We start from the raw sequence: 72,089 nt of genomic DNA on the forward strand, positions 1-72,089 counted from the left end.
GCGAAAACAGCCCAGGTTTGCCTTGCTCGGAAATGCGAGTATTCTTTCGCAAATGCGAAAATCCCTGTTCAGCCTTGGGTCGCAAATGCGACCCACTCTTCGCAATTCCTAAGTCGCAAATGCGACATTCTGTTTGCAAATGCGAAGGTCCTATTTTCCTGAAGGGTTCGCAAATGCGAGCCCTGTTTTGCATTTCTCAACATAGCAGACGTTGGGGTTCGCATTTCCCATAACTGCGACCGGCAACTTTTATACTTAGCCGATTTTAAACCCATTTTTCATATCCTCTCAAAACATAAAGACCCTAGGACAATTTTTCAAAGGCTTCTTCTTCTCCAAATCAATTGTAAGTCATTTTAACTAGTTTTCTTCAATCATTAACATCTTTTAACATGATTTCAACTTAAAATCAATGATTTTCATGGGGGAAATTAGGTGTTTTGGGTAGAACATAGGTTTTTCAAAAATTAGAGATTTGGACCTCGATTTTGAGGTTCGATTTCAAAACAAATTATATATTTGGATTTGTGGAGGAATGGGTAATCGGTTTTTGGTTCGAACCTCGGGTTTTGGCCATGTGGGCTCGGGGCGATTTTTGACTTTTGGGGAAAAACTTTGGGAAATTGATTTTCATGCATTCAAATTGATTCTCTTAGCGTTTATTGATGTAATTAAGTAACTTGTGACTAGATACGAGCGAATTGGTGGTGGAATCGAGGGGTAAAGCTATAATTGAAACTTTAGTTGTGTTCGAGGCATCGAGATAAGTGTTCGGTCTAAACTTAGCTTGAGGGATTCAGAGTTGTGTCCTATTTGCTATTTGCTTCTTGTTAAGTACGACGTATAGGCATGGTGACGAGTATCTATACGTTGGTGTTGAGCATGACCGTGAGTCTTAAATTGCAATTTATTGTGTTCTTAAATGATACTGCGGATGCTTTAATTGATGATTTTCGATATTGAGTAAGGATTAAGATTGTTTCCGTGGAAATTACTTGTGATTGAGTATTGGTGTTAGCTGATATGGTTAGATGTTGGGTTAAGATTGGTTATAGTTGATTCTCCCTTGCCGGGACGTATTTACTTCTACTGTCGAATCCATTGCCGCGATAGTGTAGTTCATTGTCGATCCCTTGCCGAGACTCTTGGTATGGTTGTTGTTAAAGGTATATAAATATATGTGGATCGGGTTGCACGCCGCAACAATGTTATATGTGGATCGGGTTGCACGCCGCAACAAATGTTATATGTGGATCGGGTTGCACACCGCAATAATGTTATATGTGGATCGGGTTGCATGACATAAAAAATGTTATATGTGGATCGGGTTGCACGCCGCAACAATGTTATATGTGGATCGGGTTGCACGCCGCACCAAATGTTATATTGGATCAGGTTGCACGCCGCAACAGTGGTATAAATGGATCGGGTTGCACGCCGCAACATTGTTGAATGATAGGGATCGGGTTGCGCACCGCAATAGTGATATTATTGTTTTGTTGTTGTAGATCTTGGATTGTTCTCTCATATTTCTCTTAAGTTTCTGCTAGAGTTGGTATTTTCCCCGTAGCATGTATCCCCTCCCATGTTAATTGTTTATTTCTGTTTATTTTCCGTTGTATTTTATATAACTACACAGGCTTATCTGGAGTCTGGTCCTAGCCTCGTTACTACCTCGTCGGGGTTAGGCCAGGCACTTACCAGCACATGGGGTCGGTTGTGCTGATGCTACACTCTGCATTATGTGCAGATTCCGTAACAGCTTTTGGACCGTAGCAATTGGAGAGCTTGCCTTCAGTCCAGCCAAAGATCTCGAGGTAGTCCTGCAGGCGTCCTTAGGCCCGGCGTTCTCTTCTACTTTATTTTGTACTCTATTTTCATTAGATTTCGAGACAGATTGTATTTCTTTCAGACATTTGTTGTAGCAATCTTAGTACGCCCGTGATATTGTGACACCAGATTCCGGGTAGAGATGTGTATTGTCATTATCGTACTGGTTTTGGTTATAATATTGGATTTAGTTTTCCGCTTGATTTCATTTATCATTAATATCTAAACGCTGATTACCTGTTAAATTCAGATTGTTAAAAGGGTTAAAAATGAAAGAGTTAGCAATTTCTGTATTTAGTGGCTTGCCTAGCTTCTACGAGTAGGCGCCATCATGACTCCCGAAGGTGGGAAATTCGGGTCGTGACAATTGCGAACTAGACGAAGTAGGAGTTGGAACATTTGGTCTAGCATGATCTAAGACAAGTTGATAAGAATTATAAAGTGTTTGAGTATTTATTTTAATTGAGGCTTTTGCATCTTCAAGTGTAGCAAATTCCTTATCTGAAAGTTGATAAAGCCTTATAAATTTTTGTGTACCAAAAGTGAGGACCTCCTAATTTCATGGTAGGATTAACATGGCAGCAACACCAAAACTAGGGGGATAGGGAAAAAATATTTTTTAAACTTATCTTTCATAGAATTAATAGCAAGTTGATAAATTACCCCACCCTCTGAAAATTGAGTAAACAAATCTGCAAGTGCTGCAATATAAACTAAACAGTTAGAAATAGTAGGATAATATTGCCGAGATAATTCATTTGTAGCAATATGAAATTGTTCTAAAAGGTTTACAAGCATTTTAACATTAGTCCAATCCTGATTTGTAAGGTGCTCATCATCATCATCATCATCACCACCAACACGAGCATTAAACGTTGCATTTATTGGCTTTCTATATTCATATGCAACAACTAAACTTTCATACATGTAATTCCATCTAGTCGGACAAGGTTTAGAAACCTTTCTTTCTCTATGGCCAAATTCATCACATTTTTTAAAATATTCTCTAAGTCAACTTCTACGGTTTGAATAAAAAAGCCAATTAAGGGCCAAATGGCTATTTTTGAAAAAGCCAAACGGCTAAAATTGTAGGCCAACGGCTAGTTTTTAAACTTCTAACTGTTGGCCTTTTTTTAAAAAAAAAATTTGAAAAAACGTCGTTGGGCCCGTTTGGCCCGGTTGAGCCGGCCTAGGCTCGCCTGCCGGTCCCGGGCTAAACAGTCCCGAGCTCGCGGTCTATTTGGGAGGACCGGCCCATAGTGGGCTTTTAGGACTGTTAGGGACCGACCCGTTTGCTAGCAGTCCCGGGCTAGGCTCGACCCACAATACACCCTTAATCATGGATCTCAAAAGGCCCGATGAACCTAGGGCTTAGCTTGCCCTTTTTCCCAAATCTCATCACCCCCTTCATAGGCGACACCCGAAGCAACACTCGCTCCCCGACCATGAATGCCACGTCACGAACCTTACGGTCGGCATAACTATTTTGCCTGGATTGAGCTATACAAAGCCTATCCTGAATAAGCTTAACCTTATTCAAGGCATCCTGAACTAAATCTGTACCCAACAACCGAGCCTCTCCCAACTCAAACCATCTAACCGACGACCGACACTGCCTACCATTAATGCCTCATAGGGAGCCATCTAGATGCTCGATTGATAACTGTTGTTGTTGGCAAACTCCGCTAATGGCAAGAACTGATCCCACGAACCTCCAAAGTCAATAACACATGCTCGGAGCATATCCTCCAAAATCTGAATAGTACGCTCGGACTGTCCATCCGTCTGAGGATGAAATGCTGTGCTCAACTCGACCCGCATACCCAACTCACACTGCACTGCCCTCCAGAAATGCGAGGTATATTGTGTACCTCGATCAGAAATGATAGACGCGGGCACACCATGGAGACGAACAATCTCACTGATATAAATCTCTACCAACTGCTCTGAAGAATAGTAAACTGCCACAGTAATGAAATGTGCTGACTTAGTCAGCCTATCCACAATAATCCATATTGCATCGAACTTTCTCTGAGTCCATGGGAGTCCAACAATGAAGTCCATAGTGATACGCTCCCACTTCTACCCAAGAATCTCAATCTTCTGAAGCAAACCACCAGGTCTCTGGTGCTCGTACTTGACCTGCTGACAATTCAAACATCGAGTTACATATGTAACAATATCCTTCTTCATTTTCCTCCACCAATAATGTTGCCACAAGTCCTGATACATCTTAGCGGCGCCCGGATGAATAGAATACCGGGAGCTATGAGCCTCCTCTAGAATCAACTCATGAAGTCCATCCACGTTAGGCACACAAACATGAACTTGCATCCTCAAAACTCCATCATCTCCAAATGTAACCTGCTTGGCACCTCCGTGCCGCACTGTGTCTCTGATATGCTCAAATAATGAGGAACGAATAACTGTGCAAGCTAAAACACGGTTGGGCTCAGAAACATCCAACCTCACAAACTGATTGGCTAAAGCCTGAACATCCAAAGCAAGCGGTCTCTCACCGACTGGAATATAAGCAAGACTGCCCATACTAGCTGACTTCCTACTCAAAGCATCGGCCACTACATTGGCCTTCCCAGGATGATACAAGATGGTAATATCATAATGTTTCAATAGCTCCAACCACCCCCCTGCCTCAAATATAGCTCCTTCTGCTTGAACAAATATTGTAAACTCTTGTGATCCGTGAACACCTCACACGACATGCCATATAAATAATGCCTCCAAATCTTCAGTGCGTGAACAATGGCTGCTAGATCCAAATCATGAACTGGATAATTTTTCTCGTGGACCTTCAACTGTCGCGAAGCATATGCAAAAACCTTGTCATTCTACATCAACACCGCACCAAGTCCAATACGATATGCATCACAATATACTGTATATGGACCTGAACCTGTGGGCAATACCAACACCGGCGTCATAGTCAAAGTTGTCTTGAGCTTCTAAAATCTCGCCTCACACTCGTCCGACCACCTAAATTGGGCACCCTTCTGAGTCAATATGGTTATCGGGGCTACTATGGATGAAAATCCCTCCACAAACCAACAGTAACTGGTACGGAATCCATGGAAGGAACCTCTGCACTGGAATTGTGAACATAAGCCAAACACCCCTTCTCGACCACACGCTGAGCTTTCATATAAGAAATGACCGTACAGGTATAATGACTAGGAGTCCCTCTCCACTCCAATCGAGGCAACCCCGACAAGGCTAAGGTCACGGTCTTGGCATGATAGTCCAATATGGTATGATATGGTGACAACCAATCCATCCCTAAAATCTATGATATATAGAAGTAGGAGATCTACACGGGTCTCAAGAACCCCAATAATAACCACACACAAGCGATAGACATGACCTACAACAATAGAATCACCCACTGGTGTGGACACATATATAGGAGCACTCAAAGAATTATGAGGCACAACCAAATACGTAGCAAAATAAGATGACACATAAGAGTATATAGACCCTAGATCAAATAGAACTGAAGCATCTCTACTGCAAATTGAGATCCGTACCTGTGATAACGTCATCGGTTGCCTCAGCCTCAGGCCTGGCTAGGAAAGCATAACATCGGGGCTGGGCCCCACCACTCTAAACTACATCCCCGGGACAACCTCCTATTGGCTGGCCTCCACCTCTAGTGGCCAGACCTCTACCTTTAATACCTCAACCTCCACCTCTAGCTACCTGAACCCTACCCCTAGCTAGCTGAGAGGGCGATAAAACACCTGATGCCGGAACCACGGCACAAGAACCCTAATGCTGAGAACTGCTCGATGCTCAATGGCAAAATCTAGCAATGTGCCTCGAACCGCCACAATTATAACAAGTCCTCAGCTACTGGGACTGCTGACCCTAAAACTAACCCTTACGACCTGAGTAACCACCCTGAAAACTCTAGAGCGGAGGTGCACTGATAGGAGTTGGTGGTGCACTATAAGGTAGCTGATCAAAATACTGCATATGAGAACCACAGCCACCTGAAGCACCGTGAGAAGCCTGAAGTGCTAAATGGAATGGCCTGGTAGGACGGCCCCTACCAAAAGAATCCCTGCCTCTAGACAAGGCACCACTGAACCTACCAGAATGATAAGGCCTCTTATCAGACCCCTGACTAATCCCTTGAGCTAGAACTGCCTCAACTCGCCAGTCCACATTGGCTGCATCTTGAAAAGAAATATCTCTACCCGTCTCCTTAGCCATCTGCAATCTGATATGTTGAGTGAGTCCCTCAATGAACCTCCTCACTTTTTCTCTCTCGGTGGGGAGTATAAGAAGAGCATGACGAGCGAAATCAACAAACCTAGTCTCGTACTGAGTGATAGTCAAAGAACCCTACTAAATATGCTCGAACCACATGTGGCAGTCCTCTATCTGAGTGACACGAAGGAACTTCTTGAGAACTAGCTAAGAGAACTGGTCCCAAGTCAAGGCAGGCGACCCAGCCGGTCTAGTCAACACAAAATCATTCCACCATCTCTTGGCGGACCCTATCATCTAGAATACAGCAAAGTCAACCCCATTGGTCTATACTATCCCCATGTTCTGCAACACCTCATGGCAGCGGTCAAGATAATCCTGGGGGTCCTCAGACGTTTCCCCACTGTAATGAACCAGGAAAAGCTTGGTGAACTTATCCAATCTCAATAAAGCCTCAGAAGACATAGATGATCCACCCGCGGCCTGAGCCGCAACAAATGGTTGAGCTACTCCTACCGCCTGAGCTGCTGGAGTCTGGAACTGGGGAGCCATCTGCTCCAGAGTGTGAGTAGCAGTAGGAGTCTCTGCTCCTCCCCCAGCCTGAGAGACGGCTGGTGCTACAGGAAGTATGCCTGCCTAAGTGACACTCTCCATAAGGCCCACTAGACGGACCAAAGCATCCTGAAGTATCGGGGTAGCGATGAACACCTCTAAAACCTGAGCTGGCCCCGCTGAAACGGTCTGGGTCGGAACCTCATCCTCAAACTCTACCTGAGGCTTCGCTGCTGGTGGTACTGCTCAAGCGCTAGGCTGAGCCCTGCCCCTACCTCGACTTCTAGCACGGCCTCATCCTCTACCCCTTATAGGAGCTGCCACTAGGGGCACGGGTTGCTGATCAGCGGATGAAGTGGTACGTGTTCTCGCCATCTGCGAAAGAATAGAGTAGAATTTCAATTAGCATTGAGAAGTCAAATCGCACGACAGAGAAGAATAGATGTGAAGTTATTCCTAAACTCTGTAGCCTCTGGGGATAAGCACAAACGTCTCTGTACTGATCCCTCAAACTCTACCTAGCTTGTTCGTGAATTGTGAGACCTAGTCAACCTAGTGCTCTAATACCAACTTGTCACGTCGTGGATTTCCCACCGTCGGGATCATGATAGGGCCTACTCTTGAAAGATAGGCAAGCCAACCGATACAACTTTACCACATTTATTATTAACCAAAACTGAAATAAGTAATAGCTAAAACTAAATAGATATAAGGTGCGAAAGTGTTATAACCGTTCAACAATTTTAATACATGAATACCCTAATGATCTGGTGTCACAATCCACGAATGTCTAAGAAATTTTACAAACATTGGTTTAAAGGAAGTACATTTATTCTCAAAATAGAAAAAGACACGAAAAACTAAAATAGAGGAAAGGGGGATTCCAGGTTCTGCAAACACCGACAGATCTACCTTGGGTCTCTCATGGACTGAAAGTAGCAACCTCAACTCTATTCACGAGGTCTAACACCGAAATCTGCAAAGAAAGTGCAGAGTGCAGTATCAGTACAACCGACCCCATGTACTGGTAAGTGTCGAGCCTAACATCGTCTAAGTAGTGACGAGGCTAGGACACGACAACCATATAAACCTGTGCAGTTAAATCATAATATGAGAAACAATAATAGCAGAAATTTAATAGATAAAGATGGTGAAAAGGGAAAATATGCTGAGGGGAATATCAGATTCTGACAGTAATAAAGTAAAGAAGCAAGGTAAATATCAAACTTTGAACCAACAGAAATGATAACATATTAACACGTGCACGACATCACCCTCGTGATTTTACTCTCGTCCTCACCATAAAATCAACAGAAATGGCACGACATCACCCTTTGTGCATTAACTCTCTCATAATCATGGTACGATATTACCCTTCGTGCATTAACACTCACAAAATATGGCACAGCATCACCCTTCATGCATTAACACTCTCTCATAATATCGTGCACGCCATCACCCTTCGTGCTTTACACTCTTTTTCACCCAAACAATAGAAACAATAACATCCCAGCAAGGGAATCAACTATAACCAATCTCGTTTCAATAATTAAATTCACAATATAAATCTCAACTTGATTCAATACTTAAAAATTACCTAATAACAAAAAAATATAACCAAACTTGTTCAACATTAAGAGTAACCATCTTAAGCATGAACAATGCGTGATAAGAGACACAATGGTTACAAGTATAAGACTCATTTGCATGCTATGACATAACAAAAACGTATAGATACTCGTCACCACACCTATACGTCTTACCCAACAACTAAACTTGTAGCAATTAAGACACTAACACATATTCCCTCAAGCTAATGTTAGACCAAATACTTGCCTCGATTTCACGACCAAACTCAAGCCTCAAATACCGCTTTACCTCTCGGTTCTACCTCTAATCCGCTTGTATCTAATCATAATTAACTTAATAACATCAATAAATTCTAAAGAACTCAATTCCCATGCTTAATTACAAATTTCCCAACATTTTCCCCAAAAGACAAAAATTGACCCCGGGCCCGCTTGGTCATGACTCAAAGTTCGGACTAAAAATTGATTATCCATTCACCCATGAGCCCAAATATGCAATTGGTTTTGAAATCCGACCTGAATTTGAGGTCTAAATCCCCAAATTTTAAAATTCCTAAATTCTACCCAAAAACACCCAATTTCCCATGAAAAGCCTTAGATTCTAGGATGAAATCTTATAAAAAGATGAAATAGATTGGAAATAATAAGTTAAGAATCATTTACCTATGATTTGGAGAAGAATTTGCTCTAGGAAAATCGCCTCTTGGAGTTTAGGTTTTGAAAATTTGAAGAATGAATGAAAAATCCCGTCCAAGACCCTTTTACTCAGCTGCAGATGTTGCAATTGCGACCCTAGCTTCGCAAATGTGAAGCTCGCAAATGCGAGGACCCTCACACCTCTGCTGCCTTCACAATTCTGAAGAAAGGTTCGCAATTGCGAACTCAAATTCTCCGCAAATGCGACCAAAAGGTTGCATTTGTGATCACTGCCTTCCCACCTTACTTCGCAAATGCGAAGGTTTCCTCACAATTGTGAGGTCTGCCTAGCCCAGCTTTTCTTCGCATTTGCAATGAGGAGTTCGCAAATGTGAAACCTGCAGAGTTCGCAATTGCGATGCCTAATCTCGCAAATGCGAGATCAGAGGCCTGCAACAAGTTCAGTTATACCAGCAAAATTTTCTAAGTTCCAAAACACCTCGTAGCCTATCTGAAACTCACTCGATCCCTCGGGGCTCCAAACCAAACATGCACACAAGTCTAAAAATATCATCCGGACTTGCTCGTGTGATCATATCGCCAAAATAACATCTTAAACAACAAATTTAACACCAAACTCATTAAATTCACAAGATAGTTCAAAATTTCTATTTTCTCACCCAAGGGTCCGAATTATATCAAATCTTTTCTGATTTTCACCAAATTTCATAGATACGACTTAAATACTATATCAAACATGTAACCGGCTCCGGAACAAAAATACGGGCCCGATACCAACGAGATTACACACTATTCCATTTCTAAAATTCCTTATATTTTCAAGCAAAGAATTTTTTTCAAAAATTCATTTCTCGGGCTAGGGACCTCGGAACTCGATTCTGGGCATACACCCAAGTCCCTTATTTTACTACGGACCCTACGAGATCGTCAAATCATGGGTCCCGGTCCGTTTACCAAAAATATTGACCGAAGTCAACTTTAAGTAATTTTAAAGGCAAAATTCAACATTCTTCTTAAATTTCACATGAAGGCTTTCTGGATACATGTCCGGTCTGCGCATGCAAATCAAGGAGAAAGAAAATGAGGTTTTCAAGGCCTCAGAACCTGGATTCGGATTCTAAAACAAAAGATGACCCTTTGGGTCATCACACGATTGGAGTAGAGAGGGACTCCTGATTATTCTACCAGCAAGATTATCTCTTATATGAAGGCTCGGCGTATGACCGAGAAGGGGTGTTTGGCTTATTTGGCATACGTTCATGATTCTAGTGCTGAGGTTCCTTTTTGGATTATGTTCCAGTTGTTCGGGAGTTTCCAAAGGTATTTCCTACAAACCTGCCGGGGATGCCACCCGACAGGGATATTGACGTTTGCATTAATTTGGCTCCGGGCACTTAACCCATTTATATTCCACCATATCGTATGGCCCCGCCTAAGTTAAAAGAATTGAAAGAACAATTACAAGACTTGCTTGATAAGGTCTTTATCAGACCTAGTGTCTCACCCTAGGGTGTGCCGATGTTGTTTGTTAAGAAGAAGGATGGATCAATTTGGATGTGTATAGATTATCAGCAGTTGAACAAAGTCACCATCAAGAACAAGTATCCATTACCGAGGATTGATGATTTATTTGATCAGCTTCAAGGTTCCAGGGTATTTTCGAAGATTGATTTGAGGTCTGGATACCATCAGTTGCGGATTAGGGCATCTGATGTCCCTAAGATAGCTTTTTGCACTCGATATGGGCATTATGAGTTTCTAGTAATGTCATTTGGGTTGACAAATGCCCCAGAAGCATAGATTTGATGAACCGGGTGTTCAAGCCCTATCTGGATTCCTTTGTAATTGTTTTCATTGATGATATCTTGATCTACTTCCACAATCGAGAGGAGCACGAGCAGCATCTTTGGATTGTTCTTCAGACTCTAAGAGACAGCCAATTATATACTAAGTTTTCGAAATATGACTTTTGGTTGAGTTAAGTGGCGTTCTTGGGTCATGTTGTATCGGCAGAGGGTATTCAGGTGGATCCTAAGAAGATTGAGGCAATCAAGGACTGGCCTAGACCCACATCAGCTACAGAGATCCGGAATTTCTTGGGTTTGGCGGTTTATTACTGTCGGTTTGTGGAGGGGTTTTCATCTATAGCAGCCCCGATGACCAGGTTGACCCACAAGGGTGCCCCGTTCAGGTCGTTGGACGAGTGTGAGGCTAGTTTTTAAAGCTCAAGACAACTTTAACTACGGTGCCGATGTTGGTATTGCCTATAGGTTCAGGGCCATATACAGTATATTGTGACGCATCTCATATTGGAGTTGGTGCGGTATTGATGCAGAATGGCAAGGTTATTGCATATGCTTCTTAACAGTTGAAGATTCACGAGAAGAATTATCCATTTCATGACTTGGAGTTAGCATCCATTGTTCACGTGCTAAAGATTTGGAGGCATTATCTATATGGCGTGCCATGTGAGGTGTTCAAGGATCATAAGAGTTTGCAGTATTTGTTCAAGTAGAAAGAGCTCAATTTGAGGTAGAGAAGGTGGTTGGAGCTATTGAAAGACTATGATATCACCATCTTGTATCATTTCGGGAAGGCCAATGTGGTGGCCGATGCTTTGAGCAGGAAGTCAGCTAGTATGGGCAGTCTTGCATATATATAAGTCGGTGAGAGACCACTTGCTTTGGATGTTTAGGCTTTGGCCAATCAGTTCATGAGGTTGGATGTTTTTTAGCCCAATCGTGTTTTAGTTTGTATAGTTGCTCGGTCTTCATTATTTGAGTGTATCATAGATTAACAGTATGATGACCCTCATTTGCTTGTCCATAGGGACACAGTGCGACACAGTAGTGCCAAGCAGGTTACGGTTGGAGATGATGGGGTTTTGAGGATGCAGGGTCGTTTTTGTGTGCCTAATGTGGATAGACTTTGTGAGTTGATTCTAGAGGAGGCCCATAGTTCCCGGTATTCTATTCATTCGGGCGCCGCTAAGATGTATCAGGACTTGCGGCAGTATTATTGGTGGATGAGGATGAAGAAGGATATTGTTGCATATGTAGCTCGATGTTTGAATTGTCAATAGGTAAAGTACGAGCATCAAAGACCTGGTGGTTTGCTCCAGCGGAATGAGATTCCTGAGTGGAAGTGGGAGCGTGTCACCGTGGATTTCGTTGTTGGACTCCCATGAACTCAGAGGAAGTTCGATGCAGTATGGGTTATTGTTGATAAGCTGACTAAGTTAGCGCATTTCATTCTTGTGGCAGTTTCCTATTCTTCAGAGCGATTAGCTGAGATCTATATCCGGGAGATCGTTCGTCTTCATAGCATGCCCATGTCTATCATTTCTGACCGAAGTACGCATATTACCTTGCATTTCTGGAGGGCAGTGCAATGTGAGTTGGGTACGCGGGTCGAGTTGAGCACAATATTTCATCCTCGGATGGACGGACACTCCGAGCGTACTATTTAGATTTTGGAGGATATGCTCCGCGCCTGTGTTATTGACTTTAGAGGTTCTTGGGATCAATTTTTGCCATTAACGGAGTTGGCCTACAACAACAGCTATTAGTCAAGCATCCAGATGGCTCCTTATGAGGCATTATATATAGACAGTATCGATCGCCAGTTGGGTGGTTTGAGCCAGGGGAGGCTTGGTTTTTAGGTACAGATTTAGTATATGATGCTTGGATAAGGTTAAGATCATTCAGGATATACTTTTTACAGCTCAGTCCCAGAAAAAGAGTTATGCTCAACCTTAAGGTTCGTGATGTGGTATTCATAGTCGAAGAGCGAATGTTGCTTCGGGTGTCGCCCAAGAAGGGCATGATGAGATTTGGGAAGAAGGGCAAGTTAAGCCCTAGGTTCATTGGGCCTTTTAAGTTTCTTCAGAGAGTGGGTGAGGTGGCTTACGAGCTTGCGTTGCGCCGGGTTTATAAGCAGTGCATCCAGTGTTTTATGTGTCCGTGCTTCGGAAGTATCACGGCAATCCATCCCACATGTTAGACTTCAACACCGTCCAGTTGGACAATGATTTGACCTACGAGAAGGAGATGGTAGTTATCCTAGACCGACAGGTTCGACGGTTGAGATAGAAGAGTTTTTCGTTGGTTCATATGCAGTGGAAAGGTCAGTCTGCTGAGGCAGCTACTTGGGAGACCGAGCCCGATATGCGGAGCCGATATCCCCATCTTTTCACCGACTCAAGTACTATTCTATTTCTGTTCGAGGACGAACGGTTATTTTAGAGGTAATGTGATGACCCAAAAGGTCATCTCGTAATTTACGACCCAATTTAGGGTTTCGAAGTCTTCAAAACCACATCTTCTTCCTCCTCAATTTGCGTGCGCAGTTCAGGCGCATTTTCAGAAAGCCTTTATGTGAAATTTGAGAAAAATATTGAGTTTTACTTTAAAGATGGATCTAAGTTAACTTCGGTCAACATTTTTAGTAAATAGACCCGGACCCATGATTTGACGGTCTCGGAAGGCCCGTAGTAAAATATGGGACCTGGGCGTATGTCCAGAATCGAATTCTGAGGTCCCTAGCCTGAGAAATGAATTTTTGAAGAAAATTATTAACTGAAAAATATAATGGTTTTTAGAAATTGAATAGTGCTTGAACTTATTGGTATTGGGCCGGTATTTTGGTTTCGGAGCCCAGTACAGGTTTGTTATAATATTTTAACCTTACCAGTGAAATTTGGTGAAAAACAGAAGTAATTTGACGTGATTCAGACCTTTGGTTGAGAAAATAGAATATTTGAACTATCTTGAAAATTTCATGTGTTTTGGTGTTTAATTCGTAGTTCTAGATGTTATTTTGGCAATTTGATTGCGCGAGCAAGTTCATATGATGTTTTAAGACTTGTGTGGATGTTTGGTTCGGAGCCCCTAGGGCTCGGGTGAGTTTTGGATAGGCTACAGAGTGATTTTTGAACATAGAGAATTGCTGGTATGCTTTAGCTGAGTTGCAGGCCTCAGACCTCGCAAATGCGAGGTTAGGGTTCACATTTGCGACCTCTGTCAATGTCGCATTTGTGAGGCTTCCATCGCAAATGCGAAGGAAGCTAGGCCAACTCTTGTTCGCAAATTGTGAAGAAAGTCGGGGAAGGGGTGTGATCGCAAATGCGATCCTTTTGTCGCATTTTCGGAGGTCCCTGGTCGCAATTATGATCATTACCTTCGCAATTGCGATGGTAGCGGAAGTGTGAGGACCTTCGCATTTGCGATGGTTCTTCGCATTTGTGAAGCTCAGGTAGCAAATGCGACATCTACAGTTGAGTAACAGAGTCTTGGACGGAATTTTTCATTCATTTCTCAAAGTTTCAAACCCTAAGCTTCAAGAGGCGATTTTCTAAAGAGTATTTATTCCGCAAATCAAAGGTAAATGATTTCTAACTCATTCCCTTCAATCTGTTCCATCTTTTTACAAGATTTCATCATAAAATCTAGGGATTTTCATGGAAAATTTAGGTGTTTTGGGTAGAATTTAGGGATTTACACCTCAAATTGAGGTCGGATTCCAAAACCAATTGCATATCCGAGCTCGGGGGTGAATGGGTAATCTGGTTTTGGTCCGAACTTCGAGTTTTGATCAAGCGGGCCCGAGGTCGATTTTTGACTTTTTGGAAAAATGTTTGGAAATCTATAATCATACATTAGAATTGGTTTCTTTGGCATTAATTGATGTTAATAAGTTAATTATGCATAGATACGAATGGATTGGAAGTGGAAACTAAGGGAAAATCGGTATTTAAGGCTTGAGTTTGGTCGTAGAATCGAGGTAAGTGTCGTGGCTAACCTTAGCTTGAGGGATTAGGTATTGTTGCATTATTTTCTACTTGTTTAGTTGTTAAGTACGACATATAGGTGTGGTGATGAGTATCTATATGTCGTTGTCGGGTCATAGCATGCGGGTAACTCTTATACTTGTGACCATTGTGTTTATTTGTATGTATTGTTCCTGCTTAAACTGGTTATTACTCATGTTAAACAAGTCTTATTATGTTTTTCCTGGTTTTGGATATTGGTTGAGTATTGGCTCTAGTTGAGATTTCTGTTGTGAAATTAAGTGATGAAACGAAGTTGTTTGATTGTGATGCCCTTGCCGGGTTATTATTGTTTCTGTTATTTCTTATGGTGAGGAAGAGTGATAAAGCACGAAGGGTGATGCTGTGCACATTAATATTATTCATATGGTAAGTAAGAGTGATGAAGCACGAAGGGTGATGCCATGCACATTTATATTATTCATATGGTGAGGAAGAGTGATAAAGCATGAAGGGTGGTGCCATCCACATTTCTATTATTCATATGGTGAGGAAAAGTGATAAAGCACGAAGGGTGATTCCGTGCATGTTTCTATTATTGATTGCATGGTGAGGATTGAGAGTAAAAGCACGAAGGGTGATGCCGTGCATTTTCTGTTTGATGTGTTTATTTGTTTTTTATCGGTTCAAGTGTACTAGCTATTTAGATTCCTTTACTGTTGTGATTCTGTATGTTGGAACCCCTATAGCATGTTGCCCCTTCCCATTCATTTCTGCTTAGTTTTTATTACTTGTTATTCTGTTAGTATATTCTTTAACTGCACAGGTTTGTGTTGTTTGTCGTGTCTTAGCCTCGTCACTACTTCGCCGAGGTTAGGCTCGGCATTTACCAGTACTTGGGATCGGTTGTAATAATACTGAACTCTGCACTTTCTGTGCAGATCCCGGTACTGGACCATACTGATTAGAGTTTAAGCTTGCTGCCTTTAGTCTACAAGAGACCCAAGGTAGATCTGCCGGCGTTCGTAGACCTTGGAGTCCTCTTCCCTCTATCTTAGTTCCTGTTCTCTTTCATTCCAAAAAATAGATGTATTTTCCCTTGAACTTGTATTTGTATAAATTCTTAGACGTTCGTAGATTGTGACACCAGATCATTGGGGTAGTCGTGTTTTAGAGTTTAGAATTGTTATAAAATTTCCGCACTTCATATTTGTTTAGATTTAATTAATAATTATTAGTGTTTTGGTTAATGATTAATGTGTTAGAACCATATTTGTTGACCTGCCTAGCATTCAAGAGTTAGGCGCCATCACGATCCCAACGGTGGAAAATCCGGCTCGTGACATATAGGAAGGGGGTTCAGTTGAACCCGCTTTGTTGAAAAAAGTTATTATATATATATATATATATATATATATATATATATATATATATATTTATATATATATATATATATATATATATATATATATATATATATATATATATATATATATAACAGAATCTGAATTCACTTGACCAAAAAAGGAAAGAACATGAACCAATTTGACACAAACTGAAGATGGAGAGCAGTGATCAAACGGGTTCAAAATATAGATAGGGACACAAGTTCTCGTACCTCTCTCAAAGCATCAAACTCAAATAATTTTTTATTTTGTCTTTGTTTTCATACTTCTCTTATGTTTTCTTTTCTTTACTTAAATCCAATACTGTAGGCGCATTAAGGTCGAGAAGGTCGTGGGGGTTATGCGTAGGATGAGTAGGTGTAGAGTTACCGGGCCAGACGAAATCCCGATAGAATTTTGGAGGTGTGTGGGTAGAGTTGGCGTGGAGTGACTGACTGGGCTATTTAATATTATTTTCAAGACAAAGACGATGCCAGATGAGTGGAGGTAGAGCACGGTGGTTCCAGTGTACAAGAACAAAGGTGATATCCAGAGTTGTAACAACTATAGGGGTATCAAGTTTCTAAATCATACCATGAAAGTCTGGGAGAGGGTAGTAGAAGTGATGGTGAGGAAGACAGTGACTATATCCAACAACCAATTTGGGTTCATGCCCAGTCATTCGACTATGGAAGCGATCCACCTTATTAAGAGGTTGGTGGAGCAGTACAGGGATAGGAAGAAGGATTTTCACATGGTATTTATAGACCTGGAGAAAGCATTTGACAAGGTCCCTAGAGAGGTCCTTTTAAGATGCCTGGAGGCTAAATGTGTGATGGTTGCCTACATTAGGGTGATTAAGGACATGTATGATGGAGATATGACTCGGGTTAGGACCGTGGGAGGTGACTCCGAGCATTTCCCAGTTGTTATGCCGTAACACCAAGGATCTGCGCAGCCCGTTCTTATTTGTCGTGGTTATAGAAGCACTGACACATTACATTGAAGGGGATGTGTCATGGTGTATATTATTTGCTGATGACATAGTTCTGATCGATGAGACGCGAAGTGGCGTTAACGAGAGGTTAGAGGTATGGAGACATGCCCTTGAGTCCAAGAGTTTCAAGTTAAGTAGGACTGAGACGGAGTATCTAGAGTGCAAGTTCAGCGCAGAACCGAAGAAGCGCACGGAAGTGAGGCTTGAATCACAAGTCATCCCCAAGAGAGGCAGTTTCAAGTATCTTGGGTCAGTTATCCAGGGAGATGGGGAGATAGACAAGGATGTCAAACACCGCATTAGAGTGGGGTAGATTAAATGGAGATTAGCATATGAAGTACTGTGTGACAAGAAAGTGCCTTTGTTCCTCAAAGGCAAGTTTTATAGAGCGGTGGTTAGACCGACCATGTTGTATGGGGTAGAGTGTTGGCCAGTTAAGTACTCACATACCCAAAAGATGTCAGTAGCAGAAATAAGGATGTTGGGGTGGATGTGCGGGAACACCAGGATGGATAAGATTAGGAACGAAGAAATTCGAGAAAAGGTGGGCGTGGCTTCTATGGATGACAAGATGTGGGAAGCGAGGCTCCAATTTTGGGCCTTTTTAGAAAAACATTTCTCTGGGGCTATTTTAAAATTAGATTTAATCAGTCTAATATATCATTAACCTATATATTTTTAGCTCAATCCTACTAGAGAGTTGTTCACCTATGAAACAATATTTCGGGTTTCAGACCGGCCTTGTTATATGTTGAGTGTTAGCCAGTTAAAAATTTTTATATTCAGAAGATGAAAGTAGCAGAGATGAGGATGTTGACATGAATGTGTGGGCACACTACGCTGGATAAGATTAGAAATGAAGATATTCGGGAGAAGGTGGACGTGGCTCCCATAGACGACAAGATGCGGAAAGCGAGACTTAGATGGTTCGGGCACGTACGGAGGAGAAGCCCAGATGCTCCAGTAAGGAGGTGTGAGTGGTTGATTTTGGTGGGTACGAGAAGAGGTAGAGGGTGGCCTAAGAAGTATTGGAGAGAGGTGATCCGACAGGATATGGCGAGGCTTCAGATTTTCGAGCATTAGGGTTGTAGGTTCGGAGGTAGTTGAGCATTTTTCTGTGTACAAGTGTTAGGCTAGTCTGGTAGGATTTTATCTTAGAATGCTAGAGGTTAATGTTATGTTCACACTAATCTCCCGTTTCTCATTGTGTCGGGCCTTATCTACCAGTTGTTGTTAGCATTTTTTATATATTCTCTGTTTCTTATGTTGTTGTCATTATTTCTATTATTTTCTGTTGATAATACTGATATATTGTCTCTTTTTTCGTCTCCTTGAGCCGAGGGTCTTCCAGAAACAGCCTCTCTATCCCCTCGGGGTAGGGATAAAGTCTGTGTACTTTCTATCCTCCCCAGACCCCACTTGTGAAATTTTACTTTTTACTGGGTTATTGTTGTTGTTGTTGTTGTTGCTGCTATTGATGTTGTTGCTGCTGCTGCTTAAATCCAATAAAAGTATTCTTGTTAACTCCATTTTACTTTTAATAAATTCAAATCTTTTTATAAAGAAAATTTTAGTTCTCTCTTTCATAATACTTTATAAAACTTGAGTGTGCTTTATCAAAATTACTTGTAATCTTTTATTTTAATTTAGTTTAATTTATATTGAAATTGTTAATTTGTGCTGTATTGAAAATTTTAGCTTGTTGTACAATTCTTTTTCTTTAATTATTAATATTAATTAGTTTAGTTTGTAACTCTTTTCTTTCGGTGTCTTGTTTGTAGCAACTTCGAAAGTCACTTTCGAAGCTTTTGTTTCCTTGCCTATCTTAAAGTGGTAGTGCCCAACATTTTTCCCATTTATCTCTAACAAAATGACAAAAATATAGTAACTTCAACCGTCTAATGCTGTGGTTACATTTTTTTTTTTGGTTAAAATTGCTAAACTTGTTGATTTCTAGTTTCCCCAACTTTTTTTAATAAATAAACGAAATCATTTTAGGATATGTGATTAACAAAAAAAGAGTTGTGCGCAAATTCTATTTATCGATACACTTATACAATACTACCGTACGTTTATATAGTTGACTATCGTAATTTTTGATGAATTCACTTGTATAAAATTTTGGATATTAAGGGCGGAGACGAAAAGTTTGGTTTTTACCGCTAGTGTGTGACATAAAATTATCAATGGATAAAATTTTAAATAACCCATTAAAATAATTAAAGACCAAAAGAGTGAAAAGACAACCAAAAAAAGAAGAAAAAAAGATAGTAAATTCCTTATCACCCTCTTCCTTAACAACCCACAGTCCCACATGTAATGCAGAAGCTCATCAATAAAAGTAATTAAGAGGCTCATAATTATGCATTCACTTTGCCAAGAGAGAATTTCCCTTTTTTGAACAGAGAAAAAAAATTGGCAAAAACAGAGAAAGCAGAAGGGATATTAAACCATGTGTGAAAAAGAAAGTAACATGCATGTGAAATAAATCAAAAATTGACTGACACGGCATGGGTGAGTAGGACTGCACGTGAATATTAAGCTTTTTATTGATAAATACATACTTTTATTGGAATGTTTTATTTTGTCGTGTTTTGCGAGTTTAAATCGGATTGTACCCAGTACCTTCTTGAGAAAAGTCGTCATAGTCATTCTGGAATTTAAACATTTATAGGAGTTTTAACAGTTTTCCGCTTAAGAGTCTTTATTATTACAAATATAAAAGTAGAAAACTTTTATCTTCAAAGTTGAAGTACGATAATACCCTTTAAAGTACCATACCAAGTTTACTGGATAGCGTGATGACCAGAAGAACAAAGATAGAATTGGCCGAGTAATTTTATTTTGTGCCTCACACAACTTACATTAGTTGTGTGAGAGCTCTTTTTATCTCACATATTTATGAACTCATATCTTACATATTTGGGTCCACAAAATTCTGGGACCACACAGTTGTGAGACAAAAAAGAGGCTTCACACAATTATTGTCAGTTGTGTGAGGCACAAAATAAAATTTTTCGAATTGGCCGGATAATATGCCTTTTGACTTTATTTATCAAGGGTCCTAAAGTTGGGACACAATGTTGACATTTGCATTTAAATGCTTTTCGAATATGTATGCATGTTAAGAATTGTCAAATATATATATATAAAGTCGAATGACTTGGCAACTGACATGGAAAAAATTGAGGGGTCAGCTGCCACGATGTAGATCCGTTAGGGTTAGGGGTAATTTTTAAAAGTTGATTAACGGTAGGAGCTGGATTGGACGAATAGTATAACAGGTCGCAGAAGTAAACAATATAGTATAGTAGAGGGGCAATTTTGGATATTTTTCCTACAATTTAAATACAATTTTCATACAATTTTATACAATATGTCTTCCGTATGTAATTTATAAAAAAATTGTATATATTTTATATGTAGTGTATTCTTCTTCCTCTCTGGAATTTCAATCAAAATTTCCTCTTTTAATACAATTTTGATACATATCAACAACTTTAAGTAAAAATAGTATTTATAACGTAAATACAAATTTCATACAATGACTCATATATTATATAACTATTTTTCAACTTTCATATAACATTCAAATAAAAAATATATATAACTACAACAGAATACCGTTTAAATACAATTTACATACAATTATAATATAACTTTAATACAATTTCGTAAGTATATTGTATGTCATGTCTTCTTCTTCTTAAATACAATTATAATACAACTTTAATACAATCTGAAATTCAGTCTTCACCAAACACCCTCAAAATTGAGATACAAACTCCAAACAGTACTACTCCCAATTATTTGCAACAATACCCAATCCAAACAAATAATAGTTTTTGAAACCCAAATTCGAATTCAAAGCTTCAAGACATTTTAATGGCTGTCAATGGTGGAGAGTCAAACACCTTCAAAATTTATTGATTGACAATTTCAATTTGAACACCAGTTGTGTAAAAACATAAAAGAAAATTGCTAAGTTAAAACCCTATAGTAAAATGATTGAAATCCGTTGATGAATTCCATTTTAAATATATACAATATCTCTAAGTTAATCGTTTAATGCTGCAGAAAAGTTATGTGTTCTTGTAGAAATAAAAAGACTCCAATCCTCAAACAGAGAAAATAATTTGGAGAAAAGGGAGAAAGCTGAAGGAGATTGTATAAAATAAGGTAACCCGTACATAAATCATTTCGCTTTTTTTGCAGGTTTCGAGGAAAGGCCACACCCTAATAAGCAGTAGCGGAGCCACATTTAACCAGGGGTAAAAAATGACACCCTTTCGCTAGAAATTTACACTGTTTGGTTAGATAATTTTTTTTATTTTACGTATATTTATTATACATTGACTCCCATTGATTCTTCGGTGTCTTTAATTTCTTAAATTTTGACACCCCTTAGTAAAAGTCCTAGCTTCGCCGCAGCTAATGATTGTAACGTAGGCAACCTACTATGACGCAAGTATCAATGGTTGATTCTACACCTCGAAAATAATTTTACTGTTGTTCCAAGCCTCCCGGATTATATCATGTGTAAAAAGGGTAAGTGACATGTGAAAGACACTATAATTTGACATCTGACATTAGTGAGTATGACTACACGTGAATATTACTACTGGTATGTTATTTGTCTAGAATGTTTTTTTGACAGAATATTTTATTTTGTTATGTTCTGTGAGTTTTAATGTTGGCTTTCATATAGTCAATAACCACTTCCCTCCAAGTATATTGTCGCCCTTCTGGAATCTAAATATGTATATCGCGTTCCACAGGTTTTTCGAGAAGTGTTGATATACTTGTTCCACAGGTTTCGCTGTAGTCTGTTCCACTTTAACTGTTCCAAATTATTCTTAGTCTATTTGCTCTTTTTCAACGAAAGCTCATAGTATGTCCTTAATTGTTATTTTCTTAGCTTTGACTTGTTATGGGTCAATTTGATCATCAAAGTCAATGGGAAACTAAAAATTAGAACAAAGGGAGTTCAAAAACAAGAATGTACAGAATTTAGGTGATCTTGAGTAAACATTTCATCCTTATATCATACCAAAATATTGATGATTTGCGCAAGCATTTCATCCTAAAGTAGTTTAATTCACAACTAAAAGATAATAATTGGTCGGTTGACAACATTACAAGAGTCCTCCATAGATAATGAGAACTTCACATTAATTCCATCCACTATGCCTTCTCTCTAAAATAGAAGAGAAAAGGAATATATACATTGCAAAATATTTAAGGCCAGTATATAAAATAGAGCAAATTTGCACCTTGAAAAATCTTTGAGTGAAAGAACTCTCTGGATTTTGTAGATAAGCACATTATTTAGATGCCTCCTGGCGAAGGAACTGAACAAAGTTTGATCTGAACTCTGAAGGAATTCGGACAGGACGGTAATTTTTATTAAGCCACACTGCTGTTCCTGTTGCCTCCAATATAGGCTGGGAAAATTAACAAGATACATTAAGAAATGAGTAGTGTACAATTGCTTTGCTTTTTTGACCTTGAATTATTCATCAGTAGGTAGTAGTATGATAATAGAGCCAACTGACCTCTTGATCTGGAAGCTTGAAGATGAAGTGTTCGAAGAACAAACGAACAGCTGAAGAGTCTGATATTCTCACCTTCACGACGAATCTGTCTCCACTCTGAACCAGCAATGAAACAAATGATAACAGACAGGATAACATAACACAAAGTTTAAGCAGTTCTGTTCACATTTGAAGTCATACAGAGATTAAGCAGTTTTATTTTACCAGTTGAAGTCACATTTGAAGTAGTACGGTAATATTTTTTATCTAAAGAATTATATTCAGTTGCCAACACGAACAAATACATGAACCATTAACAGGACAAAGTTCCTAATCAGATAGAATGCCAGTCCATGACGAGGTAAATACTTAGATGCAGTACCACTATGCGTCTATGCCAAATGTCAAAGGTACTCCCCTCCGGTTATCTCCTCTTTCCCATTCTTCCGGTAACATTTGGAGTAAGAGTCAAAAGCTTTTGAATTCGACGAGAAGAATATCTTAGCAGGTCAAGATAAGCAAGGGATGAATAGGTTGGCAATTCAAATAAATTACAGTAGCGTCACCAAGTAAGCAGCTGCAAATGTTTGATTCAAAAGAAATACTAGAGGCAGTTGTTGGCTGCAGAAGTCTTTTCAACACACTCCTCATATATTAAAACAGCCCAGGGGTGCATTTAGATATATTTATATTCCAAGGTTGCCCCAGGCAAGTTTGAAGCCTAAGGCTCTTGGGAAATTAATGCAACACGACAATTTTAAAAGGAGTTTACAGATATTTGACCAAGTTATGATGCTGAGGCTTGTACAATCACAGTTCCTTAGGCTAATGAATAATATTTGAGCATTAGACAGAGACCCAAATAGATCAGAAGTTCTCCCTCCGTCGACCAAAAATGGTTTAGATAAAGGAGGAAAAAAAATGCTCCTACATCAACCAGAGTTACCGCCAATCAAACTTATTATAAGCTAATGTAACTGCTCCCATCCCAAGTAAATGACTCAGTCTGAGTCGTATAGAACACAAATGAAAATTGTCTGAATAGATTGTTAACTTAGAGCCAGATGATAATTATGTAAAATAATATTAATGTAAAATTGTAGAATAATCAATTGAAAGCATGTCAAATAAACCTTTCAATCTTCCTTCATTTGCACATGTATCCATAGTTCTACTATTCATATATATATATATATATGTGTGTGTGTGTGTGTGTGTGTGTGTGTGTGTGCCATAAAATTTAAATTTAGGACATGTTACCCAAGGTCTAAAATTTCTGGGTGCAAATATTTTAGTTTTTAATGATGTGTAGATGAGGGTCATACCCTTAGAGGTGCTAGATACTTAAGTGACAGCTCTGTTAGTGCTATTGCATCACCATTGCGTGCCACTGCATCAGCACTTACGCCAAGCCTTTCTAGAAGCTCATGCCGACCTGTTTCATTTATTGAAAATAAGTCATAACTATGAGGAAAGTTATTAAAAAGGATTGGTCATTGAGATGCCTTTGATACCCAGTATTATGTAATATCAGAGGTAGGTAGATAGGTCCATATACAGAATAACAACAAATTTAAATGAGAAAGACTAGTATTCCTAGAAAAAGGGAAAAATATATGGAGGAAAAGACTCATTTTGAAATTGATAACAACTGCTACTCCTTTTTCCTTGATCAGTTGTAATTAATGACTACTTTCCCTATCGTGGATGAGGAGCTGGAAAGAGTGACTAGTTATAAGAGTTGGGAGAGCTACAACAACTGTCAAATGAACCAGATTCTCTAAATGACCCCACGTGACACAGGGAACTTCTCTGTAAAGTCCAGTTATGAGGTCCTGTGGCTACAGGGACAGCACAATCCTTTCCGCCATCACCAAAACCAATGCCCAAGAAACTGTAGCATGGTTCAGCTGGATCTTGCACATGATGCAGTCCTAACTTAACACAAATTGCAGAATAGGGGAATGATGTTTCCTGGAAGACATTAACTCAGCAACGAGGAGGCAGAAGACGCAAATTATCTGTTTCTACACTGCTCAATGGCCTCACAGCTGTGGCACTCCTAAGCATCTTTAACATGCATTGGAGAATGCCAAGAATAGTGAAGAAGCTACTTTATTATAGGACAGCAAAAGAAGTGGCAAAGGACAAGAATATGTGACATAGTACCAGTTTGCATCTGGTAGGGGCTATGGATACACAGGAGTAGAGAGTTTTCCTGAGCAAATCAGAACTCAATTACAAGCTTAAATTTGTATCTTTTCTCATTTTGTTTTGGTGTAGAAATGATGTAAAAAAATGATAGAATTCCTCAGTTTTCTCAGTAGATAGTACTGAGGAAGCTGAGGTTTGGTACCACACAATGTAGATATGCAGCACTAGCCTAGTGCTAATTTCTGAAGCAATAAAATAAACTTACCTATCAGAAAAACCATGAATTATGGTATCTTATATAGTGGATTTCTTTCTACTTTAGAAGGGTACAGTGATGCAAACTGGATCTCTGATTCAGATGAGACAAAATCCACTAGTGGTTATGTATTCACCCTTGGTGGTGGTGCAATATCGTGGAAATCAGGTAAACAGACGATCATAGGTAAACAGACGATCATTGCTAGATCGACAATGGAATCAAAGTTTGTAGCTATGGAGTTCGCTGGTTCAGAGGCTAAATGGCTAAGAAACTTCTTAGCTAATATTCCTTTAATAAAGGACGTATTGCCTCCTATGTCTATGCATTATGATTGTCAAGCGACAATAGCAATTGCAAAGAATAAATGTTATAATTGGAAAAGTAGATACATGAAATTGAGATATGATGTCATACAACAATTGTTAAGAGATGGAATAATTTCCATCAACTATGTGAAGTCAGAGATAAATTTGGCCGATCCTTTGACTAAACCTGTGGGAAGAAAATTTATTCTTCAAACCTCGAGGGAGATAGGGTTAAGGCCGATAGTTGTCAATAAGGATGGTAACCCAACCTATGTGATTGAAGATCCCATGCAGCAGGTTCATATGGGTAATAACAAGTCAACATTAACACTAAAACACTAAAAGAGAGTGCTTAACTGCTACTAATTGAGAGGATGAGTTATAACTCTTAATGAATACATTTGATGAATTCACCTATATGAGAATGGAGTGGGGCCGCTCCTATGAGATTTTGGCCTAGTCTCTAGAGATCTCATGAATTACTAGGCACGGGTTGAACAACAAAATTATGAGAGGCAAAATGTTATTGATAAAATCTCTGACTTACAATAAGAATTATTGGTTCATAGAAATATTATATTTCATAGTAATTTTGTGAGTCAAGCTTTATCGGTCTAAGTTTGGTTCATATTCTAGAAGACACCAAACCTATTGCATTTGGACCATACAAATCCAACAAGTCTTACTCTTATATTCCTAAAATCTTTTGTAATATGTGGGGGATTGTTGTTGATAATTACTACATCACAAAAGATTATTTGGAAATTTTACAAGTCCTATTGCATGAAGCTTTGTGGCCAAATACTCTTAGAAGATTGGTGCATGGCAAAAAATTTACAAGTGGAAAGAAAACTACATGCACTCTTGGACAAATGGCAAAGCTTACAACACTTTTGGAGTTATCAACAATAGTTATTACCTTTTGGAGTTCCAAGATATGGTCTCCATATGATCTTATATTATTATTTGCCTCTGTCAAGGACAAAATTCTAGCAAGGTGACTCTGGGTTCTCTCTTGTAAGTTCTAGCCGAATAACTAAAATGTGAATATTTTTCTTTTTATTGTTCTTTCTTGAGAGGAACGCCCTGATAATATACTAAAAGTCCGAACAAGTAACTGTTCAATTATTTTTGGGAGCATTTTTGAAAGATTTAATTTCATCACCAGGCCGAGGGTCTATTGGAAACAACCTCTCTACCTTCACTAGGTAGAGTAAGGTTTGCGTATATACACTACCCTCCCAGATCCCACCTGTAGGAATATACTGAGTGTGTTGTTGTTAATTTCATCACCTGCAAATTCCAGTACAGTTTGTCAGTCAATCTAAAATTCATGCGCCAAAAGTTGTACAGTGTTATATACTTCTTTTCTTTTCTTTTCTTTTCTTTTCTTGTTTTCCTTGTTTTTCTTTATTTCCGTCGTTCTGAGCCGAGGGTCTATCGGAAACAGCCTCTCTGTCCTACCGGGGCAAGGGTAAGGTCTGCGTACACATTACCCTCCCCAGACCCCACCATGTGGGATTTTACTGGGTAGTTGTTGTTGTTGTGAGTCAAACACTAAGCTAACGAATGGAAAATTACAATAATATATAAGATAGTGTATTAAATAAGTAGCTAGTGGGCCAATTACACATTACAAATTGAGAATTAAAAGTAAGTGACTTTATTTATTATTTAAAAGGTTAACAACTGGGCAAAACCCACCATTTTTAATATTCTCATGTCAAGATTTATCTTAAGAATCGGGTACACTAAGGTTATATTTGATAAGGGAAAAAAAAGAATTCAACGGAGAGGCCTCAGGATATCGTTGGTAACGTGAATGAGCTAGCCTAAGGAATTTATTGTGTCAGGTATGAAAGTTTAACTTTGGTTAATTACAAGCTGCTGTAATTCTTTTGTAAAGAATTATAATGATGGCAATAATAAATTATGATGTTACGATTGGAAGTAATAATTAGATAATAATTATATTGTAATGATTATGCAATGCTTAAGGAATTAAAGATAGGTTTGATTTTATAATTTGAGAAGAAAAGTTGCGGCTTCTGCTACTACACAGTGTTCGTTTCTTTTATGGTAATTAGACAAGTCAACTGGGGCTTTAAGCGCAAAGCGCAACTAAAGTGTGGGTTTTAATAAAAAAAGGCGCAGCTAAGGAAAAAGTAAAAATACATATGTAATATTACAAAACAGAAACAAATTCATTCCTAATATTTTCCTTAACAATTAATACACTTATTTACCGATAATATTTATTGTTTAGTACTGCTCGTTTCAAGATAGAACTCATGGGAAATGAGGGGTACGCCTTAGTGCCTTGCCTAGACAAAAACGCAGCTTAAGAGAGGCGAAGCGCCCTCACTGAGCTTCTTTGGGCTTCAGGGCTTAAGTGCGCCTTAAATGAGCCTTTGACAACACTGCCTGATAACAATTTTGTTTCTCACTTCTTTAAATTAGGGGACATCATAATTTGCTAATGATTGGACAAATAATTATAACAATGATTATGTAAGGATGGGATTTAAGAATTGGTTGAAAAATCTTGATCAACTTACTGTTTCGGCTTTTACTAGTTTAAGTAGGAGAGGTGATCATTAAGCCATGATAGGAAGTAATCATGTGGCAATAATATTACAAATATTTTTTTAAGAATCAAGTATAAGCCAACGTTATGGCTTCTGAAGCCACTATTTGGCAATTTTGCATGCTAAAGTGCTTCTTTTGACATTCAATTGTATACAGATATTTATTGATTAGACTGGGGATTGACTTTGATTTTGACTTGTCCTAAAATTGTGGAAATTATTCACCAAGACTAATTAGGATGTGTTATTCAATATTTTGGATAGATTGAGGCCATTGGAGGCCGTTTGGTTGGTGTTCTAGACGTTGCAAGGTTGGAAAACTTCTTGTTAACGAAATAAGTGAGACTTTAAGTTTTGATGTTAGCTTTTCAAATCCTGCTTTTAAATTATGTTTCGTCTGCATGGTCCACGTATTGGGACGAGCATGTGCTTGGCAGAATCGGTGGTCTTTGTCTAGCCGTGAATATTTAAAATGCTGCAATTATTTAATGATTGATTTGTTGTGTGGTGTGGCTTCATGCCATGGCGTTGGAGCATTGAATATTATTTCTTCGCTGCCATAATATACTTGGGGCATTAGGTATGCCACCGCGATAGAATTGGAACATAGTGTACGCTGTCGTAGACTTGTTAGGGTGTTTGGTTAATTTTCCTCCACCGCCGAATGTGAATTTGCTATCATGGCTTACTGATTACATCTCCTAATTAAAAATTAGTAAAAGCCGAAACAGTAAATTCAAATAGATTTTCCAACCAATTTCTAAATCTCATCCTTATATAATAATTACTATAATTATTTGTCCAATTATTAGCAAATTATTATATCCCTAATTTAAAGGAGTGAAAATCAAAATTGTTATCAGCAATAAAAATGCTTCATAGCAAATTCTATAATCATTCCATATTAATTCATCAATCATGGCATAATTATTACCTATACAATTATTCTATTCCTAATCATTCTCATTATCATTACTAAATCATTGGAGTCAATCATTATGGGTCACAAATTACCATAACAGAACTAGCAGAAGCCGTAACTTTTCTTCTCAAATTGTAATCAAACATATCTTTAATTCCTTAATCATTGCACAACTATTACAATATAATTATTATTTAATAATTACTTCCAATCATTACAACATCATTAATTCATTATTGTCATCGTTATAATTCTTTCACAAAAGAATTACAACAACCTGTAATTAACCAAAGTTAACTTTCATAACTAACACTATAAATTCCTTAGGCTAGCTCTTTCACGTTACCAACAATATCCCGAGGCCTCACCGTTTGATTCCTTTTTTTTCTTTATCAAATGTAACCATAGTATAATTCCTAAGATAAATCTGACATGAGGATATTAAAAAGGATGGGCTTAGCCCACTTGTTAACCTTTTAAATAATAACTAAAGTTACTTACCTCTAATTCTCAATTTGTAATATGTAATTGGTCCACTAGCCACTTATTTAATACACTATCTTATATATTATAATAAATTTTCTTCCACTTAGTGTTTGACCCAATAATTATAAATAAAATTAATTATCCAATCTCATAATTAATAAGTATATATAAAAAATTGGGTTATTACATACACTAGCCCCAATATTGGAATTTACCATAAGAAACTATCTTCAGCAGTTAGTTTAAATTAGTTTTCTTATTGAGCTAGTTTAAATCCTTTAAAGTAATGATTTTGACACAGATAAAGAGTTATGCTAAATCCTTAGAAGTAATGATCTTGACAAAAAACTTTGATTAAAAAATTTGAGTTTGCACTTCCCGTTTTCCCACGTCATTTTTCCCACGAAAACGAAAAGAGTTAGTGGAGCAAAGCAAAGAAGTAATCAACAACAGTGGAGGAACTAGCAACATGTGATATAAATTTATGGAAAAACCATAAAATTTATATTGGTTAAGTAAGATTCTCAATCAGTATAGACACATCACGCATAATAGTTCTTATTACATTGGAAAGACTTGAATTTGTGATAAACCTTGGTTAAGCATCACAGGTAAAGATCCATGACAATTACGTCACAACATTTTGAATAGACATGTCATTAGATTAATTAAACTGACCTCCTTTTCAATATGAGATATAATTTACAATTGAGCAAAATTCTGGCAAATAACAGTTGCAGCAACCAAGTGCGTATAGAGACGATTTTTCTTAAGTTCACATACAAAGTGCATATAGGCTGTTATCCTTAAATGCAGTATGTGTAAAGCATAAGATTCAAACAGTTGTTAACCACAAAATTCCCTTTGATCTTGGGATTCAACAATATTATACTAATAAGCAGAGCAAAGCAAATCATATTCCTTATTCAAATTTTAGATAACATAATCTCAAGTTATTGAGAGAGAAAACAAATTCCATAATCAAGGCTAACAGATGAGCTAACTATACGTTCACAAAAAGTATCATAGAACAGATATAAAAGATCCTTTTCCATTAATTTCAACTAACACCAGTTACCGATAGAGTTTTCTCCCTTGATCAGAATTTTCCTTTTTAATTAAAGAAAAAGCACAGGTATAATCTTTGTTTGATGAATGATAGCACATAATTAATATGCTAGGAGTAAATCACTTAAGTGTAGATTGAAACAGAAAACCTTACAATGTTGGCAATAACTTGCATAAATAGCATTGTTTACAACACCATACTGATCCAATTCATAGTCCCGGACTTTGAGTTCAATCTCATGGAATTCACTCATTCTGCAAAGCAAAGAGCATACTGTAAGCTCATAATCAGTAGAAAAAGATTGACTATGTCAAAGAGCAAATTGAAAACATCAATTCTTGCTGAAATTTAATTAAATTACAGAAAGGTAAATCCAAAATAATGCTCGACTAATAAAGATCAAAGATTCTCCTGATTCTCTTCCAAAATAGCTTTTTTCCAGAAATCTGAAGGGAAAAATATATTAAAATTGAATCAGTGAGTTGTCCTCCATTATAGAAGTTGGATAAGTCATAAACCCCTTATACCGATGGAGAAAACATAGTTCTAAATTCAATCTAGCCAATCAATCAACTATATCTCAAATCCAAACTAGTTGAAACCCACTACATAAGCCCTTGGTAAACAAAAATATGTATATATACCACATGTTAAATCCTCTTGGCTTCTTCATATGTTCAATTTTTTATATTTTGACACCCATTAATGAAAATCTTGTGTATGATTTCATCAGCACATTTATCAGTAAAATCATGCTTAAGTGGTATTATCACTTTAACTTTTAACTGCCAAGGTTAAATTGCTTGGTTTGGTGTACACACCGCACTAAGTCACACATGCCAATAAATTCAGTGTTGAGAGAATTTAACATAATTAGACTTATTTTATATCGATCTTCAACCTAACAACCCTCATCATTTAACCAAGCATGAATGCAACTATGTTGTCACATAGGATGAGTTTGAATAGAAGCTACAGTAATTTTTGGAAGAAAAAAAAAACATACCCTTGGCCACCTTTGAGATCAAATGCATGAGCTGAGAAACTCCTCAATTTACTGCGCGATGACTGTAAACGCTGAACCGGGAGTTGCCGGTGGGAGATGACCGGAAAAGTAGACGGTGGCCGATGATAATTTGGCCTTATTGGGTTCGCAATTGAGGTGGGTGTTGTCTGTACAATGCGTATCAAAGGGGAAACTAGGGTTTGCGACATTTTTTGTCGCCAAAACTCGGCGATAACTGCGATGATGGCGAAGAATTGCAGAGGTGCAAAAGAATAGACGAAGATTGGAAACGACGGGGGAAATTTATTTTAGGTTGTTAAGCGTTAAGGTTTATGCAACGGCTAAAAGGACTTTTCCTGTCTGCCGCTGTTTTAGAGCACGTGTTAGGCTCGTCACCTGGAGTGTTAAAACAAGTAAAGCTCAAAATTTTTCTGTTTTTTGTTTTTTTAAGAATTTTTGTTTTCTTCTTCTGCGTTTGGTATGACAGAAGCATTTACCATCAAAAATATTTTATGTTCTATTGAACATATTATTTGGTCGGTGAATGAAAAATATTTTCCAGAAAAAAACATATATTAAATTAAATTTACTTCCTCCGTTTTAATTTATGACTGTGCATGAAATTTAAGAAAAAATGAATATTTTTTAAAATTTGTGGTCATAAACAAATCAAAAAGGGCCCCAAAATATTTGTGTGATTATAAAAGATAAAAATAGCACGGTATAGCCAGTTTACGGACTGATCATTCAAAAATAGCCAGCGTTTACAAAGTCAATGAAACATAACCATTATTTTGCTGCAACAGATACCGGTCCAGCATAATATATTGGAGTTCGGTGCACCTGTGTATGAACTCCAGCATATTATGCTGGACCGGTATACTTTGCTGACTCCAGTATATTATACTGGACAATTATACTTGCTGGAACTCCAGTATATTATGCTGGAGTCCTAGTGTACTTATGTTGGAGTTCCAGCATACTTATCCTGGAACTCCAGTATAATATGCTAGAGTTCAAGCATACTTATGCTGGAACTCCAGTATAATATACTGGCGTATTTTCCGGGTTTTGAACAGTGTTTTTGCTCAGATTTATCTTTACATAAAATATGACTAAATTTTGATTACTTTTGAAACTGGGCTATTTTTGAACGACCAGTTGTAAATCTGGCTATTTTGGAATTTCTCCCTTATAAAAGTTCTTCATTAACGGTAGAATTGTAAGCTTGAACTAAATTGTTTCCAAATTTAGAAAGCGGTCATTCTTTTATGAACGAACCAAAAAGAAAATACTTCACGTGAACTGGGACGGAAGGAGTAATAATGATATCAAAACTTTTGAGTACTATATGAATAGCAGTAATACTTACTTGAATAGTTATGATATCACGAACACATCCATGATATAACTTGAAAACTATATATTATACAGACACAAGAAATAATTTCAGAGTCTGTGATTTAAGCATAGTGAACTCTGCTCACTGCTTTCAGATTACATCCATAAAAGTAAAATAAATCAATTAAAGTTCTACAAAGGGTGCAGGGAGCGCTAAATAATCATTCAACCTCAATCTTCTTGCAGTCACAAATGTACTCTACAACTGTAAGAGAGTTCCTTTTACCAACACTGTCTATGTAATCTCATTCTCGTAGATCAAAGGAAACATTAGAGAGAGGGAAGGGTTGGCTTGTGTCAAATTTCAAACATGGAGGTATCAAATTTCACCGTATTTCTGACTTTATACACGAGGTGTGTGTAAACTGTAGTAGTATTATATTTAACTTTCCTGACAAGTCGTTCCAATTTTTGTGCCTGATCATTGGATTGTCTTCACTGTTCCCTGCGATCACACATGATCAATACTGAATGAAATTTTCCAGAAGTGATCAAACTAAGAGAACGAACCAACACAAAACGCACGGAAAAAAAATTTGACCTGATATAAACTTAAATGAAAGGGAAGGGATATACCCCGACTATGGAATCCCTCCAATATTATGAATCAGGTAACTTTTCCACAAATTCAACTGGCACGATGGGTATAGAGTCCCACCACTCCTTTAATCTCCGATCTACTTTCTCATCTTGCATGTATTTCCCAATCTTTGATGTCGCCACAAAGAGGCACAATGTCAAAGCCATAAGGATAAACTTGAAAGGAACCACCGCTAATATTACAGCTGCACCAACCATTGCCACCATTACCAAATCTGCATGCTGTAACCACCCATCAAAAATTAGTAAAGGATCCAGGTCATCTGTTACGACAAAGTTTAGGAAAGAATTACAAAAGATGAGTCCATTAACATTTTCGCTATATCTCGAGAAATTTCCTAAACGAATATCAGCTAGAACAGTTGGTACCTTTGGAGCCTTTGAAACCAATATGGACCAGATTTTCAGTAGTATTACGTTCATGCTCTGAACCAAGTCATAGACATTTCTTAGTCCGTGTTGTGCTGACACTATGCTTTCCATCGTTGTCTGATCAGATCCAGTATAGATAACTATTTTATTCGCCTTTTCTACTATCCTTCTTTGTCTTGCCCATAGCATTGTACCAACCGTCCCCAATAAGAGAGCTGCTATTGCTTTGCCAACACACTCTCTATATTTGCAAACATCCGATCCATTAGTCTTTTCCAGATTTTTCAGTCCAGTTTCTTCAACTAAGATAAATAATATAGAAGGAATTAAAATACTTACGTGTAAATAACTAGAAGCGCAGTCAACATAGCAATGGAACTACATAATGGTCTCTCCCATGAAAACACCTCTTGAAGATAAGGAACTAACCTCCCAAATGGTTTGAGAAGACCCTAAATAGTAAAGATTAAAATATATATAAAAAGGACATTTCGTTAGGCTATTTTGAAACAATGCATCAGCCTAGTGTAAATGCATATTCAGAAAATCTTCAATTAATATAAGGTGATACGAAGTTCTAACTATGGTTCTCAAGCTTCAGTACTGGTTATGAATACCTGTTTTTTCTCTCTTTCACCTTCCCTAAATTTATAATTATATAGGAGACATGATATGCATGCATTTTCTTGAATCAACCGGCAGCACTTACCATAAGAACCTGGACACTGTTCCCCATTCCTTCCCCTTTGAGCTCCTCAACAGTAGCTTTGGCCTTTTCAATTTCCTTTGCTTCCTCTCTTGCTTGATCAATAGCACTCTCCAATGATGAGACGCTGTCATTTTGGACTGGGAGGCGGCTGTTGTCGTCGATTTCTTTTGCCGCTTCACTTGGAACCAGTGACAGGGAGATATTCAGGCTTCTCAAGATTGAGCTAGCACTACATGAGTGTCCAGTGTCAGCTTTCTTCAAACTCGCGGCAAGCTCTTCAAGCACATAGTCTCCCTTTGGCAACTCATCGAGCAAATCAAAAATTAAAAAATTCTTGGGAACGGGTGGCGAGATCCTAAGCATTTCTCTAGCTGCATGAAGCCTTATAATCCCTAGTACTGTTCTTGCGTGCATCTCCCGTGATCCTGAAGGTGAATCAACCTTAAACTTCCGTAAAAACCGATGTAAAAATATAACCTCCTTTATTAGAGCAAGCCAGTGGTCTCGCCTTGTTGAGCTTGTCATTTCTGGGAATTCCAGGACAACCGATTCTTCCCTAAATTTTGACAAATAAGCCAAAGTAAATTCTCATTCTACTATTGACATCATTTGCACAAACATGGTTCTTGAAGCTGTTGAAGTTGTCAAACTCCCACATCTGTTGGGGGGAAAAATTGTTGGAATTTTTCCCTTATAAAAGGAGGCCTAATGTTTAGGTTTTAAATACACCTCTCATTTCCCTTCTTATCTTCTTAAGACATTTGTATCTTCTCTTTAGTATTATTTCACTTGTATTTTTGGAGTGGAATAAAATATTGGTTGTATCCGAGAAAGTAAGCAAAATTGGTCGAACCTCGTAAATTCTGGTGTTCCTTTTATTGTTGCTTTATTGTCTTATTTATTATTTGGTGGCTGTCATAATTTTTGGTATAGTAGTTGTGACTCATTCACACTATATACATTTGGCTTCTGCAACAATTGGTATCAGAGTCAAGGTACTGTCTAAGTATGCTCTGTGGTTGCAGCATAGTCTCATCTTCCATATCAGAAAAGATTTATCTTGGTAACTGAGTCAAGGTTCTGTCTGAGTATGCTCTGTGGTTGCAGCTTAGTCTGATCTTCCACACCATAAAGGAAATAATCTTGATTTGTGTCGTCAGCTATTAAATAATATTTGTGTCAAAGATGGGAGACAATAAACAAGAAGAATCTACATCAAGTGTCAATAATACGTCATCATTGGCATCTTCGCTTATGACAAGAATTGTGTCAAATGCGAAATTTGCGGTAGAAATTTTTGACGGGTCAGGACATTTTGAGATGTGGCAAGGTGAGGTTCTAGATGTCCTTTTTCATCAAGGGCTAGATCTTACCATTGAAGAAAAAAGACCAGATGTTATTGGAGAAGAAAATTGGAGAATTATCAACCATGTTGCTTGCGGTACCATTCGATCCTACCTTGCTAGAGAGCAGAAATATCCATACACAAAGGAAACTTCTGCAAGTAAATTATGGAAAGCACTAGAGGATAAATTTTTGAAGAAAAACAGTCAAAATAAATTGTACATGAAGAAGAGGCTGTTTCGCTTCACCTATGTTCCTGGTACCACAATGAACGAACATATCACCAGTTTCAATAAGTTGGTCACAGGTTTGCAAAATATGGATGCAACTTTTGATGATGGTGACTTGGCCTTGATGTTGTTGGGGTCACTTCCTGATGAGTACGAGCACCTTGAAACTACTCTACTCCATGTGAATGACGAAATTTCTCTCAGAGAAGTTTGTTCGGCTTTGTACAGCTATGAACAAAGAAAGGGAGAAAAACAAAAGGGCGGAGGAGGAGAAGCACTGGTTGTGAGGGGTCGTCCTCAAAATCAAATGAGGACAAAGAAGGGAAGATCCAAGTCAAGATCTAGACCCAGCAAAGATAAATGTGTCTTTTGTCGAGAAAGGGGACACTAGAAGAAAGACTGTCCGAAGTTGAAGAATAAGGCCAAACATAACAATGGAAAGACCATTATGAATTCAAATGTAGTTGTTGTGATGATTCAGACCTCTCATTAGTTACAACAGAGCCATCAACATCAGCAGACATATGGCTGATGGACTCGGCTTGTAGCTATCATATGTGTCCCAACATGGACTGGTTCGTGGATTTTCAAGAATGAAAATATGGAGTCATCCACACAGCGGATAACAGCCCTCTTACCTCATATGGCATTGGTTCAATACGATTAAGGAACCATGATGAAATGATCAGAACATTAACAGATGTTCGATATGTACCGGATTTGAAGAAGAATCTCATCTCTGTGGGAGCCCTAGAATCAAAAGGGTTCAAAATCATTGCAGAAAATGGAGTGATGAGAGCATGCTCTGGTGCACTAGTGGTAATGAAGGTCAATCGGAAGAACAATAACATGTACCGTTATCGCGGTAGTACAGTTATTGGGACAGCGACAGTAACATCCAGTAACGAAAAAGAGGCAGAAGCAACCAGGCTATGGCACATGCGCTTGGGACATGCTGGAGGTAAATCCTTGAAAACTTTATCAGATCAAAGATTGTTAAAAGGAGTAAAGGCTTGCAACATGGAGTTTTGTGAGCATTGTGTCAAAAGGAAACAGACAAGGGTTAAATTTGGTACAACAATCCATAATACTAAAGGTATTTTGGATTATGTACACTCTGATGTTTGGAGTCCTTCCAAAACACCTTCATTGGGTGGGAAACACTATTTTGTAACCTTTGTTGATCATTTTTCCCGAAGAGTGTGGGTGTATACAATAAAGAGCAAAGATGAAGTGTTGTGAATTTTTCTCAAATGGAAAATGATAGTGGAGAATCAAACAGGCAGGAGGATCAAGTGTATTCGCACAAACAATGGAGGTGAATACAAAAATGATCATTTTAATAAGGTCTCTGAAAATAATGGCGTCGTCCGACACTTCACTGTCAGACATACACCACAACAGAATGGAGTGGCAGAACGTATGAACCGGACCTTGCTGGAGAAGGTACGGTGTATGTTGTCCAATGCTAGCTTAGGCAAAGAATTTTGGGCTGAGGCAATTACATATGCATACCACCTTATTAATCGTCTACCATATGTTGCTATTGATGGCAAGACACCATTTGAAAAATGGTATGGAAAGCCTGCTGTAGATTATGACTCTTTGCACGTGTTTGGCTCAACTGCATATTATCATGTGACAGAGTCAAAATTGGATCCAAGAGCAAAGAAGGCTATTTTTATGGGAATTACTTCTGGAGTCAAAGGATATCGCGTATGGTGTCCTATGACAAAGAAAGTAATATTCAGCAGGGATGTTACCTTTGATGAATCTGCTATGGTAAATAAGGTAACAGAAGATACCAAACAAAATGAAGGTGCTTCTAAGCAGGTGGAGTTTGAGGGAAAATTTATTTTTCCTACACAAGAAGCAGAGGAGGAAACAAATGAAGATTATCCTCTGGAAGGAGAGCCAGTAGAGGAGATTCCAACTCAGGAACCTCAACAACAACTTGAATCAATAGCAACCAGCAGGCCAAAAAGGACAATAACGAAACCTGTTCGTCTCATAGAGACGGTTGCTTGTGCAACCTCAATTGTAGCTGATGATGTTCCTACCACTTATAAAGACGCAATCCAAAGTTCAGAAGAAGATAAGTGGAGGATTGCCATGAATGATGAAATACAGTCCCTTCATCAGAATCATACATGGAGATTGGCCAATCTCCCGAAGGGAAAGAAAGCAATTGGATGCAAATGGGTATTTGCAAAGAAAGAAGGATTTCCTAACCAAGAAGATGTTCGCTACAAAGCAAGATTGGTGGCCAAAGGATATGCTCAAAAGGAGGAAATTGATTACAATGAAGTGTTTTCTCCCGTTGTAAAACATTCCTCCATTAGAATTATGTTGGCTTTGGTAGCACAATTGGATTTGGAACTAGTTCAGATGGATGTAAAAACTGTGTTTTTACATGGAAACTTGGAGGAGGAAATCTACATGACTCAGCCAGAAGGATTCAAAGTTGCTGGAAAAGAAAATATGGTGTGCAAAATTGAAAAATCGTTGTACGGATTGAAACAATCTTCTAGACAATGGTACAAGCGATTTGACAAGTTTATGTTGAAGCAAGGGTACAAGAGAAGCAAATACGATCATTGTGTGTATTTGCGCAAGCTTAAAGATGGTTCCTTTATATATCTTATCCTATATGTTGATGATATGTTGATAGCTTCCAAGAATTCGGAAGAAATTGATAAGTTGAAGACTCAACTGAAGGAGTTCGAGATGAAGGATCTGGGTGAGGCAAAGAAAATTCTTGGTATGGAGATAATAAGAGATAAACGTTCAAAGAAACTCTGTTTATCTCAGAAAGAATATTTGAAAAGAGTACTACAACGTTTTGGCATAGATGAGAAGACTAAGCCAGTTAGTACTCCACTTGCTCCATATTTTAAGCTAAGTACTACTATGTCGCCAAAGGATGAAGCTGAACGAGAGTATATGTCAAAGGTACCATACACAAATGCTGTTGGTAGCTTGATGTATGCAATGGTCTGTACGAGGCCTGACATTTCACAAGCTGTTGGAGTTATTAGCAGATATATGCATAATCCCGGAAAGGAGCATTGGCAAGCTGTGAAGTGGATTCTACGGTATATTCATAATACTGTAGATGTTGGGTTAGTTTTTAAGCAGGAAGACAATCAGTCTGTAGTTGGATATTGTGACTCAGATTTTGCGGGTGATTTAGACAAACGAAGATCAACTACTGGTTATGTGTTTACTTTTGCAAAGGCACCAGTTAGTTGGAAGTCTACTTTGCAGTCAACAGTTGCTTTGTCTACAACAGAGGCAGAGTATATGGCTATTACAGCGGCTGTGAAGGAAGCAATTTGGCTTCAAGGATTGCTAAAGGAGCTTGGTGTTGAACAAAAAGGTATCACAATTTTTGTGATAGTCAAAGTGCTATTCAATTAGCGAAGAACCAAGTTTATCATGCAAGGACGAAGCACATTGATGTTCGGTATCATTTCGTACGAGAAATCATAGAAGAAGGTGGAGTCACGGTGAAGAAAATTCATACTACAGAGAATCCTGCTGACATGCTGACAAAAGTGGTGACTGCAGTCAAGTTTCAACATTGTTTGGATTTGATCAACATTGTTGAACACTGAAGATTGAAGATGAAGACACAACCAAAATTTGTTATTAAGAGAAAATTGAAGATGTAGAATTTTGCCAAGGTGGAGATTTGTTGAAGTTGTCAAACTCCCACATCGGTTGGGGAAAAAAATTGTTGGGATTTTTCCCTTATAAAAGGAGGCCTAATGTTTAGGATTTAAATACACCTCTCATTTGCCTTCTTATCTTCTTAAGGCATTTGTATCTTCTCTCTTTAGTATTATTTCACTTGTATTTTTGGAGTGGAATAAAATATTGGTTGTGTCCGAGGAAGTAGGCAAAATTGGCCGAACCTCGTAAATTCTGATGTTCCTTTTATTGTTGCTTTATTGTCTTATTTATTATTTGGTGGCTGTCATAATTTTTGGTATAGTAGTTGTGACTCATTCACACTATATACATTTGGCTTCCGCAACAGAAGCAATATAAACATACACAATTTAGCAAATATACAAGCTCCTAACAAATTGTGAAATACCCCACATTAAATCAGTATATTACAATCAAAACTAGCCTTCTTGCAGAAATCCGTGAAGTAGGTTTAAAATAAATAATGCCAAGTCAATGTTATCCATACTAACCTGAAGGAAGTGCAGAGTGCATAGAATTTAAGCCTTAAAAACATGTTATAGGATGCTGAGAAAATACTTACAATTCAGAAGATTCATAAAATATGGCCTTGTCAAAAAGCGGAGCACCCCATGGACCTGTAGCAGCAGGTTTGATACTCTGCTCGAAGTCTTCTGAAAGATTGAGCTTAATAGCATCTTTATAAGAGATGACTCCAGATTCCTCAAAGTAAAGGGCATAGTTTGTTAGTGTCAGCCTACCTACAAATAGAAGTAACTTAGGGAATATAGTAATCTTTGAAATCCTAGTTCACATAGCAACGCAAAACAAGAAGAAAGGCAAGAGTACCAGGCCAACTTGCCCCTCCAATATGGCGCACTACTCTCTGTGAACTTGCAGTTCCTTCTACGTGTAGTATAACCTCGTCATCTGCCATGTCCACACCGGTTGGAGTTTCTTGCTTTTGCAAATGCTTTATGCACCTATTGCAAGTCCGCAGACACAAGAAATTGCAACAAGAATGATGAGACCTAGAGAAACAATTTCAGAAACATGACATTTTTCTGCTAGAAGAAATATTCTCCATTTTCGGGTTGCTTTTGTTATAAATTTGCATTTTAAGCAACAGCATCATCACACGACCTCCCCGCCCCCTCCCCAATAAAAGCGAAAAAAGAAGAAAAAATGAATTCAGGTGGATAACCTAAATTCTCTTGAAACTGAGATAAATAACTCTTCTTGATCCTAGCAAGTAAGAACTTTTGGAAATATCTTCTTCGCTAGAAATTCCTTCATGACGGTAGAATTCTAAAGTACACTTCTTATCTCAAAATCCATTCTTGGAACTAGAGGCGGATCCAGGATTTAAATCATATGGGTTCAATTTTAATGTTTTTTACATTGAACCCATTATATTATTAAAGTTATGGGTTCATATCTACTATTTTTGCAATTTTAGTGAATTTTTACATACAAATTTTGACTCCGCGTTGAAAGTTATGGGTTCAGTTGAACCCGTACGTTATACACTACATCCGCCTCTGCTTGGAACCAGCGATATTGTACCTATTGCGTCCTTTTAATTTGTCATTGGTTGTGAGTCCATTTTGGAATTACAGCTTCACCAGAATACTGTACCAAGTAATAGAGGGAGAGCAAGGATCTAGGACAATTACTTTATGATCTCCTTCAAGAATAAGTTATAAGCCGGAAAATGCAATCGATTTTCTGTAGGCGCTGTCAGAGTCTCGAAAGTGAATCTTCCATTAACAACATCAGCTACTAAATGTACAATTGTCGACAGCCACAAGAAAGCATCCTCTCCAGCACTTGGTTTATGGCTAACCTGCGAACCCAATCACTTTCAGTTAGGATAGTAAAATGCAGTGAAAGAAAACTAATAACGTCCAAGCTTCCATCTAAGTATGTTATCATCATAAGTTGAGTGGTAACATTGTACTACTACACACACAAGCAACCAAAGAGAAATATGTAAAGCATCAATTACTTGTTCCAATTTGCTAATGTAACAAAGCACAGGTCTAACTCAAGGATCCAGATTTCTTACAAGGAACGGCAAGATATCCGAGTAGAACAAAGGGATGTCATCTTGTTCCTGAGGCATCTCAGAGACCACCTTTTCGTTTTCTTTCTCGTTCGCCAACGACTCCTGTAGTATTTAGAAAAGACATGTAATATAAGGTGCAGATCATGTCAAGATAAAGCATACATCAAACTTCTAACTAGAGTTCCAACTGTAACAATGAAAAAGCTTCTATCTGGCTTGATTTAATATTCTAGTACATAATCAACAAAGCTTTTTGATCGGCTAAAAGCATGACACTTGTAACATTTAATGCAGAATATAAATACTAATGTCTGGTAGGGGACCCTGGAGCAATGGTAAAGTTGTCTTTGTGTGACCTATAGGACACGGGTTCGAGTCGTGGAACCAGCCACCAATGCTTACATTAGTATGCGGCCCTTCCTCGGATCCTGCATGAACGTGGGATGCCTTGTGCACCGAGCTATCCTTTTATAAATACTAATATTTCCGTAGGACGGGCTTGAGATGATTCATTTTCAAACCAATTATGTCTTACTCAATAATATTCAAATTTACTCTGTACTTAAATAGTAGTGTGCAGTTAATGTTTTATTTCCCCTCGAGTATTCCAAAAAGATTCACCAAAATAATTACCTACAGAATCCAACCTGGAGGAATTATTGGGATGCAAGCTTTTTAATTGAGACAACACAAAATTAAAAAAAACGAAGTTAGAACCATTCATTCTGACTCATCTTCAAATTCAACAAATATTAGGACTTCCGCTACAGCTGACAAGGAATTATCAAAAAAAAGAAAAAAAAAAGAACTCTCATTGATTCAAACAAACAAATGATGTGATTAAATCAGGAAGCATAAAACACGTGAAGACTGTAAATAAGAGAAAGCTAATGGGTAAAAAAGCTAAGGACATTAACTCCATGTATCTCTTCTTCTGCTGAAGTAGGCATTTCCCATGCCAGCATCATATCAAAAGTGAAACGGATAAAAGAACCATCGTCGATCGTCTCTTCTAATTCACTGCACATATCAATGAGGGCTTTGGAACAGCAAAACTCCACTAACTTCCTCGAATATCCCTCCATTTCAGGCTCCCATCCAGCCTCAAATTCATGTACTATTTTATCCACGGAGGTGTCCAACTTCCTGACAGGAAATATCTATTACTAATAACTTGCAGAAAATTCACACTAGGTGAAGTGAGTTTTCACAATTTTGTATGCAGCTGCGTAGAGTTCAAATCAAAGCAGAGCTGATTACATAACCAGAATAATTTGTTGTGGCACAATCAGGGGCAGAGTTAGAAGCCCGACTACGGGTTCGGCCGCACCCAGTAGCTTTTGCTCAAACATTGTATTTGTGTTAAAAAAATTATATTAAATACGTATAAATATAAAATTTAAAACCCAGTTATTAGCAGTTGAAGTCGTCATTTTAAAATCCAGAACTCATAAATTTGAAATCCGGGCTCCGTCTCTGAGCAGTGGGCACAATGAAAGCCAAAAGTTAAGAAACAACAAGGACAACTCTTTTGCTCTCATCATAATCAAGCACCAGAATTGTATCAATCTAACCTTAACTATGGGTGTTCAGATTTTCCACAAGTAGATAATTGAGCTTTGCTTAGTCGTTCAAATAAAAAACCAAGCTAAACAGCAAGGCCAGACAAAAATTACAAGGAAAAAGCAACCAAACAGGACAGCCTAAAAGGAAACCAACACAGTTTTAAGCCAAGTTTCATAGAGGAAAAAAAAATCCCAAATATTCAGGTATCTGGCAGTTTATTCGTTGAAAAAATCCGCTAACAAATAAAATAAATGTTCATATATTTCAACTGAACTTGTTGAATCTGCAAGAGGAAGGACTAAACTATTCTTCACAAAATTGAAGATTAAATGAGTTGAGCATGATATTCGGGGGTGAAATTTGCTCAATTGATAGATTTTCATTTGTTTTCTTTCACATTATATTGGCAGTGAATAAGACTTCTCTAGTTCCAGATGGTTGTTCAACCTTGTCAGTAGGTACCGAATTTGAAGGTTACGGGTTCTGATCTTATGACTGAGCCTAGCTCATTGTAGTTAATGACTTCAAAGTTTTATTATAATATGCTCTAGGCATTCATTGAATTAGCTGCTAGTGTAACACCACTTAAAATGTATCCAAATTCAAGAACATAATAAGGTAGGTTAGTGTCTTGCTTTAGATTGTATAAAAAAAATTACTTATCTTTTTAGAAATAATTTTTTATCTTTAAATTTTAGATAGCTTTTACATATTTTCGCTCACAAATTTCAAAAGTCTTCTTCTTAAACTTCATATTCAATTAAAGTACGTCACCTAAAATAAAATAAAATAAAATAGGAGGAGTAAGATATAAGTCAACTAATATTTTAATTCATATTATATAATGAATCGACTTCGTATATATATATATATTTCAGCACTAACTGAGAGAGAGAGAACACTAACTGGGCACATCTACAAATGACGTCGTTGGCAATAGAGGAAAGATGCTTCATTTCCATTGAATTTAATGGCAGCTTCCTAATTCAGTCCGGTAGTTATAATTGAGCTTTGAGACTCCTTTTTTTTTCCCCGTTAGAACTGTATTCAGCCTAGCATTTCAAAAACAAAAGGAGGAAAGGGAAAAAGACAAAAGAAAAGGGTAAGAGGAAAGGGAACGTGCGACACGTGTCCAACATGCAGTGAACAAACCGTGGAGAGTTAAACCGGCAGTCTCTTTTGTTTCAACCATAGTTCAGTTCACTGTTGCCTTTTACTTTTTTTCTTGTTTAATTCAAACAGATTTTTAATAGCAACCAATTAGCTTATACTTACTCTTAAAGAAAAAGGATTAGCATAATTTTTAAACTCTCTTGTCAAGCAATAGTCAATTAGATTTGCTTGCCGCTTAATTTAAATAAGAGAAATATCAAAATTTATTTTTAATAAAAAACGACAATCCTTTAAAATACTCCAAATTCTGTAAAAAAAAAAAAAAAAAATCAATTTAGGAGTTACAAGATTGCACACTATTTTGGACGTCACATTTAACTATACAATCAGGCGAGAGCAAAACATAAACCCATAATTTCAGCCTTGACACAACCTCGAAAAACTGAAGAAGCTGCATCTACAAATTAAACTAACTTGCTAAAACACACACAACCTAAAGTAAAGTAAGGAAGACAACTGCATCTATATTGCATTTCTAGATTCAGGTGGAGGCTTTGACTAAGAAGAGCTCACAACCCGAGTGGAAACACTCACAAACCTCCTAACTTCTTTTCAGCCATGAGAATCTCTATACCATTTACTTAAAATATAGCGCATAAGTAAAAGAAAGTACTTTATCATTCCACACAAACTTCTTTTTCATTGCTTGAATTTTCCGAAAAACTGCACAAGTATGTCGAGCCTCCCACTTTGATATAATGATAATGGACTAAAGATAATAATTTTAGAATAAGATATAATATTACTTTTTTGTATTTGGTTGAAAATTTTATTTCGACATAAGTAATTTTGAATTATTTGTATCATAATTTTGGTACTTATTATTCGTATATCATACAACAATTCAGACTTAGCTACTCCAAAATTAAAAGAATCAAACAACAAAGATGTCCTTTTTAAACTTCTTTTCCTGAAATCCTTAAAAAGGGTCAATATTTCTTTCTAAAAGGGTAAAAATGCTCTTAACCTATTAGAAATGGCACAAAAATGTCCTCATCTACCTTTTGGACCAAAAAAATGATTGACGTTTCTTTTAGTATCAAAATTTTCCTTTTGAACTAACGTTTGGCTTATTGGCTATGTGAGACTTTTTTCAAATCCACGTGTTACTTTCCGATTGATCAAATTAAAGAATATAATTAATTATACCCCAACAACATATTCTGATACTCATATTTCTATTAAACCCAATATCCTTTCTTCATCTTCATTTCACGACAATTATGGTTCTTGACCTCCCTCTTTTTTCTTCCAATTTGTTACTTCAGTTTTTTTCTCTTCTTTTTTCTTTCAAGTTTTTCATCAAATTTCATTTTTTTCTTTGTAAAAGGGTTGATTCTTCTGGTGTAAGGAACAACACAGTTATGGATGCAAGCCATTGTTCTAATAGCAATCTACATGTTATGTGATAGTTTGCAATGTTACTATTTTCAGTTAATGTTTGGTTCTTTCATGATGTTAAAGTGAGTGTCAAGATCTATATTTTAACACCAAAAACGGTAGCTTTTCAGTTGCTAAAATGCAGGTAGTTAACTTAAAAATAGCAGCTTTAGAAATGCTAGAATATAGTAGAATTTTAACCCAATAAATAGCCATTTTTCATAATGTTATAATGTAGATTTTAATACTAAACAAGCAACAAGCAGATTTCCACGGTGTTAAAATAAGTGTCAATTCAGTATTTTAACACCAAAAACTATAGTTTTTCCGTTGCTAAAATGCAGATTTTTTTCAACCATAAAACAACAGCTTTAAAATGCATATTGTCACAAAAGACATGTCTCATTCAACCAAACACAACAATATCTACAAATGGGTACTAGCCGTTAGTTCCATTCATCCACACCAGTTTTCTAGGAGATTTCAATAAAAGTTAATTCGGCAAAATTTCTTTGACACTTATACCAGAAGAACCAATTTTTTAACACACCAAAAATGGAGTTGTGGCAATAAGATTGAAAGGAAGAATAAAAGAAAATTTTAAGTAACAAACTAGAAGAGAAAAGAAAAAGTTGAAGAACCCTATTAGAATATGTGGGTTGGGTCTAATTAATTTATTTCTTAACGTTTACCAATTAGAAAGTGACACTTGGATTTGCAAAAATCCCCACAGTCAACAATAACAACAACAAACCCAGTATGATCCCAACATGTGGGATCTGGGGAGGATAGTCTGTACGCAGACCTTATCCCTACCTAATGCAGGTAAAAATTCCCACACAACCCATAAGTCAAATTTAGTTTAAGGGGCAATTTTAATACTAAAGAAAACGTTAATGGAATTTTTGGGCCAAAAGGTGGATGAGGGGAATTGTTGAGACATTTCTAATAGGTTAAGGGGTCGTTTGGCAGAGTGTATAAGAATAATGCTGAGTAATGCTGGTATTAGTAATGCTTGCATTAGTAATGCTTGCATTAGTTATGCTGGCATTAGTTATGCTGAGATATTTCTTATCCATTGTTTGGTTTAATGTATTAATGCATTGCACAATTTCTATAAGAATTATTTGTTTATAAAAATACCCTCATAATCAGTCCATTACTTTATCTTTTAAAAAAAACATATGTTGAGGAATGTTTTTATATAAAAAGGTTTTAAAAAATTATTTAATTTGTCTACATATATTGTAGTGTAGAACTTAATATTTATTTATAAAAAAAATATGCTAATTATTTATTTATTTACTAGGGACATAATTTTATTTTTCACTTTCTTGGATTATTTCAAACTTGCTTTAATATAATAACATATTTTAATCAAGCATAAATTTTGAAGGACAAATTTGTCTTTAACTAAGTTAATGCATGCATTAAAATCCATTGCATTGTTAATGCCATGGTTTCTTATGCATTAGTTATGCATAGGATAATACCAAATAGAGTGTATAACTAACACTTGCATAACTGATGCATATGTTCAAAAAGTGTACCAAACAAAGTATTACTAATACACAAAGCTAATGCATGCATTATTTTACCTAATGCATCCTACCAAACGACCCCTAAGGGTATTTTTAACCCTTAACCATCTTAATAATTTTTCACAAAAATATATATGTTATTATTCAGATTGACAAATTGTTAAAAAGATTCTCAACATAGGATTGCTATACAACTTAATTAAACGAGATATCCTACTTATCCAAATGATATTATTTGATTTCGGATTTGCCCGAGATCTTTTATGCATCATTTAGCTAATATTTTGATGAGAATGAGAATAGCCTGAACTACATCTTGGATCATAATTAACAAGAGTGTTGGAAAGTGGGGAGTGGTAGGAATTGTATTTTCATACTGATCATTCGTGACCATTATTAGCCTTAATTAAATTAAGTTAATTACAATGAAGTTTCAGATACATATTTTTTGCGAGGGATGATGGTGATACAGAAGTAAGGATGGCAAGGGAAGGATAAAGAGACAACAGATGTAACGACCCGATCGGTCATTTTGAGATCTAGCATGTCGTTCGGCGGTTTGAGGTCATGAGCAGCTTCACTTCAGATATTATGACTTGTATGTGTGGTCGGAATTGAATTCGGGGAAGTTCGGAGTTGACTTGGAAAGAGAATTCTCATTTCGGAAGCTTTAAGTTGGAAGAATCTGACTAAGGATTGATTTTGAGTAAACGACCTCGGAATCGGGATTTGAAGGTTCCAACAGATTCGTATGATGATTTTGGACTTGGACATATGTCTGGATCAGGTTTTTATGATCCGGGAGCATTTTGGCGCCTATTGTGGAAGTTAGCATTTCGGAAGAATTTCATAAATTTGGGTTGAAGAGCATTTCAATGTAATTGATGTCTGTTTGGGATTCCGAGCATATGAATAGCTTAGTATGGTTATTCTGGTATTGGGAACGCGTCCGGAAGTGAATTTGGAGGTCCGTAGGCCATTTTGGGGTCATTTGGCAAAAGTTAGAAATTAGAAGGTTTTTGAGAAGTTTGATTGGAAGTGGACCTTTTGATATCGGGGTCGGATTCCGATTTCGGAAGTTGGAGTATGTCTGTAATATCGAATGTGACTTATGCGCAAAATTTGAGGTCAATCGACATGATTTGATAAGTTTCGACATTGAATGTAGAAGTTTAAAGTTCTAAAGTTCATTAAGCTTGAATTGGGATGTGATTCATGATTTTGATATTGTATGATGTGATTTGAAGGATTGACTAAGTTCGTAATGTGATTTGGGACGCGTAGGTAGAATTAATTGAGGTCCCAAGAGCCTCGGGTGGAATCCGGATGATAAACGGATAGAGTTTGGACTTAGAAGAAGGGCTGAGGGTTGCTGTCATCAGGTGTAACCGCACCTGTGAGGCTCTGGCCGTAGGTGCGGAGGTCGCAAAAGCAACATAGGAGCTGCAGAAGCAGAACAGGTCGCCCAGGTGAAGGACCGCAGGTGCGGAGTTTTTGGCCGCATGTGCTCAAGCACAGAAGCGAAGAAGTTGAGTGCAGAAGCGGAAGAAGGCGCTGAAGCGGAAGAGGTCTCGCACCTGCGAAGCTGCAGTTGCCAACAGGTGCGGAAATGGCGCTGCGCAATGAGGGTTCTTTTAAACGGGGATTTGGCCCATTTTTCTCCCATTTTCATTTGATTTGGGCGATTTTGGAGAGCTTTAAGGAGAGATTCTCATCAAGCAACTCAAGCTAAGTGATCCCCACTTATTATAAGTTAAATACATGGTTTGTATAAGTATATAAACATGAAAATTAGTAGAAATTGTTGGGTTTTTGGTAGAAAACTTAGAATTTTGTATTTTAGATTTTTGACCACGAATTTGGGCATGAAATTTAGAATAAATTATATATTTGAGTTCGTGAGGTTATGGGTAAAGTTTATTTTCGAAAATTTTTGGAATCCTGGGACGTGGACCCGAGGGTGATTTTATCAACTTTTCGAGTGGAGTTGGAAATTTATTTAAATCGAATTATTGTGAGAATTAGAGTATATTTTTATGGGTTTGCACGTGTATTGACTAGTTTTAGAGCATTGGGCATCAGAATGAATTATTGGAAAGACTTGGGAGCCAGCTATGGATCTTCGGAGCGAGGTAAGTCTCCTTTATAACTCTTGCAAGAGAGAATTAACCCCATAGGTAAACTAAATGAATACATGCTTCTATTTGTGGGGGCTATGTACGCACGAGGTGACGAAAATTCGTACGTAGCTACTAATTATGCCTATGATCGGGTAGTTCTAGGCTTACACCATGATTTGCTGATTCCGTTATTTGATCCTATTATTTACTTGCCTTGAAGGAATTTAGATCGAGTATGCTTATTAAATGCCTTGAAAAGAGTTGAAAGATTTCGGGACTTGAAAGTTTCATTTGGATTTCATATGTCGAAAAGAATTAAAGATATTATAAAAATAATTATTTGAGAAATTCAATGTGTAACCGCATCGTGATGATATTCTGCGAGCGGGGAAATTTCCACTAGCCTTATGGGATCGGGCCGTTCGCCTCGGCAGGACTTATGTACCACACTCTTACGGGATCGGTACGTTCACCTCGACAGGTTAATAGATGCATCTATGGTTCGTGTCGTTCGACCCTCGGCAGTGCATAATTTAATTATTATGTTGGATCGGACCGTACGCCTCGGTATTTCCTATATCATATCCTCATGGAATCGTGCATAATATTCGGCAAGCAGCCAGTCTATTCATGAGTTATCCGGATTTGAATTTTTGATAATTTACTTGATGAGATCCACTACAGCCTTATGTGTGCTCCGGTTAAGGAGGAAATTTCTAATGGGAAGCTTGAGTTCATTGTTGTATCATGTACCTTTATGTTTATTTCATTCATTTATTTACTCTGCCCCATATTTATTTACCTCTTTATTGTACCTGATATTATTGGACCACTAGTAAGTGTCGGAGTCGACCTCTCGTCAGTACTTCTTCGTGGTTAGACTGGATACTTACTGGGTACACGTTGTTTTCGTACTCATACTACACTTACTATACATTTTGTTATACAGACATATACACATATAGTAGCCTCGTGGGGCAGCAACATGGTTGATGCGGGGACTTAGGTGAGATGCATCTTATGTACGATCCGCAGCCAGCAGGGTCTCCTTCAATGTATTTTTATATTTCTCTCCTTTCTTGTCCAAATTTGTATTTCGATCGGATGATGTATTTTACTTTATTTTTCCTAGTTGATGCTCATGCACTTGTGACACTGGGTTCTGGGATGATTATGGGATTATTCAGTATTGAAATTTGCCAAAAGAATTATTATTTACTATGTGAAGTTTCATCATTTATTATTTAATTGAAGGAAATTATAATTTCAAAATACTAAAACGAGAACTAAATTAATTATTTAGTGTTGGCTTGCCTGACAGTGGTGTCCGACGCCATCACGACTTTTAATGGATTTTGGATCGTGACAATAAAGGTAAAGTAGTTTTCTTACTCATAATCCCTAGAGATATTTTCCACTATATAATCCGCAATAATGTTTGATTAGAGTAGGCATTTGTAGGCCAGGTTGGAGAATGTAGGGAAATAATGACCGACTATTTCTTCTGAGACCAAATAAAGCAAGTCTGATCACATTCATTCTTTTGTAACACCAAAAAAATCCTTATATAGGCATGTATGATTTTCAATGTGCGATAATTTTATACTAATCGAAAACATTATAGTCCTCATGATCGGGATTCCTCCTGATAAATGATGAAAAGTGCATGTTTTTGAATATATTTGTATATTATTTCTTGTGTGAGTTACGGGAGATTATATGATTTTTGAAGTAAAATATACTCATTACGTGTTTCTTGGGTGTAGGAGTGAGTTCGTTTGATAATGGATCAAAAGATAGCAATTTGGGCAAAAAGGAAAAGATATAATAGATTGGGAGCTCATCTATTCTCGCGCACGATACAAAAACATACGCGAAAAAGAAGATAATTGAATGCACAAAACAATGAAGTGAAGTAAAGGTACGGATCACTTTGCGAAATGGAAAATTGCAAAAGTTGAGTCCGCGCGAGCATGGATGTGGATTCCATCTTTTCTATCCGAGATTGGATTGCATTGTACGGCCCTTCACCCTACCTAGGTCATATAAATACACTCTAACCATGATTGTTTAGAGAATTTTAGAGGGAGAGACACTACTTTAGGGTTAGACAACACATTTGGAGGAAAGAATACACTAGGAGCAATGAAGAAGATTCAACCACGAGTTTTTCTTTTTTTCTTCCTATTTTTTATTGTTGGTTATGAATTTTAGTATTGTATTTTCACATACTATTATGAGTAGCTAATTTAATATCTAGAGTTTTAATGGAACCTTTTAGGATAAATTCTTGTTATGTTTTTATATAATTGAGCTATTGGATTCTCTACTTGTTCAACTACATGTTTATTGTTGTTGATTGAATGGCCATCAATTGACTATGCCAATTTATTACATATTTCTTAGAAAATGATATATATTTAGGTGGTTGTTGAACAACGCCACTCCTAACATATGTGTGGAATCAATATGGCGGGTTTAAAGGTAGGATTAGGAATAACAAAGTCATGACGTGGTCATAGTAAGCAGAAAAATAGTGCCAGCTAGCGTAATTCGGAAAAATATATCTAGTAAATTATTTTAGTTGCTTGGGAGAGAATTACGACACATAAAGTGCTCGCGATTAGTAGAGAATACTTAGGCCAAATTATTGGAGATGTAGCGGGAAAGATTCTGACAATTGATGAAATCATAACTCTAGGCCTTCTTAATCTTGTATTCAACCTTAGTATCTCTAGTTGTTAATTTACTACTTTAATTTATTAGTTAATTAGTTAGACAAAAGAATCTTACTCCCTCCGTTCCAATTTATGTGAACATGTTTGACTGGACACGGAGTTTAAGAAAAAAATGAAGACTTTTGGAATTTGTGGTCCTAAACAAGTTCAAATGGGGCCTAGAGTATTTATGTAGTTATAAAAGCTTCTCATTAAGGGTAGAGTTGTAAGTTTAAGCTAAATTGTTACCAAATTTAGAAATGGTCTATTCTTTCTGGAACAGAACAAAAAGGAAATAGGTTCACATAAACTGGAACAGAGGGAGTAATATTTATAACCTAGGAATTGTTCGAGCTTGTCTTTCTAGAGATAGTGAATAGTTGTAGCTGAACTGTCATGACCCAAAACTAAAACAGGTTGTGAAGGCACCTATCATGGAACTAGGAAAGTCGACACACTCCCAAAACAATTCCATATTTCATTAACGATAGATAAAAGACTTTTCATACTGAAATTTCATAAAAAAAGTTCAACTCGAAAACAAAGTGCGGAAATAAATAGTTCGACATCGGGGTGTCACTAAGTAATGAGTAATTACTATAACTATTCTAAAATATAGCAAGACTAACATAGTCTGAGAGTAACCAAAATACACTAAAAGGAAGATAAAGAAGGAGAAAAGCAGGAGTGTGATCGCCAGACAGCTACCTCGCTATCTCCGATGAAAGTCTGCAACTGGAATAGTCAACAGCCGCTACCGTGGCCAGAGATACCTAGATCTGCACACAAGGTGCAGTGGGTAACGTGAGTATACCAACTCAGTAAGTAACAAGTCAAAACTATGGACTGATAGGTAGTGACGAACTAAACCTCAATAGGTAAACAAAATTAAACTGTGTAGTAAAGTAGGCATGCTTTCAATTCCAGTACTCAGCTCAAGCAGTAAAGTTAATACAAATATGGACAATGTGAAGTATAAAGCTCAGCTAATCTCTGCGTGCTAATGCACAAAATGCATGAAAATGTAACATGTACCTCCACTCTCAGGTGCTCAACCACTCGGTACTGTATATGGCTATCTGAACCAAAGATCCATCCCGGAATATATACACATCACTAACAATAGTTACTCAGTACCGAGGAAGGCCATTCCAGAACTAAGGAGAAGATTCATCTCTAGATATAAATACTTCGGACAAGATCCATGTCCAGGGAAGATCCATCCCTCAATAATATCAACTGCGCTCACTGGAGGTGTGTTACAGACTCCGGAGGGGCTCCTACAGCCCAAGCACTATCATAATCATCAACATAACCACTGCGACGTGCAGCCCAATCCCATAACTGTCACTCAAAATTAGGCTCTCGGCCTTACTCAGTCATCACTCTCCAGTCTCACACACGGGCTCACAATGCCTTGAAAACTAGCCCGGAACAATGATATGATGTGCAAAATAATAACAACTGAGACTGAGACATGATATGAAATGCATGAATAAGACTGAGTACATAATATCAATGAGACTAATGAGATAACAGCAAGAAACGACCACTTAGGTCCCAACTATATCGGCGTAAAGCCCTAACATGGTATCTAGCATGTTTTACAGCTCATTACTTAATCACATGATAGAAATACGGATATCAATAAGAAAGAGTCACTAAACGGTGCCATGGAATGAATCAGGCCACAATTTTTATGGTGCACGCTGTCAGGCCCCCTTTTTCTCGCGAAATCGGGTTTATGACATTTGGGAGACAACTCGTTCCCTTTCGGGAATTGGGTTTTGAATTGAAGAGTAGCCACCTAATGATTAAAGTGCATTAGGACACTAGGAGGGGTTTGTTTTGAGTAACCAGAGATTGGGTAAGGGCTTGAAATTATCCCAAGGGGAAGGTGTTAGGCACCCCTCAGGATCCACTAGTGTGGTTCCCGCCCAAACTATTATTGTGACTTAAGTGCAAATAACACATAGGCAAATAAAGGCTTCAAATAAGAGGGGATTTTCACGTAATGGTTACAAATAAATAAAAGTAAGAAAAAGGAACTAAAAAGAGTTGATTTTCTTTAAAGAAATGGTTTAAAAAGATTTAAAAGAAATAAAGAAAACAAAGGGAAAGAGGGCGGAGGGGTCCTAGGTTTATTAATAATATGGATCACCCCACACAACATCCGGTAATCACTCCTCAGTGAGGGGTTACACGTGATGTTATCGCGTGGTCATCATATTCATATCTACCCTTTCCCACCCCATTAAGGTAAGAATGGTCTCGTTTACTTATTGCATGCTATTACCCGCCCCAATCCTATCAGTCCTAGAGGCACTTGGGACTACTAATCCTAAAGGGAGGAGGTATTGGGCTTATTTGTAGTTTCAAAAGGTAAAATACTAAGGCGACAAACAAAACACATATAGCAAGTTTGGGGAAGCATATAAACAAATAAAAGGGCTCAAGCAGACCTCCTTTAAACCAAAGAAAGCACATAATGTAGCATGACTTGCATGTACTGTTTAGGGTCTGATTAAAACTTAAAAGGTTGAGGTAGACAGATTTATTACATAGTTCAGATAAGAAACCCGAATCAGGCCTGCCTGCTGGTTATAGCATATAAAATCTGGTTCAGTTTATAAACTTTCACCCTATGGCTTGCCTAAGTGTTAGACAAAGACCCTATGGGCATGATATCTACTGATTCCAGAAACAATGAAGTAAACATGAATACATACTGATTTAAGAAAAAATCGTCTGTTATTAGAGAAAGGTGAGTTTTAGCAAGAGAGCATGCGTCACTTTTACTGACTTATAAGCGAGTGAAGCGGTTCAGACTCGATGTGTCACCTATAGGCATGCTTTCTATGTGTTGTCGATTTTGGACACTTTTATAAACATAGCAAAAAATGCAGAAATCCTATAGGCATGGCATCTAGATGCTGAACTTTATATGAACATGATATCTAATTGCAGTTGGTTATTTAAGACCTATAAATATGTTTGCCTAATGAAAAGTGGATATGCAAGATTCAGAAAGACCTATAGGCAGGCTATCTATATGATATGCAGAAATTCAGAAATAAATTATAGGCATGGTTTCTATATGGGAATGCAAGATTCCTATAGACATGGTATCTATACATGAGAATGCAGAAATTCTTAGAGGCATGGTATCTATATGAGAATGCAAGACTCCTATAGACATGGTGTTTATATGAGAATGCAGGAATTCTTAGACATGGTATCTATATGAGAATGCAAGACTCCTACAGATATGGTGTTTATATGAGAATGCAGAAAATTCAGAAATTCCTATAGGCAGGATATCTATATGATATGCAGAAATTCAGAAATAACCTATAGGCATGGTATCTATATGGGAATGCAAGATTCCTATAGACATGGTATCTATACATGAGAATGCAGAAATTCTTAGAGACATGGTATCTATATGAGAATGCAAGATTCCTATAGACATGGTGTTTATATGAGAATGCAGGAATTCATAAACTCCTATAGGCAGGTTATCTACCCTTTTTTGCATACATAGTTACCCCTCCCTTTTCACTAGCCATCCCCGAGAGTCTTATTATAAAGTCATTACAGCCTAGAAAGAGTAAAGTAAAGAAAAAAAAAATACAATCAGAAATTTAAAAGTACAACCAGGGAGAGCCTGATTTAGACTTCCTGTCTGAAGTATGAAGTAAACCAACTCCAAGAGATCTTATTTCAAAGCCTTTCTCCTATTTGGATGTGTCAGAGTTTCCTAAGAGTTTCATAAAAACTCCGGGCAGTGCTTACACCTAAATGTATCACCAGATTAAGCCATAGTGCAGTGTGGAAGGGCCAGCCCTCAGGTGTCCAAGTTCAGAGGGAACTCAAGGTCCCAAGGCAAGGCTCACAAGAGGGGGCAAAACTTAGGGACTAAGAGAGAGTGCAAGTGCAGAAGTAGGACTCTGAAAGGGGAAAGGAAAAAAGGGGAATAACTTAAAATTAGTACACATAAGGGTGTAAGGGAATGGGGAAGTTGCAAGAGGCAAACGAAAAGCAAGCTGAAGGGCATACCCAGCAATGGGAGATGTTGGCACACCTTCCAGCCTGTTTGCTTAGAGGTCAAGACCCCAGTGGTTCAAACTTAATTCATGGACAACAACTTACATTGCCATGCCTTAAGTCACAACTCAAAACACATAGGGGTGATAGGGGAATGGGGGTTCATAACAAAACACACATAAGGAAATCAGCATGCCAATTTAAGTGCTGAAATATACAGAAACAACAGGTGAACATGGATACAAAAGCAGTAAATACACATTGTTGTGGTGCTAAGAATTAAATCCGGACATACCAGTTTTCAGGGAAACAAGTAAAGAAAAGCAGTAGGTCTTGTAAAACAGGACACAATACAGACAAGAAGAGAATATTATTATGAGAGATTATGAGTTCAGAAGGATTCTGAAAGTGTCCTATTGTTTGTGAAGAGGGTCGTGCCTTTTATATGCAAAATCAGCCAGAAATAAGGTAAGAAAATAGTTGAGGAACTGATTGCCAATCAATTACACAGGACTCCCTTTAATTAAGGGATTCAGATTCAAAACGGGTAAAAACCATTTAAGAAAAGAAAAAAAATACTTTGTGCAAAGCATGCATTTAGGGGCAAGTACATAAAAGGTTATTTAAGGACAAGGTTTTGAAATACACGGTTTGTGAAAATAAGGTAAGTAAATCAATTAACAAGCAGTAAATCAAGAGGGTCTGAGATTTTGCATGAATGAATCGAGTCAGAAAAGATGAAGAAGGTTTTTAACTTAGGCCGAGTCATAGAGAAAATCAACAAACAATGGAAAGAAATCAATCAAGCCATATTCAGAAGGAAGTTTGAACTAATTGCAAATTCAAAAACCATTTTAGAGGGAAACTCATCATATATAAGGAGCATACGAACATGTTAAGCATGAAAAAGATTGTGGTGTCATTGTAAAATCAGTAGAAAAATCCAGTGTAGAAGAGTTTAGCAAAAAGATAGAATCAAAAGATGTCCAAACTCAGTTCAAGGACCCGAAATTGGTCTGAAAGAATTAGGGGTTCTAAAAAAAACCCTAGTTCAAGCCAATCACATAACCCAACTTGGAAGAACCCCAAATTCTAGGGTTTCCACCATTAACAGGGTACAGAGATGAGGAGGCAAGTGATCGAAACAGGCTCAGAGGTCACAAAGAAGAACTGAGACCCCTTGCATGTTTCTTTCAGCAGCAGAAACTCATGGGAAAATAATGATAGCAAGTAACACGTAGAACATAGTAGAAGAATTCAAAGAAAATAGAGTAGAAGAAGCTAATATGAAACATAATGGAAAAGACTGATAAGAACAATAGAAGAAGCATGCTAAGAAATTTTAGAAGAAACTTAAACAGAGCTCAGTAGAAAGAACTTAATAAGGAAACTTAAGAATTGAAAAAATATAGTAGAAGAAACACAAGAACACAGGAGAAAAGAAATACAATAGAAAAGCATGCGAGAACATAGTATAGGAAAACACAGTTGGAGAAGCATATAAGAACATGGTAAAAGAGAAATACAAGACCACAGTAGAGGCAAATACACACAAAGGAAAAAGAAAGAAAGTCCGAGAAACATTTAAATATTTTCAGAAAACCCTAGATCGGAGAAGAAATGGTTTTGAAAGTAATTTTTGAAAGAAAAGCCAGAGAAATCGTTTGAAAACTCAGGGAAAGCATAAATACACAATAGATCTAAAGGAATCGGAGAAAACCTCGAAGGGTTAGAGTTTCAGAAGAACCCTAGAAATGAGAAAGGCTTTAAAGAGTTACCGATCTGAGTCGGAGAGGTCAGAATCAGGCTCAAACAACCATGGTACGCCGAAATAAGGCCGGAGATGACCATGAAACTTCAAATCGACAGAGGTCTGGATACGACCTTTCATGGTCAGGCCTTGAATCTTCAGAAATCAGGCGCGTGGGAGCCATGGGAGGCCAGTGTAGGATTTCCATAGCCTTGGAAGCCACAGATTCCGGTGGTTTTCAGGGCGGAAGCAGTGGAAGGCGGCTAGGTTTGAGAAGCTTCGAGAGAGTTTGAGAGAATGGGGGGTTTCAGAGGCGGCTGGTAGGTGAAAATGATTTAGGGTTGGTGGGGTTGGTAAATTAAAAAAGGAAAGGAAGAAATGTGGCCGTTGATTATTTCGATCAACGGCCTGGATTAAAAGGGGGGTCGGGCCGGTCATTCAAATGGGATGTGGGTCAGATAATTTTAGGAATTGGGATGGGGTTCAATTGGGTTTAATTGGGGTAGAATTTGGGCTACAATTAAAATTAAATCTGGCTAGATTTTAAATAGCTATTTTCCCTATTTATTTTATAAAAAATAGCAAATTAAATTCTGGAAATAAATTGAAAGTACTAAAACAACTAATAATATGTAAATATTAAATTAAAAATACTGGAATCAATTTTGTAATTATAAACGCAATTAAATCTAAAATAGGCTAATATTGCAATTACATGCAGCTGAGCTTTAAAAATATTAAATAAATTTGTAAAAACAAAGAAAGATTATCTGAGTTGTAGTTTAGCATAAATATGAGAACTCAATAAGTGAATCACCAAAAATGATAATTTTGGACACTTATTGGATTTTTCTTGATAAAATAAGGCAATAAAATTGATTTTAAAAGCCTTTTAAATTAAGAAAAAAATAATAAACTATTTGTAAATACTTATATATGCATACACATGCTATTTTGAAAGTATTTTGTATATAAAAATATACAAGAAAAAATTGGGTATCAACACACGCCCGTTACTTGGCATGTGCATCACCTCAATACTAATCACATAGCATATAGTTCGGGGTTTCGAACCATCAGAACCAAGTTTGGAAGCGTTACTTACCTCAAACCAAGCAAAAATCCTACTTCGCGACGCCCTTACCTCTCGAATCGGCCTCCAAACATTCCGAATATAGCCAAAAGCAATACAATGCAATCAATAAAGGCCAAGGAACCAATTCCACACAAAAAGTTACTTAATTGAACACAAATTTCGAAATTCACCCAAACTCGACCCCCGAGCCCATGTCTCAAAATCCGACAAAAATCACAAAACTAGAAAGCCCATTCACTCACGAGTCCATACATACGAAATACATCAAAATCCGACTCCATTCGGCCCCTCAAATCAAACTCTCCAAAATTTTAAGCCCTAACCCCTCATTTTCACCCATAATCTTCACTAATTACATGATTAAACAATGGGAAATCACCACATATACAAGTAGTAGGCTCAAGCAACTTACCTCACTAATAATCCATTGAATCCCTCCGCAAAATCACTCCCAAAAGCTTCAAAACCGACTAAAAATGGTGAAGAATGAACCAAAATTTACGAAGTCCACAATTTATACTTTATGCCCAAAGATACTGCATCTGCGGTTCAAATGTCGCTTCTGCGACATCGCACCTGCGAAAAATCCATCGTAGGTGCCGGTTCACACTTATTCCTCAGAATTCGCTTCTGCGGTCACAGTATCGCACCTGCGGTCTTGCAGGTGCACTCCAAATCTCACATCTGCGCTTCCAGCCAACCTCAACATTGTTCGCATCTGCAAGCTTGCACTTGGTTCTCACTCCGCAGGTGTGGTTATGACAGCTGAGTTAAACTTCAGCATTCCTCAAATTTCAAACTTGTTCCGTCAATCACCCGAAATCAACCCGAGGCCCTTGGAACCTCTACCAAACATACCAACAAGTCTATATTAACATACAAACTTAGTCTAACCTTCGAAACACTCAAAACACCAAATTACCCTCGGATTCAAGCCTAAGAACTTCTAAACTTCCAAATTCCGTAAATGATGTCGAAACCTATCAAAACACCTCCGAATGACCTAAAATTTTGCACACACGTAAGAAATGACACCAAGAACCTACTGCAACTTCCGAAATTCCATTCCGACCCCGATATCAAACTTTCCACTACCGACCAAAATTGCCAATTCAAGCCTAATTCTACCACATACCTCCAAATCACATTTCGTACGCACTTCTAAGTCCAAAATTACCTAACGGAGCTAACGGAACCATTAGAATTCACATCCGATATCGTTTACACATAAGTCAACATCCGGTCAACTTTCCAACTTAGGCCTTCACAAAAGAGACTAAGTGTCTCAAATCCTCTCCGAATCTACTCCAGACCCCAACCAACTGACCCAACATATCATAATATAGCTAAAGGATACAAAAAGAAGTAGAAATGGGGAAACAGGGCTATAACTCTCGAAACAACCGACCGGGTCGTTGCATCCTCCCCCTCTTAAACAAATGTTTGTCCTCGAACAGGTCTAGAAACATACCTGAAGCCTCAAATAGGTGTGGACATCTACTCCACATCTCCCGCTCAGTCTCCCACGTAGCTTCCTCTACGAGATGATATCTCCACTGCACTTTCACTGAAGCTATATCCTTTGATCTCAACTTTCGGACATGCCCTCTCCAAAATAGCCACTGGCTCTACATCATAAGTCAAATCACCCTCTAACTGAACCGTGATGAAATCCAATATATGAGACGGATCGCCGATATACTTTCGGAGCATAGAAACATGAAATACTGGATGCACACCCGACAAGCTAGGTGGCAAAGCAAGCTCATAAGCTATATCCTCAATCCTCTGAAGCACCTCAAAGGCCCAATGAACCGAGGGCTCAGCTTGTCCTTCTTTCCAAATCTCATATCACCCTTCATGGGTGAAACCTTCAATAGGACCTTCTTCCTAACCATATATGACACATTACGAACCTTTCTGTCAGCATAACTCTTTTGCCTTGACTGGGTTTACAAAACCACTCCTAAATCACTTTCGCCTTGTCCAATGCATCCTGAACATGGTCTGTACCCAAAAGCCTAGCCTCGCCCAGCTCAAACCAACCTACTGGAGATCTACCTACTGGAGATCTAAACCGTCTCCCATATAAAGCCTCATACGGAGCCATCTGAATACTCGACTGATAACTGTTGTTGTAACCAAACTCCGCTAGCGGTAGAAACTGGTCCCATGAACCCCCAAAATCAATGACACAAGTGCGCTACACGTCCTCCAATATTTGAATAATGCGTTCGGACTGTTCGTCCATTTGAGGGTGAAAAGTTGTGCTCAACTCAACCTAAGTCCAACTCTCACTGCACGGTCCTCCAAAACTGCGATGTAAAATGAGTACCTCTATCTGAAATGATAAAAACTGGGATACCATGCATGCAAAAAATCTCTCAGATATAAATCTCAGCCAACCGCTCTGAAGAATAGGTAGTACACACAGGAATGTAGTGCGTAGACTTGGTCAGCCGATCCGCAATCACCCAAAAAGCATCGAACTTTCTCAAATTCCATGGGAGTCCAACTACAAAATCCATGGTGATCCTCTCCCACTTCCACTCTAGAATCTTTATCTGCTGAAGCAAGCCACCCGGTCTCTGATGCTCATATTTCACCTGCTGAAAATTGAGGCACCGAGCTACTAACCCAACTATATCTTTCTTCATCCTCCTCCACCAATAGTTCTGCCTCAAATCCTGATACATCTTTGTAGTACCCAGATGAATAGAATACCGCGAGCTGTGGGTCTCCTCTAGAATCAACTCCAAAAGCCCATTAAATTGGGCACACATATCCGGACCTACATCCTCAATACCCCGTATCACCAATAGTCACATCTATGGCATCATTATGCAGAACCTTGTCCTTGAGGACAAGAAAATGAGGATCATCATACTGGTGCTCCCTAATATGATCAAACAAGGAAGACCGAGAAACCACACAAGCTAGGACTCGACTGGGCTCTGAAATATCCAACCTCACAAACTGATTGGCCAAGGCCTGAACATCAACTGCAAGAGGTCTCTCACCAATATGAAGGAAAGCAAGACTACCCATACTCATTGCTTTTCTACTCAAGGCATCAACCACCACATTGGCCTTTCTCGGATAAACAAAATAGTAATATCATAGTCCTTTAGCAGCTCCAACCATCTCCGCTACCTCAAATTGAGATCCTTCTGTTTGAACAAGTGTTGGAGGCTACGATGATCAGTAAACACCTTACAAGACACACCATAGAGATAATGCCTCCAAATCTTCAACGCGTGAACAATGGCAGCCAACTCCAAATCATGAATGGGGTAGTTCTTCTCATGGGGCTTCAACTAACGAGAAACATAAGCAATCACTCTACCCTCATGCATCAACATACACCCAATATTGACCCAAGAAGCATCACAATATACTGTATAAGAACCTGAAGCTGATGGAAAAACTAACACTGGAGCCATGGTCAAGGCGGTCTTGAGCTTCTGAAATCTTGCCTCACACTCATCCGACCATCTGAAAGGAGCACCCTTTTGGGTCAATTTGGTCAAGGGTGTTGCAATAGATGAAAATCCTTGTACGAACCGACGGTAATAACCCACCAAACCAAGAAAGCTATGAATCTCCATGGCTAAGGACAGTTTGGGGCAACTCTGAACTGCTTTTATCTTTCAGATCAACCTGAATACCCTCACTGGACACCACGTGCCCTAAGAACTCCATTGAACTGAGCCAAAACTCATACTTGGAGAACTTAGCATAAAGCTTCTCCTCATTCAATCGCTGCAATACAACTCCCAAATGCTCGGCATGATCCTCCTGGCTACGAGAGTACACCAGGATATAATCAATGAATACAATAACAAACGAGTCAAGATAAAGCTGAAACACACTATTCATCAAATGCATGAATACTGCTGGGTCATTGGTCAGCCCAAAAGACATCACAAGGAACTCATAATGACCATATCGGGTCTTGAAAGTTGTCTTAAGATTGTCCGAGTCCCTAATCTTCAACTGGTGATACCCTGACCTAAGATCAATCTTGGAGAACACCCTCGCTTCCTGAAGCTGGTCAAATAAATCATCAATACGAGGCAAAGGATACGTGTTCTTGATTGTGACTGTGTTCAACTACCTATAATCAATGCACATCCTTATAGTGCTATCCTTCTTCTTCACAAATAAAAGAGGCACACCCCAAGGTGACACACTAGGTCGAATAAACCCCTTATCAATGAGTTCCTGAAGCTGATCCTTCAATTCCTTTAATTCTGCCGGTGCCATACGATACAGTGGAATAGAAAAGGGTTGAGTGCCCAGGACCAAATCAATACCGAAGTCAATATCCCTGTCCAAAGGCATGCCCACCAGGTCTGCAAGAAACACATTCGTAAAATCCCTCACCACCGAAACTGAATAAATAGTAGGAGTCTCTGCACTGACATCCCTCACAAAGGCCAAATAGGACATACAACCCTTCCCAACCATCCGCTGGGCCTTCAAGTATGAAATCACTCTATTGGGAATATAATCTGATGAACCTATCCACTCAAGTCATGGCACCCCCGGCATAGCCAACGTCAGTGTCTTAGCGTGAAAGTTCAGAATAGCATAACATAGAGACAACCAATCCATGCTTAATATCACATCAAAATCAACCATACTAAGTAGCAAAAGGTCTACTCAGGTCTCCAAACCCCTAATAGTCACCACACAAGACCAATATAGGTGGTCCACAACAATAGTATCGCCCACATGAGTAGATACATGAATAGATCAAATAAGAGACTCGCGGGGTGTATCCAAATAACGAGCAAAATATGATAACACGTTTGAAAAAGTGGAACCAGGATCAAATAATATAGAGGTATCCCTATGGCAAACTGAGATAATACTTGTGATCACAACATTTGAAGCAATAACATCCGGTCTGGTAGGGAGTGCATAAAAATGGGCCTGACCATCACCTGATTGGCCTCCCCCTCTAGGGCGACCCCTAGCTGACTGTCCTCCACCTCGAGTTGGCTGGGCGGGTGGGGAAGTAACTAGTAATGAAGCCGAAGACTGACTCCTCTGCTAGGATGAACCTCTTGTAAGGTGGGGACATAATCTCTTGATATGAACCAAATCTCCACACTCAAAGCAACCTCTCCCGACAAATGGTGGTGGGGACTAAAGGGAACCTCGAGCACCAGGATACCCACTAGAAGAACCAGCATAGATGAGCCCTGAACTGATGGTGCATGAGTCGAACTCTGAGTTGGAAGGGCACTGAGAGATGAGTGGCCCTAATGAGAACCGTGAGGACCATGGTAGATGATCCACCCCAGTGACTTGGACGAGCTGACTGAGCATGTCTGAATGGACAACCTCTACCGTGCGGGAACTGACATCTAGAAGGAACACCACCAAAACTACTAAATCCCCGAGGCCTCTTGGCCTCCCTCTCAACTCGCTCCTAGCGGCGAACCGACTCTATCTCTCGAGCAATGTAAACCACCTCCTCAAAAGGAGCATCAAACACCCTCTCTCTGGTCATAAGAATTTGTAGCTGATATGCGAGGCCATCCACGAACCTCCTGATCGTCTCACTGTCTGTAGGAACCAACCAAACAACATGATGAGCTAACTCAAAAAACCTCATCTCATACTGCGTCACAGTCATATCATCCTGACGCAACTGCTCGAATTGTCTGCGCAGCTCCTCTCTATGGGACTGCGACACATACTTCTCCAGAAAGAGAACGGAGAACTGCTACCAGGTAATGGGTGCTACACCAGCAAGTCTACGCCTCTCATAATCCTCCCACCAAGTAAAGGCAGCTCCTTAGAACTAAAAGGTAGTGAACGAGACCCCACTAGTCTCCAAAATACACACGGTATGGAGAATCCTTTGACATTTGTCCAAGAAACCCTGCGCATCCTTGCCCTCAGCACCACTAAAAGTTGGAGGCTAAAGTTTACCAAATCTCTCCAATCTATGTTGCTCGTCATCAGGCATGACTGGAACCACATAGTCCTGAGTAGCTGCAACCGGCTGGGCTGGTGGTGCCTCCGATGTCTGAAGTCCTTGAACAACCTGCTCAGGTGTACGGGCAGCGGGAGTTTGAGTGCCTCCCCCGGCCTGGGAAGTAGCTGTTGTAGTAGAAACAACAACCGCCTCAGCAAGACTGGTGCACACGGTTAGAATCTGAGCTAAGGTCTCATGAAAACCGGGAATAATAATAGGCACAGCCGGTGCCTTAGCTGGTTCTGCTGGTGCATCCACAACTGGGACTTGATCATTAACGCCGAAGGCTGGTGGATCTGTAGGTGTTGCCCTAGCTGCTGTGCGAGCTACACCCCTGCCCTACCATGGCCTTGACCGCGACCTCGCCTCTTTTGGCCTCAACTGGTGGTACTGGTGGTCGTCCATCCTTAACAATAGATGTACCCTCACCATCTTAAGAGAATAGAACAACAGAAGTTTAGTTACCAGAATTAACAGATTCGCACGATAAGAATTCAAGAACGTGAGGTTTTTCTAAAGGTTCTGTAGCCTCTCGAAGATAAGTACAAAAGTCTCCATACCGATCCGCAAGACTCTACTAAACCTGCTCATGACTCGTGAGACCTATGTAACCTAGGCTCTGTACCAACTTGTCATGACCCAAAACTAAACCAGGTCCTGATGGCGCCTATGGATCTAGGAAAGCCGACACACTCCCAAAACAATTCGAAATTTCATTAAAAGATAGATAACAACCTTTTTCATACTGAAATTTCATAAAAAAAGTTCAACTCGGAAAGAAAGTGCAAAAATAAATAGCCCGATATCGGGGTGTCACTAAGTCATGAGCAACCACTACAATTGTTTTGAAATATAGCAAGACTAACATAGTCTGAGAGTAACCAAAATACACTAAAGGGAAGATAAAGAAGGATAAAAACAGGACTGCAATCGTCAGGCAGCTACCTCGCTATCTCCGATGAAAGTCTGCAACTGGAATAGTCAACAGCCGCTACCATGGCCAAAGATACCTAGATCTGCATATAAGGTGCAGGGGGTAACGTGAGTACACCAACTCAGTATGTAACAAGTCCAAACTATGGACTGATAGGTAGTGATGAACTAAACCTCATCATGTAAACAAAATTAAATTGTGTAGTAAAGTAGGCATGCTTTCAATTCAAGTAATCAGCTCAAGCAGTAAAGTAATACAAATCTGGACAATGTAAAGTATAAAGCTCAACTAATCTCTACGTGCCAATGCACAGAATGCATGAAAATGTACCATGTACCTCCACTCTCAGGTGCTCAACCACTCGGTACTATATATGGCCATCCGGCCCAGGAAGATCCATTCCGAAATATATACACATCACTGACAACAGTCACTCAGTACCGAGGAAGGCCATTCCAGATCTAAGGAGAAGATTCATCTCCAGATATAAATACTTCGGACAAGATCCATGTCCAGGGAAGATCCATCCCTCAATAATATCAACTACACTCACTAAGTTGTGTTACAGACTCTGGAGGGGCTCCTACAGTCCAAGCGCTATCATAATCATCAACATAACCGCCGCGGCGTGCAGCCTGATCCTATAACTGGCACTCAAAATCAGGCTCTCGACCTCACTTAGTCATCATTCTCCAGTCTCACACACGAGCTCACAATGCCATGAAAACTAGCCTGGAACAATGATATGATGTGCCACATAATAACCACTGAGATTGAGACATGATATGGAATGCATGAATAAGATTGAGTACATAATATCAATGAGACTAATGAGATGACAGCAAGGAACAATCACTTGGGTCCCAACAGTACTGACGTAAAGCCCTAACATGATATCTAGCATATTTTACAGCACATTACTTAATCACATGATAGAAATAATAATATCAACAAGAAAGAGTCACTAAACGGTGCCATGGAATGAACCAGGCCATAATTCTCACGGTGCACGCCCGTCATTTGGCGTGCGCGTCACCTCTAGACTAATCACATAATACATAGTTCGGGGTTCCAAACCCTTAGAACCAAGTTAGGAAGCGTTACTTACCTCAAACCAAGCAAAAATTCTACTTCGCGACGCCCTTGCCTCTCGAATCGGCCTCCAAACGTCCCGAATCTAGCCATAAGCAATACAATGCAATCAACAAAGGCCAAGGAACTAATTCCACACGAAAATTACTTAATTGAACACAAATCCCGAAATTTACCCAAACTCTACCCCTAGACCCACGTCTCGAAATTCGACAAAAATTACAAAATTAGAAAGCCCATTCACTCTCGAGTCCATACATACGAAATACATCAAAATCCGACTCCATTCGGCCCCTCAAATCCTCAAATCAAACTCTTCAAAATTTCAAGTCCTAACCCCTCATTTTCACCCCTAATCTTCACTAATTACATGATTAAACAATAGAAAATCACCACATATACGAGTATTAGGCTCAAGTAACTTACCTCACTGATAATCCCTTGAATCCCTCCGCAAAATTGCTCCCAAACGCTTCAACACCGACTGAAAATGGTGAAGAATGAACCAAAATTCGTGAAATCCACAATTTATACTTTCTGCCCAAAGATATCGTATCTACGGTCAAAATGTCGCTTCTGTGATGCCCCACCTGCAGAAAATCCATCGCAGGTGCGGTTCCCACTTATTCCTCAGAATCCGCTTATGCGGTCACAGTATCGCGCCTGCGGTCTAGCAGGTGCGAGAACTTCAGCCTTGCTCGCATCTGTAGCTCTTTCATCGCTTCTGCGGGCTCGCACCTTGTTCTCACTCCGCAGGTGCGGTTATGACAGTTGAGTTCAACTTCAGCATTTCTCAAATTCCAAACTTGTTCCGTCAATCACCCGAAATCAACCCTCGGAACCTCTACCAAACATACCAACAAGTTATATATCAACATACGAACTTAGTCGAACCTTCGAAACACTCAAAACAATATCAAAGCACCAAATTACCCTCGGATTCAAGCCTAAGAACTTCTAAATTCAAATTCCGCAAACGATGTCGAAACCTATCAAAACACCTCCAAATGACCTGAAATTTTGCACAAACGTAAAAAATGACACCACGAACCTACTCGAACTTCCGGAATCCCATTCCGACCCCGATATCAAACTTTCCACTACCGACCAAAATTGCTAAATTTCTATCTATCGCCAATTCAAGCCTAATTCTACCACGAACCTCTAAATCACCTAATGGAGCTAATGGAACCATCCGAATTCACATCGGATATTGTTTACATATAAGTCAACATCCGGTCAACTTTCTAACTTAAGCCTTCACAAAAGAGACTAAGTGTCTCAAATCCTCTCCGAATCCACTCCAGACCTGAACCAACTGAGCCAACATATCATAATATAGCTGAAGGACACAAAAATAAGCAAAAATGGGGAAACGAGGCTAGAACTCTCGAAACGACTGGCCGGGTCGTTACATAAACCTTAGTTCTATATGGGATTCGACTCCAAACTCTTCGACCAGATTATATTTGCAGCGACCGCCTATCCTTTTTATAACACAAGTTGGAGTGATCGAATTTCCGCACTATTGTCGGGAAACTAACGGTGCAGTTGTAGGTGTACATGTTTCTAGGTTTTAAGTTTGAACTTTTATTTGTTTCTAGTTTTGATTTTGTTTTTAGTTTTACTTGTTGATTTGAAAAACATGGCATCTCGCAATCATGGAAGTTTCAATATGGTAATTCTACTGTCGCACAATCCAATTAAGATTGTAGCGTTTACCGAGTTCGCCATATCCCCCTTTCGGAAGAAATCACCTGTGGAATAATTGTCAAAATATTTTTGAGAGCATGTTATTATCACGACCCCAACCCCGGTCATGATGGCGCCCAACACACTGCTAGGCAAGCCTGACAAACTAACAACCTCAATCCATTTTCTTATAAAAATCATTATCAGCTAACACAGTTAAATTGCTAAATTACCCTAATAAGAGTTTAAGACAACGAGTTAAATATGCGGAAATTCAGATGATAATACTACTACATAGCCTATACAGATCCGGTGTCACAAGTCTCGAGCCTCTAGTACAAGTTTAACAGCCAAATACATAATCAGTCTAGGAAATCCGGATAAAACGAAAGGATAGAAGGGAGAGGTCCGGGCTGCGGACGCCATGCAACTACCTCGATGCTCCCAGATATGAACTGATCGACTGAAAATCCTCACTCAGCCTCTGGAACACCTGGATCTGCATGCAAGGTGCATGGAGTAATGTGACTACTCTGACCCAGTGAGTAATAAGCATAAATAATGACTGAGGATAAGAAGTCACGGAAAAACATATAGTAATCTATAATGCAGTCGTTTAAACAAATAATATGAAAGCAGTAAACCAATGGAAATGAAATATGGTAATGCTACAACAAATAAGCGGTTAAGTGACAAGCATATAAAGAAAATCAACACATAGAACGGTACCCTATAGTACCCGCTGCGGCATGCAGCCCGATCCATATATTTTGTCGACGGCGCTCACCGGGGGTGTGCAGACTCCGGGAGGGACCCCTTACGGCCCTAGCGCAATATCAAGCCATCTCGTGGCATCAAATCTAGGCCCTCAGCCTCATATCAATATCAGTATAACACTGCTGCGGCGCGCAGCCCGATCCCATAGTATCCTCACATCTGGCCCTTGGCCGTACTCAGTCCAGAAATCATATAAGCCCCTCGGGCATTGGTAAAAAAGTAGTTCTCAGCCCCAAACATCATTTAGAAATATCATTTAAGTTTCAAAACCGAGTAAAAGTGGCTAAGCTGTAAAACAGTGGAAAACGGTACGACTGAGTTCAAGTAGTAGTCAAAATAGTGATAAAACTCCCCGTAGGGTTCAAATAGTTGGCACGAAGCCCAAATATGGCAATCAGTCCAAATAATGATGATAACAAATAAGCTTCAACCAAATACGCGGTAAAAGCATCATTCGGGATGGACCAAGTCACAATCCCCAATAGAAAACGACCCTACGCTCATAATCAAGCGCGTGTCTCACCTCAATATAGCACTACGATGTCCAAATCCGGGGTTTCAAACCCTCAAGACATCATTTACATTCATTACTCACCTCGAACCGGCAAAAACTCTAGCTCGCTACGCCTTTGCCTCTCAAATCGGCCACCTCGCGCGTCGAATCTGACCAAAACCAGAATGAATACGTCACAATATGCTAAAGGAACAAAGCCCAAGCGAAAACAATCGAAAAATATCAAAAATCCCGAAATTAGCAAAACTCGAGCCCCGGGCCCACTTCTCAAAACTCAAAAAATTTCACATCAACGGGTTCCTTATCCTTCCACGAGTCCATACATATCAAGAGTTCTCGAATCCGACCTCAAATGGCCCTTCAAATCCCAATTTAAAATCTCAAAATCCCAAGCCCTAGTTCTTCCATTGTTAGCTAAATTTCCATGAATTTCTAGGTTAATTTCACAACAGAATCACATTTTAGGTTCAAAAATCTTACATCCAATGAATTCTCCTTGAATCCCTCTTCAATCTCCCTCAAAGAGCTCTCAAAATGATCAACTATGGTGGAAAAATGGCTCAAAATCGCGGATGAAAAGTTTTATAAACTTACTGCCCAGTTCTGATATTCCTTCTTCGCGATCGCGGCCAACACCTCGCGACCGTGATACACAAATTCGCGTTGACCACTTTTTATTCTACGCGAACGCGACATGCAGGTCGCAAACGCGATGCCTCTCCTCCTATACCTACGCGAACGTGAAACCATATCGCGAACGCGGTGGACAGCCTGATGAACGCTTCGCGAACGCGGCCTAGACCCTCACGAACATGTAGCTTCCAGATCCTAGCCCTTTGCGAACGCGAAGGCCAAAATACTTGCAACTGCTGGACTGATTTTCTACAATTTCTCAACTCCAAAAATGGTCCGATTGACCACCCGAAATTCACTCGAGGCCTCCGGGACCTCAACCAAAGTCACCAACACATCCTAAAACCTCATTCAAACTTGTTTCAATCATCAAAACACCTCAAACAACATCAAATTACCCAAAACTCATCGAATTCAAGCCTAAGTTTTCTAAAAACTTCCGAAATACGCTTTCGATCAAAAACCCAACCAAACCACGTCCAAATAACCTGAAATTTTGCACACACATCACAAATGACATAATGAAGCTACAGTAACTCGCGGAACTTCATTCCGACCCTCGGATCAAAATCTCACCTACCAACCGGAAATCGCCAAAATACTAACTTCGCCAATTCAAGCCTAATTCTACACCGGACCTCCAAAACCAATTCCGATCACACTCCTAAGTCACAAATCACCTCCCGAAGCTAACTGAATCATCAGAACTCACATTCGAGCCCTCTAACTCATAAGTCAACATTTGGTTGACTTTTCCAACTTAAGCCTTCTTAAAAGAGAGTAAGTGTCTCATTTCTTACCAAAACCACACCAAACGCAAACCACTAAACTCGACCACATAAAACATGGATAACAAAGCATAAAGAAGTAGAAATAGGGGAAACAGAGTGGTAACTCCTGAGACGACTGGCCGGTTCATCACATCCTCCCCAACTTAAACAAATGTTTGTCCTCGAGTGAGTCAAGAAACATACCTAAAACCTCAAACAGGTGAGGATATCTGCTCCGCATCTCCCGCTCGGTCTCCCAGGTAGCCTCCTCCACGGGCCGACCTCTCCACTGCACTTTCACTGAAGCTATATCTTTTGACCTCAACTTCCAAACCTGGAGATTCAAAATAGCTACTGGCTCCACATCGAAGGTCAAATCATCATCCAACTGAACCGTGTTGCAGTCCAAAACATGAGACGGATCTCCAACATACTTCCGGAGCATAGAAACATGAAATACCGGATGCACGCTAGACAAGCTGGGTGGCAGAGCAAGCATATAAGCCACCTCTCCAATCCTCTGAAGTACCTCAAAAGGACCAATGAACCGC

The 72,089-nt window shown here is 38.7% G+C and overlaps 2 protein-coding genes across 4 annotated transcripts; both read right to left on the reverse strand.

The window, feature by feature from the left end:
• Positions 1-22,024: 22,024 nt before the first annotated feature.
• Positions 22,025-31,707, reverse strand: LOC107827593 (acyl-acyl carrier protein thioesterase TE3, chloroplastic). The gene is made up of 5 exons (XM_016654760.2): positions 31,328-31,707; positions 30,475-30,575; positions 23,864-23,973; positions 22,560-22,655; positions 22,025-22,448 (listed from the first exon to the last, which is right to left on the reverse strand). Exons 1-5 carry the CDS (start codon positions 31,534-31,536, stop codon positions 22,329-22,331), a joined length of 636 nt encoding a protein of 211 aa, XP_016510246.1. The 5' UTR covers positions 31,537-31,707; the 3' UTR covers positions 22,025-22,328.
• Positions 31,708-32,735: 1,028 nt separating this feature from the next.
• On the reverse strand, positions 32,736-44,360 carry LOC107816105 (uncharacterized). Of its 3 annotated transcripts, none has more exons than XR_012700290.1 (11): positions 44,217-44,360; positions 42,662-42,890; positions 41,745-41,846; positions 41,353-41,522; positions 40,526-40,659; positions 40,260-40,437; positions 34,410-34,965; positions 34,040-34,152; positions 33,698-33,941; positions 33,270-33,550; positions 32,736-33,166 (listed from the first exon to the last, which is right to left on the reverse strand). XR_012700290.1 is itself a non-coding variant. In XM_075233360.1 (11 exons), the coding sequence occupies exons 1-10, from the start codon at positions 44,270-44,272 to the stop codon at positions 33,329-33,331; spliced, it is 2,004 nt and encodes a 667-aa protein (XP_075089461.1). In that variant the 5' UTR covers positions 44,273-44,360; the 3' UTR covers positions 32,736-33,173; positions 33,305-33,328. The 3 variants fall into 3 exon arrangements, 1 of the variants encoding a protein (XP_075089461.1); XR_012700289.1 differs by having other exon boundaries at positions 32,736-33,173; XM_075233360.1 differs by having other exon boundaries at positions 32,736-33,173; positions 33,305-33,550.
• Positions 44,361-72,089: the final 27,729 nt, after the last annotated feature.

The sequence above is a fragment of the Nicotiana tabacum genome, chromosome 16 (genome assembly GCF_000715075.1).
Source record: "Nicotiana tabacum cultivar K326 chromosome 16, ASM71507v2, whole genome shotgun sequence".
NCBI lineage: Eukaryota > Viridiplantae > Streptophyta > Magnoliopsida > Solanales > Solanaceae > Nicotiana > Nicotiana tabacum.

Bases quoted from the DNA above. Each gene is read 5' to 3' on its own strand.
- LOC107827593 (XM_016654760.2), bottom strand. From the start codon at position 31,536: ATGTCGCAAACCCTAGTTTCCCCTTTGATACGCATTGTACAGACAACA. The intron at 30,576-31,327 runs GTATGTTTTTTT...TTTGCTTTGCAG, and splicing joins GATCTCAAAGGTGGCCAAGG to AATGAGTGAATTCCATGAGA. The intron at 22,656-23,863 runs GTATGACCCTCA...TTGCTGGTTCAG, and splicing joins AGTATCTAGCACCTCTAAGG to AGTGGAGACAGATTCGTCGT.
- LOC107816105 (XM_075233360.1), bottom strand. From the start codon at position 44,272: ATGGAAATGAAGCATCTTTCCTCTATTGCCAACGACGTCATTTGTAGA. The intron at 40,660-41,352 runs GTAATTGTCCTA...GACTTGCAATAG, and splicing joins TTCTTGAAGGAGATCATAAA to GTGCATAAAGCATTTGCAAA. The intron at 33,551-33,697 runs GTACCAACTGTT...GGGTGGTTACAG, and splicing joins TGGTTTCAAAGGCTCCAAAG to CATGCAGATTTGGTAATGGT.